At 43.7% G+C, this 72089-nt stretch overlaps 1 protein-coding gene and 2 non-coding genes across 3 annotated transcripts; 1 reads left to right on the top strand and 2 right to left on the bottom strand.

The window, feature by feature from the left end:
• Positions 1-31519: 31519 nt before the first annotated feature.
• Positions 31520-31605, bottom strand: trnay-gua (transfer RNA tyrosine (anticodon GUA)). The gene is given in 2 exon segments: positions 31520-31555; positions 31569-31605. It is a non-coding gene; the product is annotated as a tRNA-Tyr (tRNA).
• A 499-nt stretch (positions 31606-32104) lies between these two features.
• trnaa-agc (transfer RNA alanine (anticodon AGC)) lies at positions 32105-32177 on the bottom strand. The gene has a single exon. It is a non-coding gene; the product is annotated as a tRNA-Ala (tRNA).
• A 12825-nt stretch (positions 32178-45002) lies between these two features.
• On the top strand, positions 45003-54364 carry LOC132389339 (oocyte zinc finger protein XlCOF6-like). Its single transcript, XM_059961855.1, has 2 exons — positions 45003-45062; positions 50917-54364. The coding sequence occupies exon 2, from the start codon at positions 51658-51660 to the stop codon at positions 52711-52713; it is 1056 nt and encodes a 351-aa protein (XP_059817838.1). The 5' UTR covers positions 45003-45062; positions 50917-51657; the 3' UTR covers positions 52714-54364.
• Positions 54365-72089: the final 17725 nt, after the last annotated feature.

Raw genomic sequence — 72089 nt, 5'->3', positions numbered from 1 at the left:
ACTGGCCACTCCCTCCTGTCCCAGCAGGCACCTGGCATCACTCTGCTGTGTCAGCAGGGATCCACACAAACAGGCCAAATGTCCTTGGCGTTAAAGTCAATAATTAGCGAAGAAGTCATAATACTAAATCATCCATTTTAATCCTTCTCTCTCTCACTGCCATCTGCAACATGATATCTCCCCCCTCTTCATCTCTCTCTCTCTCGTAAAGGGGTCGGCCATTTAGAACAGAGATGCGGAAAAACTTTTTCACCCAGGGAGTGGTGGATATCTGGCATGCTCTGCCCCAAAGGGAAGTGGAGGCCAAGTCTCTGGATGCATTCAAGAGAGAGTTAGATAGAGCTCTGATAGATATAGGGGTGAATGGATATAGGGAGAGGGCAGGAATGGGGCACTGATTGTGTATGATCAGCCATGATCACAGTGAATGACGGTGCTGGCTAGAAGGGCCGAATGGCCTACTCCTGCACCTACTGTCTATTGTCTGTTGTCTACTGTTAGCAGCATAGTTCAAAGGGGGGTCGACTCTGGACCGCATCTCCAACTGTTTTTCTCATCACCCGTAACACCTCCACCCTTAAAAGAATTTTTACCGGGGGGAAAATTCAATAGTAGGGCACATTACAGAATCTAATATAATACAGATGCAGTCATTAACTAACAGAGTAACACAGATATAATTTCAAATCTAACATCTAGATAAACAATCAGCAATTGCATTGTCAATTCCCTTTACATGTTACATTTTGATATCAAATTCTTGCAACACCAGACTCCAACCTAACAACCTATTTTTATTCTTCATGTTAGTCAAGAACACCAATGGGTTGTGATCAGTATAAACTATCAATGGCTTCTGTGCCGGACAAATGTAAATTTCAAAATACTGTAACGCCAGAACAAGTGACAGTAATTCTTTTTCTACACTGGGATAATTTCTCTGGTGCACATTGAACTTCCTAGAGAAATAAGCCACTGGGTGTTCAATTTCGTCTTCAGCTCTCTGCAGCAGGACTGCCCCTGCGGCGTCGTCACTTGCGTCGGTTGCCAGGGAGAAGGGTTTCGAAAAATCAGGTGCTTTTAACACAGGGCGGTTACATAATATAGTTTTCAGCCTGTCAAAGGCTTCTTGTCAAGGATTGCTCCACACAAACTTTTCACTCTCTTGAAAGAGCTTTGTAAGAGGGAGGGCAATATCCGCGAAGTTCTTACAAAACTTCCGACAGTATCCCACCATCCCGAGAAACCTTCTCAGTGCCCTCTTATCAGACGGCACGGGAACTTCAGAAAAAGCCTGTACTTTCGCCTGCACAGGAGCCAGCTGCCCCTGTCCCACCACATACCCCAGGTATGTGACCGTGGCATAGCCAAGCTCACTTTTGGCTCGGTTCACTGTGAGATTGGCTGCAGACATCCGTTTAAATAGTTCCTCCCACAGCCTCAATGTAATCGTCCCCCGTATCACTCCAAACCACTAAATCGTCAATGTAAGTCCCTGTGTCCTTTAATCACTGAGTCAATCATTCCTTGAAATGTCCCTGGAGCGTTTTTCTTTCCAAAAGGCAAGACATTGTACTCATATATCCCTGATGGAGAGACAAATGCTGAAATTTCTCGAGCCCTGTCATTTAAAGGAACACACCTGTATCCTTTTAGCAAGTCAATCTTGGTGATGTATCTCGCCTTACCCAATTTATCAATGCAATCATACACCCTGGGGATAGGGTAAGCATCAGTATTTGTGACGGCATTCACCTTCCTGTAATCTGTACAGAACCTTACACTACCATCAGGTTTCGGGACAACCAGACATGGAGATGCCCACGCTGAGGAAGATTCCCGGATATTACCAGCAGCTAACATATGTTCAATTTATTTTTCCACTAGCTTGATCTTTTCCAAATTCATCCGATGAGGGGACTGCTGAATAGGCTGGGCTGAAGTTACAATAACATCATATGTTGTTCCTTCGCATCTTCTCGGAACGTCTGGACATAAATCTGCATTGCAGTTAATTAGCTTTGTCAGCTGCTCCCATTGTCCAGGCTTCAAATGACTGACCTTATCAGCAAAGTTGGCCAAAATAACAGAGTTCACTAGTCTGGTGGGCACTAAGTTTATCTTTTCAAAACGTTCGGGCCCCTCCTTATCAATCCTTACTGCCTCATCAGTTTTCGTGACAGCACCGACCGGCGCGGGGCTCTGCATTATGATAACCTTTCAACATATTAACGTGTACTAACTGGCTCGGCTTTCTTCTATCAGGAGTCTCGATCACATAATTCAGTGAGTCTATTTTCTTGATCACTTTGGACGGCCCTTGGAATCTCGCCTGTAGGGGGTTGGTAACTACAGGGAACAGAGCCAAAACCTTATCGCCCACTTGAAATTATTGTTCTCGGGCTCGTTAATCATACCATTGCTTCATTTTAGTTTGGGAGTCTTTGAGTTTTTTCTTTGCAAGGTCGCAAACCTTGTGGAGCCTCTCTCGAAACTGCAAAACATAGTCAATCATATTGACATGCACTGTCGGGCTAGACCATTTCTCTTTAAATAAGGTTAGAGGTCCTCTGGGCCTGTGACCAAAAACGAGCTCGAATGGACTGAACCCCAGAGATTCCTGAACCGTGTCCCTCATCCCAGTCTCGAGTGTTTTCCTGACAGTATGTTTTAATCATGGTCGTTAAAGTCGCGATGAATCTTTCCAGCGCCGCCTAAGATTCTGCGTGGTATGCAGAGGCCAGAATTTGTTTAACTCCAATTTGAGTCTACATCTGCTGAAAAGTCAGGGACGTGAAGGTACTCCCCTGATCTGACTGTATCTCCGTAGGCAATCCTACCGTGGTGAAGAATTTAATGAGTGCCTTTATCACCGAGAGAGTTTTAAAGTTCCCCAGGGGCACAGCCTCCGGGCATCTAGTGGCAGCACACATCATGGTCATCACGTACTGACCCCCCACTCGCAGTTCTCGGCAGGGGACCCACAAAATCCACCATGACCCGGGAAAAAGATTCCTCAAAGGCGGGTATCGGTCTAACGGGTGCCTTAGGGATAACATGATTTGGCTTTCCTGCCACCTGACAGGTGTGACACCTTCTACAATAGTCGATAATATCCTTCCTCACATTCGGCTAGTAAAAATCTTTCATAACTCTATCTACTGTCTTCCTCACTCCCAAGTGTCCACCTAGGGGTATCTTATGAGCCAGGTTCAAAATTTCGTCCCGATAAATCTTCGGAACCACCACCTAGTTAGTGTACCACCGCCCAGTCCTCATCTAATGGCACCCTGGTTTCGACTGGTCCAGATACCAGGTCACATTTCAGATATATCTTGAGCAAAGGTATGGACTCAGTCCCCTTTCCGATACCTTTTATCACATTTACCTCCCCAGTCTCGGTCTCAGCACCGAATTCTAACATCTTCCTTAGGATCGATGACTGACCAGCCCCAGTATCTCTCCAGATCAGCACTGAAACTGGAGTTTCTCCCTCCTTCACAGATACCAACACTTCTGAAATAAACCTCTCACGCCCCTCTTGGGCTCTATCTAACCTCGCCTTCTTCATCGGGCTGTTGACCGGCTCAATGCAACCAGTCGGGGTTGTCGTCTTTCCGTTTCCTGTCTCTCTCTTCGGAGCAAGGCATTTAGATGCGATGTGACCAGCTTTCCCACAATTATAACACGTAAAGCTGGCAAACTTCCTTCCAGCCTGCTTTTCCTCCTCCTTGCCCTTTCCAGCAGTTCCCTGCTTATTCTCTGACTTAGCCGGTGGGCTTTCTCTACCGTCCCTACCACCCCTCTGGTAGCTCTTATTTGGGGAAAAAATTATCTTGTGGGTTAAGGCGTATTCATCTGCTAGCTTGGCAGATTCTCATATGGACTTATTCTTCTTCTCGTTCAGGTATGTCCGGACATTATCCGGAACACAATCTTTAAATCCTTCGATCAGGATCAACTCTCTTAAGCTATAAAAGTCCTCCTCCACCCCTTCTGCAGCGCACCAAGGGTCGAAGTAGACACACTTCTCGAGGGTAAACTCTGTGAACGTCTGATTCCACTGCTTCCTTAAGTCCCTGAACTTTTATCTATACGCTTCGGGTGCCAGCTCATAGGCCCAAAGGATAGCCAGTTTTGCTTCCTCATAATCCTCTGCAACCTCCTCAGACAACGCCGCACATGTTCCTTGAGCCTTCTCCTTAATTACACTTTGTAACAACACCACCCACTTATCTCTAGGCCAATTCTGGTTGGCGGCCACTTTTTAAATATGCAGGAAGTACCGATCAATGTCCGTTTCCTCGAACGGAGGTACCAACCTAATCTCCTGACTAACATTAAACTTTCCCCACGGTCTGCCCCGCTATCCACACGTTTCCATTTCTCCCTCTCGAACTGTCGCTGTTTTTCTGCTTCGTCCCCCTCCAACTTAATTCTCTCCAGTCGCATCTATACTAGACGTAACTGGACCTCCCCTTTCCCTGCAGGAAAGTGTTCTAACACCTCCGCCTTGAATATCTGCATCGTGACATAATGTTCAGCTATCTTACGTTGTATCTCAGCCTTCGTCATCCCTTTCTTCACCTCCGTGAGTTCCAAGGACTCCAGCATTTCCCACAACTCAGACTTTTTAGCCGTCTTTAAACCCACAGGGTTCGGACTTGACAGACACTCGTCAACATCCATTTCTGTTGCCTGCTTTTCTGGTTTTTCACACAACCAGATCAGATAAGGGCAATCTATCCAGATTCACCGGCACCCCAATTTGCGAATTCAAATCCCGAGACGATGCACCAATTTGTTACGTACCCCGTGACTGGGTTAACAGACCAGCAGAAAATGAATGATACGTTGGAGTCTGGTGGTACCGTCACTAGAGGTGTTTGTTAGTAAAATAAGCAAAACAGTGTCAATAATGCAAATATAAAGCAGGTTGGCAATAATAAACAGAGAAGTGTAGGAATAATAATCAATAATAAGAAACAAGCTCTATCAATGTCTCGGGGTAAATGAATTGTCATAGAAGAATATAAAGTTCAGTTCAGTTCAGTTCGTGCTGAGGTAGTTGTTGTTGTGTTGCAGTTGGAGAGAGAGAGAGAGAGAGAGAGAGAGAGAGAGAGAGAGAGAGAGAGAGAGAGAGAGAGAGAGAGAGAGAGCGAGAGTTGAGCAGCTGCAGCAGGCAAACCTTCCGTAGTCTTCTTGTTCCGTTGTACGGTTGGGGGTCATCGGTTATGACCCTTCCGTTCCGGGCTAGACCGTTTTTCAGTGACGGACTCGTCACCCAGGCAAGGGCGGACGCACACAAGTCCCCACCGGTCTGCCTTCATCCACCGTGCTCCGGACCGATTCTCCTGAACCGATCCTTCAGTCCCCCACCTTCCTGTGGGTGCCCAACACTCTTTCAGTGTCCACTGGTCTGTCTATCTGTGTCTCCGCAGACCCGTCGTTTAACTCACCTTTATGGTGTATCAGCCGTCCATCAACTCAAATGACCATGTCCATCAAACTCGGCCACTCCCTGCTGTCTCAGCAAGAATGTTAACGAGCAAAGAAGTGTCCTTGTAGCAAATGATTGTTTACATTTCCATCAGTGAAGAAGCCATAATACTTAAATCATTCGTCTCTCTCTTATCTGTAGCAGTTGCCTCTACCCCTGTTCTTCCTCTCTCTCTCTCTCTCTCTCATTAGCAGCATAGTTCCCGGGGGGGGGGGGGGGGGTCAGCTCTGGACCACATTTCCATTTGGTTTGTTCAGCACAAATAGCAATTGTCCTTCGATACAGACGAATGCCATCGCCATCTTATGGTCTTATTGGTCAGTTATAAAGAAGCCAGTGCAGCCTTTCTGTTTTATTAGACGTTTGCAAAGATTCGGCACGTCATCTAATAAAATTATGTTTGATACGCGGTGGAGTGTAAATGATACTCAGGTTCATCAGCAATTTGTACCGCTCAAACCTCAGGACCCAACAACTATCCCTACTGCCCGCTACTAGTCACAGACTTATAAATCAGTCCCCGACTTCTCAATCGGTTTTCATTAGTCTCCGTTCCACGGGCAGACAGCAAAATCGCTCTTCCCCGAATCATTTTGTGCTTGCAGCGTTGGAGGAGATCTTCGGCCGCAGGGAACCAAACCTGGGATTCTTATTCCAAACGGAGAGGCAGTCGGTAAACAAATTAGCACTTAAACGGTGAAATCCCCTGCCCCGAATGTTGTAAGGTGTTGAGGGCGACTACCCCTGGGACACTGGTCAGATACAGTGTGGAGCTTTATTTATCACCCCCAAAGTGTGTCCCCAAACGGGAAATGTTAGGGAGTTGTGGTTCCTGTGTCCGATATGCTCAGCAACGGAGAGACTTGTCACCTGATCCGGTTCATTGTGTGATACCAAACCCCACATGGTCACTCCGGGGTGGGAGGGCGGGGAAGGAGTGTGGTATCCATGGAATACTTCCAATAGTGTGATTGTTCCTGACCTGCTACAGAGGCTTGTGGGTCTGCTAATTAAAACCGAACAGGTGTCATTCACCAGTCTTCGTTTAACATGACAATAATACTTATGGATAGACCGCTCAAATGAGAATTTTTTTCCCCCAAAAAAATCATGGCATTTCACCATCGATTGCAAAGGATAACAGATTGGTTATTTCCCTCCTTCAGGTGTCTCCATTACGGGAATGAACAGAACTGTTGCCGCTCCAGTGGTACATCACTGGCCACACTGGTATCATCACTGCTTACTCGGGCCTGTCAGCAACCACACAGATAATGTCCCTGCTTGTCCGGTTCCCTCAGTAACGCAACGTTATTGGGTCACACTGCTGGACACAGAGAGAATGTCACTGCATATTCAGTATCCCCTCGGCAAAATTTGTACTTTCGTAGCTCGTCCAGTCTGTTGATGGACATAGCGAAAATATCCCTCTTTATAAACATGTTCCTCAACGCAATCACACTGTCAGCGATGATGCCCAATCATCTGATCACACTGACACTCGATATTGGCACACATTGGTCATGAATTTATTGGTCATTCCCGCTCCGTTGACAGCGAATAAAAATGCTGGCAATGCCAAAACTCACAAAGTGCAGAATCAATACTTCAAAACTACAGCCATACATGGAACTCGTGATCGGCTGCAAAGAAGGAGATGACAGGCAGAATTTCCATCCCGTGGAACGTGTCGATTTCGATTGGAGTTTACCGGTAATACAGTTTAGAGGCAGAGGTGTGAGGACAATGTACCAACGATCGACCAAAATGACAGCAGAAAATAAAGACATTGAACTTGCATTTTGTTACTATTTTAAAGAATGACCAGGTGGTTAGCGAAAATACTCTTTTTCTTTGTGTCATCATTTTGGGCCGTGCTTACATTTCGAGGCCACCAGAGAAAGAGAGTGATTTTCCGGCATATTTTTATTTTTGTATATCTAAATGAAATTCGGTGTTATTCATTTATTTTCAAGACGTCTTACGCTCATATATTTGCGGGCTCCGGGCTCAATGCAAACCCCGGCATTATTCAGTGGATAAAGAACATAATTTAAGAAAATAGGTGCGCCTTGTTGCTGATAATGGAACCATCGGAGAACATTAGAATATCGAGACGACATCATTTACAACTTTCACCCATGTTTACTAGACGATTAATACAGTTAACATTTGAACAAATGTATATTGTATGCTGCGATAAATATACAAGTTTTTGTGATTCCAAACAGGGTGTGTAGCAATAACATCAAGGGAGAATTGTTGCACAATCCTAATCAGATTAATTACAGTCAAGAAGCGACGTAGTTAATTCCTTATAGTATGGATACGTAGAACAAGCGAACAGATTTATTTTAGGAACATAGAAACGAAAAAACTACAGCATCACAAAGTTGTGCCGAACATATCCCGTTAGCAATTACTAGTCTTACCCATAGCCCTCCGTTTCTCTAAGTTCCACGTACCTATCTAAATAACCATATAACCATATAACAATCACAGCACGGAAACAGGCCATCTCGGCCCTCCTAGTCCGTGCCGAACTCTTAATCTCACCTAGTCCCACCTACCCGCACTCAGCCCATAACCCTCCACTCCTTTCCTGTCCATAGACCTATCCAATTTTACCTTAAATGACACAACTGATCTGGCCTCTACTACTTCTACAGGAAGCTCATTCCACACAGCTATTACTCTCTGAGTAAAGAAATAGTCCCTCGTGTTTCCCTTAAACTTCTGCCCACTATCTCTCAAATCATGTCCTCTCGTTTGAATCTCCCCTAGTCTCAATGGAAACAGCCTATTGACGTCAACTCTATCTACCCCTCTCAAAATTTTAAATACCTCGATCAAATCCCCCCTCAATCTTCTACCCTCCAATGAATAGAGACCTAACTTGTTCAAACTTTCTCTGTAACTTAAGTGCTGAAACCCAGGTAATATCCTAATAAATCGTCTCTGCACTCTCTCTAATTTATTGATATCTTTCCTATAATTCGGTGACCAGAACTGCACACAATATTCTAAATTGGGCCTTACCAATGCCTTGTACAATTTTAACATTACATCCCAACTTCTGTACTCAATGCTCTGATTTATAAAGGCCAGCGTTCCAAAAGTCTTCTTCACCACCCTATCGACATGAGACTCCACTTTCAGGGAACTATGCACTGTTATTCCTAGATCTCTCTGTTCCTCTGCATTCCTCAATGCCCTACCATTTACCCTGTATGTTCTATTTGGATTATTCCTGCCAAAATGTAGAACCTCACACTTCTCAGCATTAAACTCAATCTGCCAACGTTCAGCCCATTCCTCTAACCGGCATAAATCTCCCTGCAAGCTTTGAAAACCCACCTCATTAACCACAACACCTCCTACCTTAGTATCATCGGCATACTTACTAATCCAATTTACCACCCCATCATCCAGATCATTTATGTATATTACAAACAAATAATGTCTTTTCAAAGACCCTATCTCCACCACCGTTGCCGGCAGCCTATTCCACGCACTCACCACTCTCTGCGAAACAAATTTTATCCCTGACATCTCCTCTGTACCTACAGCCCAGCACCTTAAAACTGTGCCCTCTTGTGCAGCCATTTCGGCCCCGGGAAAAAGCCTCTGACTATCTACATGATCAATGCATTTCATCATCGTTCACACCTCTATCAGGTCACCTCTCATCCTCCGTCGTTTCAAGGTAAACAGGCTGAGTTCACTCAACCTATTCTCATAAGGGATGCTCCCGATCCAGGCAACATCCTTGCAAATTTCCTCTTCAGCCTTTCCACATTTTTCCTGTAGTGAGGCAACCAGAACTGAGCACAAAACTCAAAGTGGGTTTTTACCGGTGTCCAATTGAGCTTCAACATTACCTCTCGGGTTCTAAATTCAGTTCGACGGTTGATGAAGGTCAATACACCGTATGCATACTTAGCCACAGAGTCTACCCGCACAGCTGGACTCGGACCCCAAGATCCCTCTGATCCTTCACACTACAAAGAGTCTTACTATTAATACTATATTCTGCCAAAATATTTGACCTACCAAAATGAACCACTTCACACTTATCTGGGTTGGACTCCATCTGCCACTTCTCAGCCCAGTTTTGCATCCGATCAACGTCCTGCTGTAACCTCTGACAGGCCTCCACAGTATCCACAACACCCCCAACCTATGCGTCATAAGCTAATTTACTAACCTATCCCTCCACTTCATCATCCAGGTCATTTATAAAAATCACAAAGAGTAAGAGTCCCAGAACAGATCCCTGAGGCACCTCACTGATCACCGACCTCCATGCATTTTGTGAAAGATCTTGAAATAATTTGAAAATATTGCTGTAATTAGAGAAAATGAATAGAATAAAGTGGTCTCTGCAGATGGGGATTGAAGTGAAACACAATTTGATGAAGGTGCTTAAACTGTCCAGCAAGCGCACTCACCCACATCTGTCTGATTCTCTGGAGTATCACTACCTGGACAGGGATAGCACGACAGCTGACATAAAGCCGACACCCTGACTGTACTATTGAACTGTTTGAATGATTACGTGTCTGGTTTATTGCTCATATAGTTACTTCCGTTATATAAGTTGAATGGTCTGCACCGCGCTTTGATTAACACGTCACTTGCCAATCTGATGTTATCACTGCTGCTGCTGCTGCTGAAGATGATGATGATGATGATGAGCTGAGATGATGATATCATTTCTGGCAAAGATGACGGCGTCATTACTAATCCACGCCCATTGTTGACCATTATGATAATGTTTTCTCCTGCACAGTCGCTGACCAAAGTGATGATGTCACAGCGTACGCTGGTCATTCACCGAAATGCAGTCCTAAGAATCCATATTTTAAATTTATCCTCTTTGTAGAATATTCAGCTAGTGATTTATACAAATCAGTGAACGATCGTTGCAGTCAGCTGATCGTCCATGAGCTAGATCAAAGAGATCAACTAAGTTCATACCTGTATTTTAGGCATTTCTGTTTCTCGTTGTTGTCTTCGAAGGCTTTACTTCTCGGCATTCGCATTGGCATTACTGCCGCAAGCGATAGCGCAAATAACAGCTCAAGTAAGAGTTAGGCTTGGAGATGTCATCGGGAGCAGAATTGGTAGGATCCCCGCAACGAACGACGGCTGATCATTAACGTTCCAGGATATTCCGGATCCATTCGATGGAAATCATCGTTGAGCGAAGGATCCAAGATGCAACAACGGCACCCAATAAACACCATCCCTTGTATTTGATCATCCAACAACCTGTGAGTCGTGTACACTGGAGCACATTTAACCGTCCGGGGTTCCGGAGGTGCAGAATCGGGTAGGTTGGGCCGTCTTGGGGTAGACAGCTGGCTTGGGGTAGACCTTGAGGTTGTTAGGTGTGATCTTGAGGGACGGTGCCGGCTGGAGACGGTAAGTGACTGGGATGATGCGTTGGATTATCTTCAAACCGGAGAGAGAAAGTAGTTGTGCAGGGGCGGATATCAAGTGGACAGCCAGACAATTCCCCAAGCCTGTTAGGTCTAGATGGGCGGCAGAGCAATTGTCATGGCGGCAGTAGGCATAGATGGCGGCTGGAATGGCCCTCCATGTCCTCATCGAAGTACTGAGCAGCAGCGTACCAGGACTCTGGCTAACGGAACCTCCAACGCAGGCTCCTCCGCAGGGAACAGCGGAGGCTGGTAGCCAGGAAGACATCAAAGGGTGATATACAAGTTTCAGAGTAGGCGTATAGCCTGTGGGACTGCTCGGTGAAGGGAACATACTTCTTCCATGTGAAAGGTCAGAGACGGTATATCATTGAAAAACGCATGCAATTGCTGATCTGTTCATTCTGACTGACCGTTGGTCTGCGGATAATCACCAGAGGAGAACTCCACTGATGTCGGAGGAGGAAATAGAAGGTTCTCTGGATCGGAGACGAATTCGGAGCGTCGGCACTGCATACTGTCCTGACGGAAGCAATGGAGGTGTGCTAAATGTAGAGCTAAGATCACCGTCTCATCGGCTGACGGAAGCCTGGGTAGGACAATTAAATGGCCGTTTTGAACGACTGATCTACCACTCTCATGACCACGTGGCCCCATCAGAAGGTGCTAATCCCATTATGAAATCCATGGCGATGAGTGAGTTTGAGCGTCGAGGTACTGCTCGGCACCGCAGGAGGTAACAGAGCCGCTGGTTGGACACACTGAAGGCAGAGATCGATGAACTGACGTACATCTGCGATGATGGAAGGTTACGAGAGCCCGCGACGCATGCTCTAGAGTAAATCGAGAATACGTGGCGAAGTTAAGGAGGCTCTAAACGGCGAATCATTTGCTTGCATCTTCGGAAACAGTTCTATTTCCATCTTTAATGTCTTTATTCTTTTCCTTTCAGAATATTTTGAAGACCCTGTCGTGGAGTTACACGCTGACTTCGGTTCTTCGAGGAATGGGACCCGTTCTCGGCGTTTCAGGGCTGACCGTTTCTCAAACGACGCCGACAGGAATTAGTCCTGTTTATTTATTCTCCTTGCTTCCTGCTATTCAGCCAATCTTCTATGCACCATAGCATCTTTCAGTAATACCTATGGCGTTCTACCTTCTTTAGCACTCTCGTGTGTGGCATCTTGTAAAAGGCTTTCTGAAAATCCAATGAAACAACATCCATTGATCTCCGTTTATCTCATCTGCCTTTTATTGTTGACAAAGAATTCCAACAGCTTTCAGGCCGGACTTTCCGTAATTCGGCCGATTTTATTATGTGTCTCCATGTCACCGAGACCTCATCCTTCATAAAGGTTCGTCTTTTCAACTTCTGAGGTCAGGCTACCTGCCGTATAATGTTCTGTCTATTGACTATCTCTCTTCGTAACAAGTTATGTGGATTGACATTTCCTATATTCTAGTGATGTGGACTATTCCAAATTCCAATTGGTATTGAAAGTTCGCCGCTAATGCTTCCACAGTCTGGCAGATCCCTGTTTCGGAATACTAATGTCCAGATGACAAATTTAATTCCACATCTGTCAGCCTCCCAGGCTCCTTCTCCTCAGTAATAGCAACTTCTATGGCTTGATAGTCTCGTTCGACTGGCATACTGCTGGCGTCTCTCACGGTGGGAAAAGACAGGAGTTATTGAATTCGTCCGCTATTTCTTAGTTTCCTCATTCAGAGGAACGAGAGTTTATGTTGGTTATTGCATTAACAGAAACATACAAACGCCATATTTCTATTGTTGTCGCCTGTAACAGAAGCAATGTCTGGAGTGAAACAGAGCAAACCATGATGTTACACCTTTGATGACGAAATCGATGGACGGCAAAGCCTTGGAATGGACCAGATGAGCAACAATCATGAAACCGAGGGATGAGCCGGAGAGCGTTTCCCAACAACGTTCACTGACTTCTCGAATCGTCTTTGAGATTTTGCAATTTTGTGTCAAGCTACCCACACCTCATCACAATTGGGATTTCACTTGAATGAAATCATGTTTATTTTTACCCTATCTGTTGGGCAATAAAACGTCAGCCTTGTGCAGCATTGAATATTCAATGTGCTGGATCGAGTATAAATGAATGACCGTGGAGATTCATCAGCTCAGAGTTTCTTCAGCGAGATCGCGGGCGGCTGGAAGACAGGCTGAATCTCACACGGCATGATTGAAACATTTTACCGTGTGAGAAAGATATATTACCTGATCGTTTCCGTTATCGGTGTTCCTGGTAAGGACAGAGGCGAACTAACATTTGCAGATTTGTGGGCACAGTACTTGGACTCGGTCAGTTACCGACAGCGTTGTGATGCCGGTGTATCAGTGAGTGCGGTGCAGACACTGCGGCCAAACTGCGTGTTCGTTCAGCAGTCCCCTTGCAGTGCTCTCGGCTGAAAATAAACCGGTAGCTTAAAGAGATGTAGAGCGGTAGATTTGGGAAGTGGATTCATGCAAGACAGTTTTGAGTTATCAATGGAAATTCGCTGGCAAAGTAAACTCCAATAGTCCATCGTGACCGGTACCTTTACGGCCTCGTTGGTGTTATTTCGTATTGATCAAGCAATGTGCTTCAAATTCAATTTTAAATGTATTGCGCTGTTTTTAAGGAATTGCTGCAAGTTTGAATGGAACGGGTAAAGCAAATCACCGGCGGGATTCAGGGGAGACCGGTAAACATCGTTTGTGATTCAAACTCTGAAACACCGGGAGCATAGAAAATTCAAATCAGGGTCTGTGGGTGTTTTACTGTAACAGGGTTAGTTTGCATATTCTATTTTTCGTGTAGTGGGGTGGGAGATAAGAGCCAAACCAGCGGTGTTTGTTAAAGGTCAGACGGTCTGTGTTACATGTGATACTCGGCTCAGAAAAGAAAGTAATTTAGAATAATCTGCAGTGTTTTGAGGCAAACTCCAAAGGAGAAACTGCTGCGAAGCATCTACATTGGCGTTGCTTCAGAAATTAGATGCTTTACCCACCAAATGAAAGATGTCTAAAAAGTCCAGAATATTTAAAAAACGAAACTGGGAATTTTCTGATACAATGAGAAGGAACCGCGGGTAAGAGCAGTTGTAGAATTTAAAAGAAGGGAGCCTGTGGGTGGGGGAGAAAGGAGAGTCGAGGAGGAGACGAAGACATGCGAACAGGTGAAATCAACGCTTTGAATTTTGTAAATCGTCCGAGGCGGAGGGAGAGGGACTTCGCCGTATGGAGAATGTGTCAGGAAAGGGGGATCTGAACACAACCCCTGAGAAAGTTGCCGAGGTATCCAGCCTTTACAGATCAGTCGAAAAACTGATGGCAGGAGATTTATATTTATTTCTCCAACGCACACTCAGCGATCAGTTGACAATGCATCCTTCCCAAACGCAGCTCTTTATCCAGTACAGAAAACTGTTACCTTTCACCCAGCAGGCACGCGTGTGTGGCATCTGCGTCTCCCGCTTTGCAACCTTTAAACCTCCAGAAATGAATAGAGTCCAAAGTTCCAGCTTGTCTCTGCCCTGAGACCCACGGAACGGACACACAGTAATTCACTCTTTCTTTTTGTTGTTCCCTCAGTGAATTTAGTGGCGATTGCGATCCTGTCCCGGGGAAAGTGCGGCATCTCTGCCTGCACCACTCGCTACCTGGTGGCCATGGCAACGGCAGATCTACTAACCATCATCTTTCAGGTCATATTTTGGCGAGTCAGTTATTATTACTTCCCCGGGACTTTCCTGGACATCACCCCCGTGTGCAGTGTGATCTCCGCCTTGGGAGAGGCAGCCACAGACTGTTCTGTCTGGTTCACCGTCAGCTTTACGTTTGATCGGTTTGTCGCCATCTGTTGTCAGAATCAGAAAGCAAAATATTGCACCGGGAAAACTGCCGCTGTGGTTCTGACAACAACCGGCGTCCTGCTCTTTTTTAAGGATGTGCCCTACTTCTTTCGATATCGTCCTTTGAAAGTGATCGACAATATACCCTGGGACTGTATTACAAAGCCGAGCTACTATACGGACCCCGGGTGGGTGGGATTTAGATGCTTTTCTATCGTTCTGACGCCGTTACTCCCATTCGTGTTAATACTATTGTTCAACGCGCTGACAGTCAGACACATTTTAGTAACGAGTCGCGTCCGTAAGGGGCTGAGGGGTCAGAGCAAGGCGGCGAACCGCAGTGACCCGGAGATGGAGAGCAGGAGGAGGTCTGTGATCTTACTTCTCTCCGTCTCCGGAAGCTTCATCATCCTGTGGTCGGTGAATGTTGCCGAATTCCTTTATTACACCATCGCCGGATTGGATCAGATTAATTACAACGATTCGGAATACATATTTGAACACTCTGGACACATACTGCTGGTGTTCAGTTGCTGCACAAACACTTTTATTTATGGAATAACTCAGAACAAGTTTAGAGAGCAGTTCATCAGCGCTGCGAAACATCCGCTCATGTCAATTATTCAACTAATTAATAAACAAGCTATTTAAGTTCCTCTCAGAGGCAATCACAGTGTTTTCCATCTGCACACTGTAGAACGGGCCGTCACAGGAAAGTGGGGTTGCAGGGAGCATAAAACCGGTTTCGTGCCCGAGAGACACAGCACGGGAAAAGACCCACAGCCAGCGACGCCAACCCCCTACCAGTTATTAAACTCATTAAATTTATTTTCCTCATTTTTCCCCATGTTCCCGCTTTCCTTACAGCCATCCTTCTTTTAATAATGTATCCCTCATCACAGCGTAAATACGCAACGCTCATCTGACCTACAAAGCCGTTGCATCTCGGCGACGGAAAGGAAACGAGTCTCCGAGCGGAAATACTGCCGTCATCCGGAGAAGGGGCGGGATTCACTGAGCGACCGGAGATCAGATCGGGACCGGCTCGGATTGCGCAGATTGAGCAGGCAACACCGCAGAGAGAGTTAGCTGATGGTATCCAACATCAGCACGTCTCTCAGTTCTCAGTCAGCTGGCAATATCCACGTCTACCGATATCCTAACTTCAACTGTCGAGTTTACCTGTGTTCAGTGCGATGGTATGAAATTTTAGATGTGTTCTACTCACAATATTCTGCTCAAAGTCGAATTATCATCTGAAGCGAGTCATTTTCTACAGGTTATTGCCTGAATTTATGAGGAAGGAACCTTCCTTCTTTGTTATCCTGGGTGTACTTTAATCAATAACAAAGAGGTGTAATGACCGCAATGTAGCAGAAGCCACCGATAAGCAATTTAGTAAGGCTGTGTGTGGCCCGATGGTTGATTCAGACAATCTATTGACTTGGGATAAAACAATTAAACCACAGGATATCGGAATAGAAGTAGGCCATTCGTTCCATCGAATTATTTCACCAATCCTTTAGTGGGTGATCTGTTCCTCAAACCCAATCTCCTTCCTGCCATAAACCGTTAGCACGCTCTCCAATCAAAATATTTAAACCCCTTTCTTCACTGGACTCAGTGACTTGGTCTCCACACATTCCGAGGCAGCAAATTCGAGTCCCCTGGAAATGAGTTCCCGCATTGCATTTGCCTTCATAACTCCGAAATAACCTGCAAGTTAGCCTTCAGGGAATCTAGAACAAAGACCCAAAAATCCTTATGTATTTATCACTCCTGAATTTTCTTCAGTTAGAAACGTTTCGACACATTAACCTTTCATTCCGAAGTGTATCCCTCATACCTCCATACACTAAATTCCACCTGCACTTGGCTCACTGTGTCAAACTCACTGCATGTCAGCGATACTACTTCTCTCTGCAGGTAAATCCTGCCCATCCGAATCCCATCCATTAGCCGACTCTCTACTGCTGTAAAGCTGTCCAACCAGTAGTTCCCTGGCTTGTATCTTGCTTCCCTTATATAAGGACACAACATTAGCTGTCTCCCGCACTTTCAATACATTAGGTTCTAATAAGGATTGGACAAGGATGGACCTCCACGGGAGGATTGTGGGATAGATGGCAGGAATGTTATACCAGGGCACACAAATCCCTGAAATACCCGGCAAGGAGAATTGATTCCAAACAATTTCTTTATTGTTTATTACAGAATATCAGTCTGGTGCTTCCGCTCCTTCCCCACGCCCATCCGTTTATTCCCTGTAATCTCCTCTCACCCTGTCCCCCTCCCCACTCTCAGACTACAATTGAAATCAATGTATGAAACAGGTTTATCATCACACACATATGCCATGATTTATTTTCGGCAGCAGTACAGTGCGAATATAAAATTACTACAGTACAGTGCAAAAGTCGGTGGCACCCTATGTACATATGCTCAAGAATTTTGTACAGTATTTTAAAGGCAGTATTTCACGTTTCTCTTCTATAATTTTAAAAAAAGAATATTCATGGATCTACTAAAGTGCTGCCATGACCCTTTGACGTCACAAGCACCTGTTTTGATCCAAGCTGTCTGTATCTGGAAATATCTGTTTATTTCTTCCATGACCATTGCCAAATGAACTGCCCTAATTTTGTCATCACTGCCCTTGACTCGAACACGAACATTCTTCCACTGTTTTCCTAAAGGCTGCACACTTTCCCGGTGTCATTTGCGATTTCCTTCCCCATGCCACCTAAACTACGGTCCGCGCATTTAAGGTCTCGGACTTCAATGTCTGCGTATCAGTTCTATCTGTTCTCTCTAAACACCTGTAAACCAGCAGAGTGATGGCCATCGGTCCCAAGCAACTTCCACGCTAACACATCAGCCAATCGAACAAACTCATTCCTTCAACGGTGATCGAATTCAACCATTTGACTTTTAGTATCATTTTTTATTTAACCTCTCAAAGCATTCCTGGGAACAATTAACGCACTTCAGCGAATCGAAGTTGTTGACGCTTGGGCAGTCCCTCGCAGTATTTCGGAGGACAAATTCATCAAGTATTACACCCTATTATTTTTAATGTATCCCTCCCTTACCCTATATACATCTATCTCTACTTCCTGCTAATGATTGGGCGTCCTGTTGCTTTTTTTTTTGTACCTTAGGCCATTACATGTAAAGAAACAGTATGTTCGTAATGTTGAGATTCACAGCAATATTCATGAGGAGACGGTTCTCGGGATCCAGGTTCACACTGCACTGAAAACGACTACACATGTTGGTAGGGTGGTAGAGAAGGCGCTGTGGGATGATTGCATTTATCAGTCGATGAATTGACTATTAGGTAATCGACAAATTTCTGACGATTCTTTATAAAATTATCATTAGGCTGCATGTGGAATTTTGCATTGAGGTCTGGCCTCTGTATTTCAGACAGGATATGGAGAGTCTGATAACGGCGCAGGTGATGTTTTCCAGATGATGCCTGAATTAGAAAACATGCGCTTTCGATGATTTTGGACAAAATTAGGTTTCATTTTTTTGCATAACCGAGTGGATTTATTGATTTATCAGATTCAGAGTCATAGTTAGACCAGAAAGTCAGTATCAGTCTGACAGGTTTGAAATGACTATCACCAGTGTGCATGCATTGAGGGTTGTAGGAGGAAATTTCACAGATAATTTATGTCTCTCAATCCTCGGTGCCCTCGTCTGTTTTTCATGGATGTCTACAAACAGTAAGAATTTCAGATTGTATACTGTATACATTCTCTGATATTTAACCAGAACCCCTTGAAGCATTTTGTTAAACATTCTGGATTGTGTTCTGCATTTACTTATTTATACTTTCCCGACTGGGATTCTCGTTTCCCTTGACGCAATTCCGAGATCAGCGCGCATGAAACTATTGATACAAAACATTGCAGACATTTTAGCCATACCGAGTTCCTGTGCAGGAAGGATAAATGTTAAAATCCATCAGTGGGTCATCAGTGGTTGGGTTAATTGTTAACTGCACTGCAGGAACAACTTTACCAATTGCCAGTTCATTCACTAACAGCAAAGTAACATCTTGCTCTGGTAAACTGGAGCATAATCCGATCTCAACAGGTCCTGAAACCAACCCTGACAGTAAAGTTACCTTGTGCAATGGCACGGAAACCATGTCGCCCCCAATAACTTTAATAAGATTTACCTCACCAGTGTCAGTCTCATCACCAAACATTAGAGCACTGTCTGATATAAGTGGCTGAGAAGCCCCAGTAACTCGAAGAATTTTCACTGCTACCGGGGTGACCCTTCCTTTACTAATGCAAACCCATCAGACATAAAATGATCGAATCCCTTCATAACACGGTCAGATCTCTCAAACATTAACTGAGCCTGAAACAGAATGTTCAGAACTCTGTGGGTTGATAGCTGCTTCAACATACTGAACACAGACATTTGGGACTGCCTCCTTTTCCTTTTTCTTCTTCAGGATGGAACAATTAGCCACCGTATGACCAGCTTTCTTACAATAGTAACAAGTAAGACCAGAATATTTCTCCTTCATCCTTACACTTGTCACTAGTCCCAGCTTTAATTTCTGGTTTACCCTGGTGATCCCTGCTACTCTTTTGGAAGCTCTTATTCCAGATAATCTTAACCGTATGAGTAAAAACAAACTCATCTACTACTCTATCAGACTCCGGAAAAGTGGCAGCATCCTTTTCATCTAAATAGGTCTTTATGTCATCAGGAAAGCACCTTTTGAATTCTTCAATTAATAGCAAAACTTTCAATCTGTCACAATCATCATTTATATTTTTACATGTGCACTACCGGTCAAAACACACAAATTTCTCATAAGCAAGTTACATATGTCTGTTTCACAGATTTCCTCAAATTTCCAAACTTTTGCCTGTATGATTCTGGGACCAACTCGTAAGCGTTCAGCACAGACTGTTTCACGATGTCATAGTCAGCTGCTTCAACAACTGTCAAAGCAGAATAGTCTTGCTGAGCTTTCCTCTTAATTATACTTCATAAGAGAAAAGGCCAACCCTCTTTCAGCCACTTTAAACTTTCAGGAACATTCTCAAAATGCTGAAAGTATATATCAACCTCGGTCTCGTCAAATGGAGGTACCAATTTAACTTCTTGACTGGCCTTAAACTTTTCACTAGAGTCTAACGCTAGACCTCTCTATCTTTTACAGCTCAAACAGCCTCTGTCTTTCTGCTTCGTCCCTCTGTTTTTCTGCCTCCCTAGCCTCAAACTGCCTCTGCCTTCCGCAGCCTTTATCTTTCATTTTTCTCAGTTGTACTGGAGTACAAGCTCACGAGGTTTACTTTCAGGAAACACCTCCAACTCCTCCACTTTAAACACTCCTTCAGATACATAATGTTCAGCTATTATCCTCTGCATCTGTGCCCTGCTTATTGTCGATTTCCCCTTAGCAAGATTTAACCTTCTAGCAAGACTCAACAACTCAGTCCTTCTGGTGTCCCCTAATATCTCAGAGGTTGGCGCTTCCTGACATCTATCAACATTCTTTGCTGCTGATTTTCCACACACAAATAAATCAAATGGACTTCCTCAATTAAGTCAATAATTAATGTCAATGCTCCGAAAAATGTTAATATCTTGGATACGGGCCCAATTTTGTTATGAATCATAACGCTTTAGAAATGAACCAGCAGCAATAGACTACACCTGGAGTCTTTTTGAAGTTAAAACTACCTTTATTAGAATCTACTTATAATATAGTAACAAGCAAGATAAACAAAAGTTAACATTTTTATGTGTATACATATATGTGTAAATATAACTCCAAAACTATTTAACTTGGGAGAAACAAGGTTTGGAGTCATGAGATGGCAAGGTATGAAAGTTCAGTTCAACCATGGAATAGGTGATGAGAGAGATATTTGTAATCCAGCGTAAAAGTTCAGAGAAGGCAATTATGTCGAATTCCACAGGTTTCACGGTGGTAAAACCAGACAACAGTTGCTGTAGATTTTATCCCTCTTCGTTCCAAATCCACATATGAATTATCACCGAAAGGGACTTGTCACAAAGAGTACTGTCTTCAAGTGAATTACCACACCACACCCAGGGAAGAGTTAACACATCAGTAGTCTTCACAGGTTACCCCAAATCAGTTCCACTCCTACGGATCAAACGAGGTGACATCCAAACATTCGATGTATGCTGAATCGTTAATTAACCCACCCTTATGGGCATAGGAAAGTTGCAATCAGTTACCCTTGGCCACTAGTTCCCTGGTTTCGATCCTTCCATTTTTCCTCCTTCTTCTCCGTCTAACTCTGAGTGTCGGTGTCCTCGGTTAAAACTAAACAAGCTGGGAGCGATGTAAACAAGCTGCAAGTCAGACTGATTAGCCTTCTTAATTTCTCTCTCTTAAAATGACAGTCCACGGCAAACAAAACCTAGGGATTCATAACAACGGCCACTCCCCAATGTGAACTGACTGGTGTGCCAGTACTTGGGGTGACTGAGTGAATCCTTTCCCACATTCTGAGCAGGTGAATGGCCTCTCTCCAGTGTGAACTTGATGATGCCTCTGTAGATGGGATGACTGAGTGAATGTCTTCCCACAGTCTGAGCAAGTGAACGGCCTGTCTCCTGCATGAACTTGCTGATGTACCTTCAGATGCAATGATTTAGTGAATCCCTTCCCACAGACTGAGCAGATAACTGGCCTCTCCCCAGTGTGAACTGATTGGTGTCTCTGTAGGTGGGATGCCAGTGAGAATTCCTTCCCACATTCTGAGCAGGTGAATGGCTTTTCCCCACTGTGAACTTGCTGGTGACTCTGCAGGGTGGATGATTCAGTAAATCCTTTCCCACATTCTGAGCAGGTGAACTGCTTTTCCCCAGTGTGAACTGACTGGTGTGCCAGTAATTGGGATGACCGAGTGAATCCCTTCCCACAAACTGAGCCTCTCTCCAGTTTGAATTCGCTGATGACTCAGCAGTTTGGATGACTGAGTGAATTCCTTCCCACAGACTGAGCAGGTGAAAGGCTTCTCCCCATTGTAAACTCGCTAGTGTGCCATTAGGTCAGATGACTGAGTGAATCCTTTCCCAGTAATTCAGCAGATGACAGCCTCCGCCCGGTGTGAACTGACTGGTGTGTCCACAGGTGGAAAGACTGACTGAATCCTTTCTCACACACAGAACAGGTGAATGGCCTTGTCCAGTGTGAACTTACCTTCAGTTGAGATGACCGAGTGATTCCATTCCCACTGTCTGAGCAGGTGAATGGCCTTTCTGCTGTGTAAAATGACGTGCGTGCCAGTTGGTCAAATGCCCGAGTGAATCCCTCTCCACAGTCTGAGTAGGAAGGATGGTCGATTGAACCCCTTGCTCCACTTCTTAAACATCTAGACAGAGACAGCAAAACTGGTATGCTGTGTTTGAGATTCCTGGAGACAAATTCCTTCTCATTTGTGACCTGTAAATAGATTTACAAAATACATCAATGGGTGTCGGACAACATTTCAGGTGAGATCACTTGAATTGCCAAGGTTTGATCATCCAATTTGCTATCTCATCGTGAATGCTGAATGACTGAACATTCTTGACGAAACTCCTTGCTAAAGTCCATGTAGAGAACATCCACTGCCTTGACCTCCCCATCTATTTTTTTTCCTCATATGGATTACCATTCTGATCTTGCAGAGGATTAATTTTTTCCCATGTAATCTTTTTTACTCTGAACATATCTGCAGATTCCCCGAGAATTCTACTTCAACTTGTCTCCTGGGGCAACCTCATGCCTTCATTTATTTCATTCATAAGTGTTCTCTTGAATTTCCTTGTAATTCTTAAGTACCCCATTTGTTCCTATCTGCCTGTACCTGGTATGCGTCTCCTTTTTTTTTGATCTGGGAGGAGAAAGCCAAAGGGGTGATAGAGCGGCATGCTGAGAAGTTGGGGTAACGGGGGGGGGGGGGGTAAAATGAAAGTTGCAGGGGGAATGGGAGCCTGAATAACTGAACAGAGAGTGGAGTGTTTGTACAGATAGTTGTTGTTCAGTCCTCAATTGTCAGGAATGAAAAAGTTGAGCATGATGCAGTGAATATGCTGAGCTCTGTATATTTCAATACAAGGAGCATTTTAGGAAAGGCAGATGTGTTCAGGGCATGGGTCAACACCTGGAATTGAGATACTAGGATCTGGCAACTGTGGATTGGGACAGGCTGTTTTATGTCAAAGGTATAGGCAGGCAGAATCTTATGGAGTTTAAGAAATGCAAGAGAACACATAAGAAATGAACCAGGATGGCTAAAAGAAGGCATAAGGTTGCCCTCACAGAAACGACGAAGGATAATTCTCTGAGATTCTAGAGATAGATTAAGAGCAAAAGGATTGCAAGGCACAAAGTTGGTCCTCTGGAAGACCGGAATGGCAATCCACGTGTGGGACCAAAGCAGATGGTGGATATCTTAAATCTTAAATAGTTTTCCAACTCCGGTTACTCAGGAGATGGACAAAGAGTCTATGGGAGTGTGGAAAAGTGGCATTCAAATTGTGGACCCTATACAGATTAAAGAAGAGTAGTTACTTCACTGTTCAAAATAGAAGGTAGCAATCTCCAGCATATTCCAGGCCATTCAGCCTAAAATGTTGTGCCAACCATGTAACCTACTCCAGAAACTGCCTAGAATTTCCCTCGCACACAGCCCTCTGTTTTTCTATGCTCCATGTACCTATCTAAGAGGCTGTTAAAAGACCCTATTGTATGGGCCTGGACCACCACTGCTGACAGTGCATTCCACACACGCACCAATCTCTGTGTAAAAATCTTACCCCTGACATCCCTCAGTATCTATTTCCAAGCACCTTAAAACAATGCCCCCTCGTGTTAACCATTTCAACCCTGGAAAAAAACCTCTGGCTGTCAACACGCTCTATGCCCCTCTTCATTTTATACACCTAACAGAGGCTCTAAACATAAAGAAGGAAATTATACATTAGATTGGGGATTTGTTAGAAGTATAGAAAATTATGAGAGTATAGATAGGTTAAATGCAAGCAGCTTTTTCCACGGAGGTTCGGTGGGACTAAAGCCAGAGTTCATGGGTAAGTGGGGAAGGTGAATATTTAATGGAAACATGTGGAAAAGCTCTTTACTGAAATGGTTGTGAGAGCGTGGAATGAGATGCCAGCACAAGTGGTGAATATGAGCTCGGTTTTACCATATAAAAGAAGTTTGGATGGGACCCTGGATGGTAGGGGTATGAAGGGTGATGGTCCCAGTGCAGGTAGTTGCATTAGACAGTTTAAATGTTTTCAGCATTGACTAGATGGGCCAAATAGCCCAATTGCATACTGAACTTCTCCATGTTTCTATGACAGAGAAGCTGGCCAAACTTGTTTGGGAGGGAAAGATAGGAATGACAACGGAGCAACAATGGCTGGAGTTTCTGGGAGTAATTCGGGAGCTGAGTGATTCCACAGAAGTGGAAATATTAGAAAGACAGGAGGACACAACCATGGGTAAGGTGAGAAGCCAAAGCCAACATAAAGCCAGAGAGAGGGCACATAATAGAGCAAAAACGTTTAGAAACCAAAAGCAGACAACTAAAAAAAACTCAGATGAGCTCAGTGCGTGGAATCCTGATATTGTTGTCATTAATGGGTCTTGGTAGCTCCCAACAGTCTGAGAGATTTAGAGGAACAAAATATCTGGGGCCTCATTATCTCTTGAAAAACAAGTTTCCCTGCACCAATTATCTCTCAACTTTTATCTTGGCAGTCACATACAGACTCTGCACCCTCAAAATTTCACTTCTGAACAAGTCCCACTTACAAATGCACTGTTGCCAGGAAACAGTCTGTCCCAAACCACACTTGTCAGATGTTTCTGATACCATCAAAATTGACCTTTCTCCAATTTAGACTCTCAACCCGTGGTCCAGACCTCTCTTTTTCCATCATGGCATTATGATCACTAAATTTTGTCTCCAGGCTTGGATCATTTCATAACAGCTTATTGCACACTTCTACGTCGGGAAATTTACGTACTGATTAAGGGCACATTTGACAAACTTTACTCCATCTAGTCCGTTTACAGTGTGGGAGTCCCAGTCAATATGTGTAAAGTTAAAATCACTTACTGAATCAAACTATGTTTATTGACATGGTTTACAATCTCTCAACAGATTTGTTCCTCTCAATCCCTCTGACTGTTTGGTGTAAGGAAGTCCCAATAATGGCTACAATATCATAATTCTCTGTCGTGAGCTCAGCTGGCTTTCCAACGATGCTTCTTGCATTGTGATATACACAGCTCAGCACAGTCATCACACCATGCTCCATGTGATTGCTGACTCTGTCTGAGGTTTGAACAAAATCTGACTGGTGTCAAGATAACAACCTCTTCCTCAATGTCACAAAAACAAAGGAGCCGGTTGTGGATGACAGGAGGAATGGAGACAGGCTAACCTCTATTGACATTAAACAATCTGTGTTTAAGAAGGTGAAGAGCTTTAAGTTCCTTGGCATAAACACCTCCGAGGATATCACATGGTGCCCTGATGAAGGGTCTCGGCCAGAAACGTCGACAGTGCTTCTTCCTATAGATGCTACCTGGCCTGCTGTGTTCACCAGCATTTTATGTGTGTTTCTTTAATTTCCAGCATCTGCAGATTTCCTCGTGTGTACGTACCAGCTGTGTTGTGAAAAAAAAAACACAACAGCACCTCTGTCACCTCAGACGACTGAAGAAGTTTGGGTTGGGGCCCCAAATACCAAGAACGTTCTACAGGAACACAATTGAGAGCTGCATCACTGCCTGGTATGGAAACTGTACTTCCCTTAATTGCAGGAACCTGCAGAGAGTGGTGCGGACAGCCCAGCACATCTGCAGATGTGAACTTCCCACTATTCAATCCATTTACAGAGACAGGTGTGTAAACATGCCCTAAGGATATTGGGGACCCAGTTCACCACAACCACAAACTGTTCCTGGTGCTACCATCCAGGAAACGGTACCACAGCGAAAGGACCAACAGACTCTGGCACGTTTGTTATGTGAAAGCTACTTGTTGCCCAGGACCAAGGTTTTTGATGTCATTATCTTCCCAGAGAGAATGGGTCAAAACATGTCGTCATGGGTAAAAAAGTCGAGAACAAAATGAGGTAGCTCAAGCAACACACACAAAATGCTGGAGGAACTCAGCAGGCCAGGCAGCATCTATGGAAAAGAGAACTAATGCTGAATTCCTCCAGCATTTTGTGTGTGTTGCTTGGATTTCCAGCATCTGCAGAGTTTGTGATTGGAAGTGAAACAAAGGTGATTTTCTCAACTGGTGATGTAAAAGATTTTGTTCCCTTTCTCCGAGCTCCTAATCCTTGCATTTAGATAGCTGGAGCTCAGCTCCGTCTGAGAGATCCATCGGTTCCCATTCCCTCATCAGCTGGAAGCACCTCAGGGCCCGTGCACGGATCGTGGGGCTGAGAGAGAGGGAGGTGAGCAGGGCTGTCCCGGGATTGCGGGGTACGGTGTGGGATGCTCACAGCAGTTGCCCCTCAGTCGGAGTTTAGGATAGTCGCCCGCAGATAACCGCTTACCTGCGTCCGATCCAGCAGCAGTGCTCCCGTGGCCTTTTGAGAACTGCGCGCATGCGTGAAATTTGCCATCGGCACAACCTTCACGCCTGCGCATATGATCAATGCTTCAGCGCAGGCGAAATTTTTAATGCTGAGCATTATGGGTAACCACGGTGCCATTAAAAGTTTCTGCAAGCGCCAATTCCATGTCCAAACCTCAGTTTTTTTTTGGTATATGGAAAACTCAGCAGCTGCTTTAACGGAGAAAGCGGCCCCCATACTCAATATCAAAGGGTATCTAATGCAAATCGTCTTACAAAGGCAGATATAAAACACAAAAGATTCTGCAGTTGATGGAAATACAGAGACGCACACACATAAAATGCTGGAGGAACTCTGCAGTTCAGGCAGCAAATGAGCAGAGGATTAGAAAAACAGCAAAGGGAAAAACAGAGAGCTGAGAATGCTCTACCGCCGACCCAAGGGTGCGACAAATCCCGTCCCTCCTTGGACGGCATCTGACGCCCAGTAGAGTCCGGAGTGTCCTCTGGAATTCTGAATAAAGGACCGGATTCAAAATATCCCTGGTTCCTACGGACCATATCCCTCCTATACTAGTGAAATGATCCCCAGTGGTGAGGGGCGGAAGGAGAGCCATGTGTGGCTTCTGATTCGGGGCCAAGTAGGGACAACGTACAAGTTTAAATCCCGATACATGTAAGGCGGGATGAATTTTTAGAGAACGGGGAAGATGTGATGTGTATGTTGCCGGGGCAGTTTCCCTCACGACTTTAGAGAGACGGATAAAGCGAGGGGTTTGTTTCCGCCATTCCAGTTTGAGTGGACGATCTTTACTTGAACAGAGACCCGCTTGCCAATATTGAAAGAGGGGCCAAGCCGCCTGTGTCTGTTGGCCTTGGCCTGCAGCCCGACTGAATTTCCTTTCCGAGTTTCTGTACTTGAGACACCTTTGAACAAATTACTGGGCGGAGGGAACTCCGACATCTAATTCCTGATCAGGAGACAGAGCGGGCAGAAACTTAATTTGACATGCGAATGGGGTCATACCCAGCGGTGAATGCTGAAGGGTATTGTGGGCGAACTCGGCCCGGAGTAAATGGTCACTCCAAGAGGACAGATTCCCGGACAGAAGGCAGAGAAGGGCTCGTTCCAGGTCCGTGTCCGTCCTCTCAGCCTGCCCATTAGTCTGAGCGTAGAACACCCACTGGCACAAGCTGATGGGGAGGATCAGAGACATTGCTGGGTGTCGGTGGCGAGGAGGAAGATTCAGAAGGAGGGTTCAGTGAGGTGGCGTGTGGTCTTTGGATGTGTGTAAAACGTGTGGGGTGGGTGTCGGTGATTTCAATGTGAAGGGTCTGTGCTGATGGACTGGACTCAGGGGGTTTCCGTGTTGGAGGACTGGGCTGATTCGGACAGGTCATTGGGGAGTCGTGTGTTTATTGGGAGGTGTGTTTAATGAGCGGGCGAGCTGTGGGGGAACGGTCTCTGCTGGAGAGATGTGGGTACAGCCCGCCCGGAAGGCGCTGGATGATTGGAAGAGGTTAGAGGAGGAGTTGTGGTGTCTGTGGGGGCTGAGAGACTCCGAAGGTCCGTATCTGTAGTTACTTGGAGACACGCGTAGTCAGTGTGAGAGGGTCGTGCGAGAGGCGTGTTTTATTATCGAGAGTCACGATCTTCAGTATTTTATTTCACCTGCTATATTTCCCATTAACCTTCCTCTATATCACGGTTATGTTCTCCCAAAGTTTTCCCGCTCTCCATTAGTGATTATAAAAATTTGCAAATGCTACTGACATCTGAGGAAGTCCAGTGTGAATCCTTCACTGTCCGGAGAAGCAGCAACATTTCAGGGCTTGATTCTGCGGAGTCGCGCTCCCCGTTATTGCACGATATCAAATCTCCATGGCAACCCGATTACCCAGCAGCTTTTGGGAGTCAGTAACTGCCCCATTGCATGAGCTTACGCATCCTCTGCTTCACTGAAGGGTTCCCCCGTGTAACTAAGAAGCGATTTTTTAAACAACCTTGTTCTAATATATCGCAATTGTCCCAGTTAATGCAAATTGAGCCCCTTCCCCGCATCCCCATCCTCTGTGTGGAATGTCTTTTGATTCCCGGTTAGATTCTTCGAGACACATTCAGTGTATTCTTCCGGTACCGACCGTCCACAGTCCTTACACCTACTGTGACTCTGCCTTCGCAATTCTTATATCATCCTGGCAGACTCCCCACATCTTCTCTCTTCTAGGCATAATTTAACTACCTTCTCCACATTTTCCATATAACTGAAAGCCAACGTTCTTAGCATTTGACTGTCCTACAAACCGCGATATCATCCTGGCAGATTCCATCACAGTCTCCCATCTTCCAAGGATGATCTAACCCCTCTCTCCAAATCACCCGTATCACTGATAGTGAACGCTTTTAGCAATTATGCTGCAATTTTACCGTTTGAATGTCACGATAAGAAGACAACATAAATAATAAAAATCAATACTGTGATTGATATTTCTGAAGCAAACTTGCCGGGCACACATTAGTCCTACCGAAAATATTAATTCTGAAGTTATACAACTTAACATTATTGAAAGTATAAAACGTAAATTCTTTTAACTTGTTTCTCGCTTTCCTCATGTTCGACATCATTGTTGTAAAGGGCCTGTGCTGCAAACGTGTTATAGCAAGGGTAACTTGTATTTACTGTATGAAAATACTCTCAGTCCAATAGGAAATGTGTCCCGATATGTTATCAAATTAGAGCGAAGTTGGGCCGGTGAAGAATTACATCTCATCCGGACTGTAGGATTCGACTCTTGCTGAAACTAGAAAGCTTCATCTGGACAGAGAAGATGCAATTATTCTCCCAGCTACATACAGGTATAGCAGACAGACCGGAAGTTTAAATAAAAGGGAGAATTCGGAACAAGAGGGAAGGAGAAGGGACGTCGGGATTGGCAGACACGGCCAGGTCACTAGCAAGATTTTGAAAATGGACACTTCGACAATGGATCTGCGTGTTTTCAATCCCGGATATCAGGGTGATATAATGTGCAAGGTAAAATACATTTTTCCGAACAGAAACGACAAGCAATCTAATCTGTAACAGAAAAATAAATGATTTTACTTCTGAAATAATGGAAAGGCAGAAATGCTGCGAACAGTAACTTTTTCAGGCAGTTCAATTCATTAATGTACTTGCAGAGCGGTATCTTATTTCGAAATTTGTAAATTATTTGACCCTTTCATCTGAGCGGTACAGACCTAAAATATTTCAAAACTAAAGTAGCCGGCGAGAGCAGAATGATTTTCACCTGCTCTCTGAATCTGGTCTGGGTCACTCCGTAGATAAATGTATTCGTGCAGCTGCTGAAATTCTGAATCACTGAACCCCAAACTGTGCCTGAAAAAGCCGAATAGACGTTTCCCGGTCTGTGTAGAGGCATCGCATGAGAATGAAGACCAGAGTGGTTGTCGCCCAACATAGAAGGAAACTCGCCGACAGACTGAAGAGCAGAATGATGGATTGTCTCGGACTCTCCATCTCCGGATCTCGCTGTTTCCCACAATTTCCCCGTCCCTTCAGTCCCCTGCGGACTCAGTTCGCCGCCAGTATCTGTCTGACGGTCAGAGCATTGAGGGTCAAAATGAGGAAGAAAGGAAGTAGCGGATTCAACAGACGGTCCGTTTGCTTGACCCATCTGGTAGAACGGGACTTCTATAATCACCATCATTAGATCCGCCGCAGCCATCGCCACCAGGTGCCGCGTGACGGATGTGGAGAGACCGCAGTTTCCTCGGCTGAGAATGATGATCGCCACAAGGTTAACTGCAGTGAAAAAATAGACCAAAAATAAGAATAAAGAAATGCAAACGCATTTTTGGCAGAAATGCAGCCGTCAATTGTTCTCTTGAAATTAAACCTCTGCTGGACATTATCAGTGGAAGTAAAAAGATATTTTGTTTGTTTGAACACGTGACCGCAGCATAAAGCGTTTTACAGTAGCGCATGCTCACATTAATCGCTTCACGTTCACGGATGCAACAGCGATGAGCAGAGTCCAGGAATGATGGAGCACAGAAACGGGTCCTTCGGCCCAATATCTCCATGCCGACCGACATGGCCACCTGATACAGTTGTTCGTGATTGGGTCACATTCGTCAAACTGTCCATGTGTACTTCAAATATTGTTAACGACTCTGTACGCCCATTTCCTTTTTCAGGCTGTTCAATACACAGAGCAACTTCTATGTGAGGAAACGTCGCTCGTGATCCAGCTACATTTCTGCCCTCAATAAAATGCCACTCGGCCGAACCTCTCCCTGTAACTCAATCCAGCGAGTCCCTGCAAATCTTTGTAAATACTGACTGCACTCTTTTCAGCGGACTTCTGCCTTTCCTATAACAGGGCGTCCAAGACTGTTCACAGAACTCCAAGCGCGGTATCTCCAAGGAGAGGAGTAGTGTAATTGACTTCTTTCCGAAAGTCTGAGTTACTATTCGATTGCAAGGTCAGATTCTGAAAACAAGATATTGCACCGCAGTAACCTTCCCTCTGTTTTATTTTACTGCTTCGGAGACAAACCATTGCTCAGAGCAGAAGATTGTTACCCGGACTTAAAAGTGCTCGGCACTTGTAATGTTGTTTAAATCTGTAATATGCAATTCAAACGATGACAAAACATAACACACAAGACACGTAGACACTGTCAGGCAGTCACAATTGACAGGGAGGATGCAACAGTGAAATTTTCTGACGGGACGACGTTGGTGGTTTCTTAACAGTAAGACTTCTATTCTGTCTTTATTGTGACCATTTGTGACAGTGTTGTAACTTGAAAACAATGACAATGCACATACGTTGAAGCTGAAATTTTTCATTGTAAATGTGATACGTTTAGTGTTTAACACATTTATGGATTATATTCATTAATGCACTTAAATTCAGAGTATTTCATTATAATATTACGAAAGATGTCGAAAGATTTTAGCATAATTTTAAAATGATGTTAACATGGCATAAAGGAAATTTCAGCTGCTTGTCCACAAATGCCACGTTCGCGGGGGAATTTCAATCATGGCGAGGCTGTGGTATGGAATTGATGATGGGCGCTGTAAAAGTCCTGATCCTTCGAGCCGGAATCGAACCAGCGACCTAAGGATGACTCCATTTCCTCTACAGTCCTCCGCTCTACCAACTGAGCTATCGAAGGAAAAGCGACACCAAGTTTCTCCACGTTGGCTCCTACCGACAATCATTATGCAGATTTCAGCCCGGCATCTGTCGACCGATGGCAAAAGCCTGCCTGTGGCAACTATGTCGTCCTTCCAGCACTGGGAGCCACAGGCCACGGGATGACGCCGATCACCGCGCTTCTGACAATTCTAGGGACACTACGATTCCAACACAGCTCTTTGATCGCCCTCGCCCGTTCAAATCAAAGGTTACTCAGCTTTCACTTTTCACCCAGTAACCAGGGCAATGTCCTTCTAACCACTCACCTGATTTATGCCTGAATCGTCGCCTGCAGCTCATGCATTACTGAAACACCAGCTGCCAGCCGGCTTTTCCTCCTATCTGCTTTCAACGCAGCAAACCTACGACGTTTTCTCCCGACCCTTTGACAGAGACACGTTCCGCACAACCACATCTTTTGTGCATTCCAAGTTCAGGGATTTGATGCGACGAATCCTCTGAATACAAAATGTCGATGGAGAATGCGAGCATCGATCTCGCTACCTCTCGCATGCTAAGCGAGCGCTCTACCATTTGAGCTAATTCCCCAGCACGTCACGCTAACCTCCTATAATTTGCTCCTTTGGACAAACATCATTGCATGCCTGCCACTGTTCACAGATGCACAATCAGCAGCTCACAGACAGGCACACACACTCACTCACTCATCAGTAGCTGAGCGCGGCGTGAGGTCTCTGCTTCCGTATAAGTAATCGAAAGGTACTTACCCGGGATACCGACAATTACAATGAAGGTGTAACAAATCTCCCTGTCTGGAAACATTGTTAATCCAAGGCTGTTCTGTTTGGAATGTTGTCAATTTCTAAACATCATAAAAGTTGAAAATAGCCAGTAAATGAACTCAAACAGTTATAACAAAGCCCAGAGAGCAAATTTCATTCGCGCCTGCAGGGTAAAACTCTTCACCGATTACACGTTGTTGAGAGTCTACCGCGTCTGGATGTTTCCGTCCTCAATGTAACTGAAGCTCAAAATGTCGTATTTTATGGGAAAATCGGTCACCAATAATGAAAACAACTTGTACAGTGACTGGTGCTAATTACCGCTAATTAGCAAAAGTATCTGTGCTCTAACGAACCGTAATGCCAGTGGGGAAATAATACGCCTTATTTCATTGAACTGAACGCAACACTGGTCATGAAGCCTCAAGAGACGGCCGATGCTGGGATCGCAACACTTGATGCGAGGTTTTCAAACTACTCCGTGTAATTATCTGCGCATCGCTGGTGACGACAGTAGTCTGTAATCCTGTGGGTGAGTCCACCTCATCAGCGCTGATTCCACTCTCACATTGCGAGTGGAGTCTCTGTCTCGTTAATTCCCCGTGATGACGCACCTTTCATGTGATTCACTGTCACTTTGCTTGCGGTGATTTATTCTTTACTGGACATTAACATGAATGATTTCTGGCGCAAACCCTCACAGTTTGCACTGTTAGCGGAGTCAGTCGCAAACACAGAGGTTGGCAAGTATGCAGCGCGAAATGCAAACCAATGACCCCAGCATTACAGACATTGTCAACTGCTGTAGCAGACAGAGAAAACAGAATATATTGTATCAAAACCGGTTTTAATGCAAATAAATAGCAGTAATGATATTAAATATGTTACAGAGTCACGAGATGATTTTCGAAGTTGAACTTGAGAAAGAAATTGATTCGGGGAAAAAGTGCGGATTAAAAGCTAAACAGAGATGAACTGCGTAATGGGGCATAAATACACGGACACAGTAAAGCATCGGCATAATTAAACCGAGCTATTCCTGAAGCACGCTGTTCTCGCGTTTAGATAGAGAAACATGGAGAATCAGGAGGCCGGGGTTCCTTGGCATTTCATGAAATATGATTTACAACGGGCCAATTGCGTCACTTCCGCTACAGCACATCAGGAACGGAGTGACGGTCCAAGGAGAGACGCATTGGAAAGAACGCAGCATTATGAACCAGCATCAAGAACTGAGCTTCCGGGCGTGCACTGGCTTCAGATTAGAGCCGCGCAACTATCTGAGTGCCGGGGAAAGCGGATTGATGGTAAATCAGGAAGGATTTTGGCACTAATTGTCGAACCCTTTTCTATGTGCATGAGAATAAAATGGCTAATTGTGCGCAGCGATCCCCTCCTCGAAGATCTGTATGCCATGGATTTTGTGAAGAGTCGAGATAAAGTGTCCGGACCCGAAAAGGCAACTGTCCTTATTCCTCTCCTGATGCTGCCTACATGATAAGTTCTTTCACCATCGCGCCGGTCGCTCAGTGATTCAGTCACCAGAGTTTCTGAGCTTACTCAAGGCCAAATCAAGAGTCGCCAAATTCAGAGGATAAATCCAAGATGCTTTGTGGAATATTATATGTTGTTTTGCCAAATCACTGCTTAACTCAGTGAGTAGAATTGCTCAAAAATGCGGTAATTATTTCTGGCTACAACAGACTCTGAGAGAAATGGTCAGCGGTCCCATATTGATGCCCCGCCACACCCAGCCTGACGGGAGTACCCTTACCCCGCTGGGGAACATCCCGCAGTGGCATTTGGTCACAGAGTCATCGAGCAGTACGGCACTGAAACAGGCTCTTCTGTTCATCCTGCAGCGCCGAACTGATCCTCTCCCTAGTCCCGTGGACACTGCACCTGGACCATGTCGTCCACAACCCTCCCATTCATGTCGGATAAAATCTCCTCTTCAATGTTGAAATCGTTCACGCATCCGCCATTTCCTTTGGAAGCCCGTTCCACACTTTCGCTGCCTCAACAAGATGTCCCACCGAATATTAACCATATAACTATATAAACATTATAACACGGAAACAGACCATCTCGGCCCTTCTAGTTTGTGCCAGACGCATACTCTAACCTAGTCCCACTGACCTGCAGTCAGACTATAACCTTCCATCCCTTTTCTGTCCATGTACCTATCCAATTTTATCTTAATTGACATTACCGAACCTGCCTCTACCACTTCTACTGGAAGCTCGTTCTACACAGCTACCATTCCCTGATTAATGATATTCCCCCTCGTGTTACCATTAAACGTTTGCCCCCTAACTCTCAACTCATGTCCTCTTGTTTGAATCTCCCCTACCCTAAATGGAAAAAAGCCTATCCACGTCAACTCTGTCTATCCCCCTCATAATTTTAAATATCTCTATCAAGTCCCCCCTCAGCCTTCTGCACTCCAAAGCATAAAGACCTAACTTGTTCAACCTTTCCCTGTAACTTAGTTGCTGAGACCCAGGTAACATTCTAGTATCTTCTCTGGATTCTCTCTATTTCGTTGATATCTTTCCTATAATTCGGTGACCAGAACTGCACACAATACTCCAAATTCGGCCTTACCAGTGCCATGTACAGTTTTAACATTATAACCCAACTCCTATACTCAATACTCTGATTTATAAAGGCCAGCATACCAAAAGATTTCTTCACCACCCTATCCACATGAGATTCCGCCTTTAGTGAACTATGCACCATTATCCCTAGATCACTGTTCTACTGCATTCTTCAATGCCCTACCATTTACCATGCATTTCCTATTTGGATTATTCCTACCAAAATGTAGCACCTCACACTTATCAGCATTAATCTCCATCTGCCATCGTTCAACCCACTCTTCTAACTGGCCTAAATAACTCTGCAAGCGTTGCAAAAAAATACTTACGTAAGAAATCAGGAGGGCTGAAAGAAGACATGAGGTAACGTTGGCATTCAAGGTGATGGATAGTAAAAGCATCCACAGGTATATTAATAGCAAAAGGATAGTTAAGGGATAAAATTGGTCCTCTTGAAGATCAGAGTGGTCGACTATGCATGGAACCAAAAGAAATTGGGGAGATGTTAAATGTTTTTTTTGTGTCTGAATTTACTAAGAAAAATGGCTTGGAATCAATGGAAATAAGGCAAACAAGTATTGAGGTCATGGAACCTATACAGATAGAAGAGGAGGAGGTGCTTGCTACCTTGAGGCGAGTAGATAAATCTCCAGGACCTGACAGGGTATTCCCTCGGACCCTGAAGGAGACTAATGTTGAAATTGCAGGGACCCTAACAGATATATTTAAATGTCATGTTGTTCTGTTGTTTAAAGCATGCTCTAAAAGTAAACTGGGAAATTATAGGCTGGTAAGTTTGATGTCAGTCATGGGTAAATTATTGGAAGGAGTGCTAAGAGATAGGATCGACAATTATTTACATAGACAGGGACGTATTAGAGAGAGTCAACACGGCTTTGTGCATGGTAGGTCTACTTTAACAAATATATTAGAGGTTTTCGAGGCGGTTACAAGGAAAGTGGATGAAGGGAAGGCAGTGGATGTTGTCTTCATGGACCTCAGTAAGGCCTTTGACAAGGTCCCGCATGGGAGGTTAGTTAGGAAGATTCAGCCACGAGATATACATGGTGAGGTAGTAAATTTGAATGGGAATTGAGAATGGGAGAAGTCAGAGAGTGGTAGTAGAGGATTGCTACTCTGAGTGGAGGCCTGTGACTGATGATGTGCCACAGGGATCAGTGCTGGGTCCATTGTTATTTGTCATCTGTATCAATGATCTGGATAATAATTTGGTAAATTGGATCAGCAAATTTGTTGATGATACAAAGTTTGGAGGTGTAGTGCACAGTGAGGAATGTTTTCAAAGCATGCAGAGGGATCTGAACCAGCTGGAAAAATGGTAGATGGAGTTTAATACAGACAAGTGTGAGGTATTGCACTTCGGAAGGTCAAACCAAGGCAGAACATACAAGATAAATGGTAGGGCACTGAGGAGTGCACTAGAACAGAGGGATCTAGGAATACTGATACAAAATTCCCTAAAAGTGGCATCACATGTAGATAGGGTCGTAAAGAGAACTTTTGGTATATTAGCCTTTATAAATCAAAGTACTGAGTATATGAGTTGGGCTGTAATAGTGATGTTGTATATTGCATTAGTGAGGGGGAATTTGGAGTATTGTGTGTAGTTTTGGTCACCGAATTACAGGAATAATATTAATAAGGTCGAAAGAGTGCAGAGAAGGTTTACAAGGATGTTGCCGGGACTTGGGAAACTGAGATACAGAGAAAGGTTGAATAGTTTAGGACTTTATACCCTGCAGCGTAGGGGAATGAGGGGTGATTTGATAAAGGTGTATAAAATTATGATGGATATAGATAGAGTGAATGTAAGCAGGCTTTTTCCACTGAGGCTAGGGGAGAAAAAAACCCAGACGACATGGGTTAAGGATGAAGGGAGAAAAGTTTAAAGGGAATATTGGGGGGGGGGGCCTTCTTCACAACTGGGTCTGACTGGTACTGGCATAACTGGTTCTTCTGGGCACATTCTGTCTCACTCCCAACTATTTAAATTTCAGTGAGTTTTGTTCCTAGTAACATTAAGCAGATATGTTTGGTCCTCCTTTTCATTGTTAACGTGCTTCATTATCTTTCATGTTAAAGTTAGACCTGCAGTGAGAGATTTATTGGAAACAAACCACGACTGAAGACGAGGGAACAGCAACAAGTGAACCAGCCCGGGGACTGAGAGCACCGACTGGAGAGAACCCATCTGACTCGGAGATTCCAGTGATTCAGTCAAGAGAAAGTTGGTGAGTCTCATTTACTCAAACACTGGTCCTTGTAATGCCATTGTAATGTCATTAACAATATATAAAATGCATTGTGTCATGATCAATATTAAAATGTGCTTTTCGTGTCAATAACAGACTTGGAAATGTTGAATGTGCTCCCTATCTCCATTCCTCCTGTAATTCACAACCAGCTCCTTTGTTTTTGTCACAATGATGTAGAAGTTGTTTTCTTGACACCACTGTGTCGGGGTGATGACTTCTTCTCTGTTGGCTGCCTCGTTATTATTTGAGATTAGGCCAGTCAGTGTAGTGTCGTCAGCAAATTTAATTAGCAGATTGGAGCTGTGGGTGGCAACACAAGTCATGGGTGCACAGAAAGTAAATGCCAGGGCCAAAGAGACAACCCTGTGGGGTATGTGTGCTGAGGGTCAGCGAGACAGAGGAGATGGAGCCCACTCTTATCACCAGGATCCAGCTACACAAGGCAGGGTGAAGGCCGAGGTCTCTGAGCTTCTTGTCGATACCTCACGCCTTTGTATGGCTACTGCTCTGCCCATGACTGCAAGGAACTGCAGAGAACTTTGGAGAGCAGAGAACATCAGAGAAACAAGCCTCCACTCCATGGACTCTTCCTACACTTCCACTCCCTCGGAAAAGCAGGCCATGTACACAAAAACCTCATAACCTGGTCATTCTTGCTGCAAACCCGCTCTCCCATCGGGGAAGAGATACAAAAGCCTTAAAGCGAACCACCCGGCTCAAGGACGGCTTCCTGTCTGTGTTTTTAAACCAAATGAATGATAAAATGGACTCGGCCTCACAATGTAACTCGACGTGACCCTGCACCATATGTATATCTGCACTGCGCTTTCTCTGCAGCCACAATGCTTTGTTACAGTGATTGTTTTATCATTTTCATTTTTCATTTTTAGAATCGTTCTTATTGGTACATAATCTTCTACAGCTATAAAATGAGACAAAACCTATGGATTAATATGTATACAATTAATAAAGCTGAAAAAACTGATCGTAAAATATAAAAATGGAACAAAAAAGGAAAAGAAGAACCCCATCTAATTAGGAAAAAACCCCACTAACTACAACAAAAGGGGAAAAACCATTAGGAATCAACAACCCGGAAGGAACCAATATAGCATAATACAAATTAAATGAAAATATTTGGTAAAAGAACCCCATTTTCTTTCAAAATTGAATCGAGGATCAAAAAGTTCTACGTCCATTTTGTTTTCCAAACTAAGTCATAACATCACTTGAGATAAACATTCAGTTAATGTAGGGGAAGAAATATCATTCCATTTTAAGAAAACAACCCTTCTTGTCAGTAGTGTAACAAATGCAATTACATGTTGATCTGAAGATGAAATACTCTGACTATGATGTGGAACTATTCCAAATAGAACAGTCAATCTATTAGGTTGTAAATTAATTTTCAGAGCTTTAGGAATTGCAGAAAATAAAGATTTCCAAAACGATTTTAATGAAAAATATGAACAGAACATATGCGACAAAGTAGCTACTTCAGTTTTAAATCTAAGACAGCATTTGTCTATACTAGGAAATATTCTAGATAGTCTCTCCTTTGTTAAATAATAACGGTGAACGACTTTAAATTGAAATAAACAATGGTTGGCACATACAGAAGAAGAATTTACGTTTTTTTCGAAACTCGAAGCCAAACTTCATTAACAAAGGTCATATTACGTTTTCTCTCCCAATCTTGTTTAATCTTTAGTGATAGGTTCTTTTTGTGTAACAAAAATAAATTATAAAATCTGCTAATGGAAACTTACACTACGAGATTCAATTTCAAAATGGTTTACCACAAATCAGATTCTTGTAAATATGGAATCTTAGGTAAACATTGTTGTAAAAAATATTTCACCTGAACATATTGCAAAAAATGTGTATGAGCCAGAGAAAATTTGTTAATTAACTCTTCAAAGGTCATCAATAGACCATTACAAAATAAATCTGTAAAAGAATGGATCCCTTTATTTTTCCATGGGAGAAAATAGAGTCAGTTGTTGAAGGTTTAAATGAAAAGTTTCGATGAAAAAAACTAGACAACTTAAATTGCTTAAAATTTTAAAAATTTACGGATCTGAACCCAAATCCGTAGGAATTGTTTAATAACCGGGTAAAGATTTAAATTTGGAATTTTAGAGAGCTGTTAAGGTAATGGAGCTCCTAAAATTGAATTTAAATAAAATTGTTTAACAGCTTTTAATTCCAAATCAACCCATAATGATTTTTGGTTCTTATCAAGCCAATACAACCAAAAACATAATTGTCTAATTTTCACCACCCAATAATACAGTCTTAAATTAGGAAGTGCAAGTCCACCATCTTTTTTGGATTTTTCTAAGTGATACTTATTAAATCTTATTGTTCCAAATAAAAGAAGAAATAACAGGACGAACATAACCTATTTAATGTACTATTGAAATATATCGATTGGTGTGGATGGTACGGCAGGCAAGATTTACACTGTAGCTCAGTATGTTATGAGAATAAACAAATTTCCCATTTTAATTACGTGGAAATATTAGACAGACTGAGCTTCTGCTCTGGAACCTCAGAAGGAAACTGAACTGTTGTCATTTCTGTGGAAAGCAAATATATGGAAAAGGCTTCAATCTCACATTACGATCTGCGGTAACTGGAATCAGGTGACTGGTGGTGGGTCTCCCATATCAATATCAGAATCAGGTTTAATAGCACCGGCATATGTCATGAAATTCGTTGTCTCTGCGGCAGCAGTAGAACCTAATTCATAAGAATAGGTTTTCACAATTGTGATTTAAAATAAGAATATAAATATTACATTGTTAAATTATATAAATAGGACAAAAATTAAAAAAATTAAGAAATGTAATAAGCTATTTTAATTGTGTGGAACGATTTGACTGACCGGGTTGTTGCTTTGGAAGTAGTGGAGTGAAGCTTAACTGAACTGTACACATTTATGAGAAACTCAGATAAATAGAACAGGCTAAATTCTCACATAAACGGGTCAGACACCCAAAAACATTGGCTGCACTTCAGCAGATAAAAACAGTGGAATGAAACATGCTGAAAATATTGCAGAAAAAAAAATATTCTGTCCACCCACAATGAGAGGACGTGACAGATGCGGATCTCACTGACTTGTCTGAACGGGGAAAGATGACGCTACACGTACACGTAGAGCAGTGTCCAGCAGATGCTACAGATCTGCAGAAAAACGTGAACAGGAGACGGGATCACGTGACGGTGGAGGGTCTCCCACCCCAGACAGTGACCCTAGCTGCCCACCACTCTGTGGAAACAAAAAAAAAACTTGCCGCTCACAGCTGCTTCCAACTTAAATGTGTTGGACATTTCAACTCCCAGGAAAAATATATCGTCTGTCCACTCTATCTATTCCTCTCGTAATCTTATAAACGGCCATCCAATCTCACCCCAGCTTGCTCCGCTGTGGAGAAAACAATACAAGTTTGTCCAGCCTCTCGTTATAGTTCATGCCGTCTAATCCAGGCAGTGTCCTGGTAAACCTCTTCTGCGCCCTGTCCAAAGCCCCGACATCTTTCCGAGAATGGGGGCGACCAGAACTGTATGAAACACTCCAGATGTGGTCTAACTAGTTTTATAAAACTGTGTTACGAACTGTAACGTTTCAGAAACGAACCAGCAGGAATAGACTTCACACTGGAGTCTGGTTTTGATGTTAAAACCACTCTCCTTATTCGTGTCTACTTATAATATAGTAACTTAATGAAATAAAGGAAAGTTAGCAGTGTTATGTGTAAATATAATTCCCAGACTATCAAGCCTGAGGGAACAAAAAAGTAGGTAAGTTCAGTAACCTAGTAAATGATGGGAGAGAGATATTTGTGATCCAGGGTGAAACGTAGAGAAACGGCCGTTACTTCAAAATAATCGTCGTCGAAGTTCTTATCCGTTGAATCCTTCTACATACGAGTTATCAGCGAAAGTGACCTGTCACAGGAATACCGTTTTCCAGGGGTTACCACACAACATACCCAGGCAAGGGTTAACACAAGATATTTCACAATCCACTCCTATGGATTATACGAAGTGACAGCCACACACGTTCGTTGTGGTTCCGTGTACCGATGATCAACCCACTCTTGTGGGCATAGGAGAGTTCCAAGCCTCAGCTGCAACTAACTGAAGCGATCAGCTTTTCCAGTCCCCCTCTCTCTCTCTCTCTCTCTCTCTCTCTCCCTCTCTCTCTCTTTAGACTAGCCGACTGCCTGTCTGCAGATCGCTCTCTCTCTCTCTTTCTTATGGTTCAGTCCACAGTCAGCGCTGTCAGCCTGTGACTGACGTCATAGTCCCGCCTCCTCACGCCGGCGCTCTTAAAGAAACAGTCACAGTAACATCCGCAACACAACTTCCCGACTTTTGAACTCAATGCTTCAACTGATAAAGACAACCATGCCATTTGCCTTCTTAACCACACGGTCAATCTATGCAGTCTCTTTCAGGGAGCGATGAACTTGGAGTCTAAGATCCCTCTGATCATCAACACTGTTCAGGGTTTTGCATTTAACAGTGTACTGTCGCATACATTCGACCTACCGAGCTGCCAAGATGATCATCACTAATCAAATCTCCCTGAGATTTCTCAGGTCCTGTTGAATTTATTGCCAAGTGCACAAGTACGGGAAGGTACAGGGTCAGAGAAACACTGACTTGTGGCAGCATCACAGGCAAGTACATTCAGATAACACTGGGAACACAAGTTATCCGATTCTCTGTCAGTAACAATCTATAAAAAAATTGTTTTATGTCATTATCGATATATAAAATACATTGTGTCATGATCAATATTAAAATGTGCATTTTGTGTCAATAACAGACTTGGAAATGTTGAATTTGGTCCCTGTCTCCATTCCTCCTGTGATCCACAACCAGCTCCTTTGTTTTTGTCACAATGAGGGAGAGGTTGTTTTCTTGACACAACTGTGTCGGGGTGATGACTTCTTCTTTGTAGGCTGCCTCGTTATTATTTGGGATTCGGCCGATCAATGAAGTGTTGTCAACATTGATTAATTAGCAGATTGGACCCCGCCACTGCAGCCCCACAGTGCACTATGTACTGATTGCAAAGCTACGAAATTGCATGTGAATAGCCTTCCCTCCCCCAACTCCACTCTTTCTGCCTCACCAGCAGACTGGGACATCTCACATCTCGCTGCCTCCGCCAGGACATTAAACTGTGAACACCTGTGGCCAGGGACTGATCTCTGGGGTACTCCAAACGCTACCTCCTTCCAGTCTGAAAACGACCCACTCATCCAGCCACACACTACCGGCAGTTTGTCGATCTCCAACGAAAAAGCCTAATCACCTACTCCCGATGTTCAATACCATTGCTGACTCTGAGTTTACCACCGTCAAATGCCGGGAGGGTCATAATAATCAGAAAGTCTCTAGTCACAGCCGTGTAAATAAAATGTGATCTCAGTAGGTGGGTGGCGCATGCTCAGAATGCGAAGGAGACAGACAAACTGAGCCAAGTCACAGACTGATGAAGGGGAGGAATGATCCATTTTGATACAGAGAGGGAAGCGGTGAGTTTGATGTTATGCCTGATGTCGGAACTGTGGCCAGTTAGAAGATGAAGTTTTGTTACTCCAATTTGTATTGAGCTGTGACAGTGCTTTTATCAGTAGGCACCATGGAGACTGAAATAATTGCAGTTGAAGTGTTGTCCTTCACCCACTGACGTGCTTTATAAACCTTTAACAGTGTACAAAAGTCAAAGGATTTGTGTATGGGAATCACAAACACAACAGCACGTTTGATCCGCTGTATCTGTCAGTTCACCAGAGCTTGAACGCAAAGTACACTGCAGATGCTGTGGGCAAAGCAACAGGTACAAAATGCTGAAGGAACTCAGCAGGCTGGACAGCGTCCGTGGGAACGAACAGTGAACATTTCGGGCCGAGACCGAAGACCGTGACCTACAACTTCGCACTGGGAAACGGCCGTTCACCTGCTCCGTGTGTGCGAAGAGACTCATTCAGTTAACCCACCTTGTGATGCTCCGGTGAGTTCACAATAAATAGAGGCCACATTTCTGTCCGGAGTGAGCAAAGAGTTTTACTCAATCATCCCAGCTGCTGCAACACCAGCAACTTCACATCAGGGAGGAAGTTCAAATCAGCTCCGTGTTAAATGTTTAGCCATCACGGTGACTGAAGGCAGCTGCAGGGTCATGAGGGACTGTTACTGTCAGATCCTGCAGTTCTTGCGGCTGCTCATCGCACCCAGGACTGAACCCTGGTCACTGAGCATTGGAGGAGTCTGTTCTGCTGATGTTAGCCTTAAACTGGGCTGCTGTTTAATATTGTGGATCTGTGAAACATAAATCAATTCTGTATCAAATCCCATGTCGCAGGTACTTACTGTCACTGCCAAACTCACAATGTACACTAGAGAGTCCACTCGGTCTATCTGCTCCATGCCCAGGTTTCTGTTCCATATCAGTATTTTAAAATTTACATCTCACACTCCCTGTTGCAACTTGTCACCGCTCCGTGGGAGAAGAGATTTCCCTTGAATTTCTTAGAATCAGAGAAATCTACAGCAAATTACAGGCCCTTCGGCCCACAATGTTGTTCCGACCACGTAACCTACTCTAGAAAATTCCTGGAATTACCCTACCACAGAACCCTCTATTTTCCTAAGCTCCATGTACCTGTCTAAGATTATCTTAAAAGACTCTATTGTACCCGTCTATACCACCGTCGCTGGCAGTGCAGTCCACACACCCACCATTATCTGTATAAAATATATATCTCTGACATCTGCCTTGAACTACTTCCAAGCACCTTAACTATGCCCCCCACGTGTTCGCCATCTCAGCCCCGGGGAAAAAAAGCCTCTGACTTTTCACACGATCAATGCCTCTCATCATCTTATAGACCTGCATGAATTTCCTGCATGATTTTCCCCAGGCTAATTAACAGCATGATCTCGCTGAGTATTTGACCTTCCCCAGGGCTCTGGACTAAGGTGGTTAAACTTTTTCCCTGCTCTTTTCAAATTTTGTGTCATTTTCACTAATTTCAAAGGACTGTGCCTCAGACAGCCGGGTTGTTGCAATGCGCCTCTAAAGCCTGACAGCAGACTAGCGAGTGAATCTTCGATGGAGCAGAGTAAGAGGCCAAAGAGTTGCCAGCCTAAGTCAGGGCTTTGGGGCCCTGGAAAGAGATGGGTTCTGGAGGTTACGAACAGGAGGAGGAAGAGGAACCAGACCAGCGGGATGTGGCTATGAAGGAAACATGAGAAACTTTTGGAAACTGGTTAATCGAAAAACAAAATGGTTAATCTCTACAAAACATTGCAGGTAATCAGCAGATCAGGCAGCAAATGTGGAGAGGAATAAATGGGCAGCATTTAAGCCGATCCCCTTGAGCATGTCTAGACTGTGTACTCCTCTGCTTAGTTGCTGCCTGAACTGCAGAGCCTCTTCAGCATTTTGTGTGTGTGCATGTTTGTATTTCCAGCAAATGCAGAATCTCTTTTGTTTCAGATCTGTTTCAGAACACGAAATGCCTGTTGATATTGAGTGTATCGTTTATGGGAGCCGCTTTCTGCGTTAAGAAAGCTGCTGAGTTTTCTACACAGAAAAAAAACTGAGATATGGACGTGGAACCGGTCCCTGCAGAATCTTTTAATGGCACCATACTTACCCATAAATCACCGCGTTTAAAATTTCCCTGTCGTTTGCAGCACCGATCAAATGCGCAGGCGTCAGGATCGCAGCCGTCTCCGATAAATACGCATGCGCGCAGTATACAAAATGTCGGGAGGATCGGAAAGGTAAGGGTTTTTCTGACTCTAATTGGGTGACAATTGCTGTGAGAACCGGAGGCTGTCGCCCGCAAACTCAGCACAGGCCAGATTTTTTCTTCTCTCTCAGCCCCACGATCCGTACACGGGCCCCGGGGAGCTTCCGGCTAATCAGGGAACGGGACCAGATAGATCTCACAGACGGAGCTGAGCTCCAGGTATCTGAATGCAAGGATTAGGAACTCGGAAAAAGAGAACAAAATCTTTCTATCAGCTGTTGAGAAAATCAATTTTGTTCTATCTCCAACCGCAGCAAGTGAAAATCTGCAGAAGCTGGACTCTTTTAATGCTGGAACAGCATTAGTACTCTTTTCCATAGATTCAGCCCGGCCTGCTGAGTTCCTCCAGCATTTTGTGTGTGTTGCTTGTTCTACCTCCTCTTGTTCTGGACTTTTCTGCACCTGAGGACATGTTTTGACCCGTTCTGTCTTGGTACATAATGATATCAAACACCTTTGTCCTGGGCAACAAGTAGCCTTCAAATCACAAATGTGCCAGACTCTAGTGAGTCAAACTGCTGCCCTTCCCTTCATATTCATTGGCATTGCCATAACCGAGTTCATCACCGTCCATCAGTTGAGGGAGGGTTCAGTGGAAATATTTATGTAAAATACAGGAACTGGTTGTACCTGTTTGCATTTTGGTGATGCAAAATTTGCTGGAGAATTTGCAAGTGGGAAGAAGGGGAGTGATATTTGGAAGTCTGACCTTTTAAAGCATCATTTAGTAAGAAAATTGCACACAGTGACATACAAAAGTCTGGGCACCCCTGCTCAAAATTCCTGTTCCTGAGAACAGCTAAGCGAGTAAAACAATGACCTGATTTCCAAAAGGCATAAAGTTAAAGATGACACATTGTTTAATATTTTAAGCAAGATTACTCTTTTGCATCCATCATTTACAGTTTCAAAATAATAAAAAAGGAAAAGGGCCTGAGTTTGGACACCCTCCATAGTCAGTGTTTAATAACAACCCCGTTGGCAAGTATCACAGCTTCTAAATACTTTCTGTCGCCAGCCAAGAGTCTTTCAATTCTTGTTTGGGGATTTTTGTCCATTCTTCCTTGCAAAAGGCTTCTAGTTCTGTGAGATTCTTGGGCCGTCTTGCATGCACTGCTCTTTTGAGGTCTATCCACAGATTTTCGATGATGCTTAGGTCAGGGGCCTGTGAGGGCCATGGCAAAACCTTCAGCTTGTGCCTCCTGAGGTAGTCCATTGTGGATCTTGAGGTGTGTTTAGGATCATTATCCTGTTGTCGAAGCCATTCTCTTTTCATCTTCAGCTTTTTTACAGACGGTGTGATGTTTGCTTCCAGAATTTGCTGGTATTTAATTGGATTCAATTTCCATATACCAGTGAAATATTCCCATGCAGCTGGCTGTAACACAAGCCCAAAGCATGATCAATCCACCCCCTTGCTTAACAGTTGAAGAGGTGTTCTGTTCATGAAATGCTGCACCCTTTTTTTCTCCAAACATACCATTGCTCATCGTGGCCAATAAGTTCTTTTGTAACTTCATCAGTCCACAGGATTTGTTTCCAAAATGCATAAGGCTTGTTCCTTTGCAAACTTCTGATGCTGAGTTTTGTGGTGAGGATGCAGGAAATTTTTCTTTGGATGACTCTTCCATGAAGGTCATATTTGTGCAGGTATCGCTGCACAGTAGAACAGTGCACCACCACTTCAGAGTCTGCTAAATATTCCTGAAGGTCTTTTGCAGTCAAATGGGTGTTTTGATTTTCCTTTCTAGCAATCCTACGAGCAGTTTTCTCGGAAGGACTTCTTGGTCTTCTAGACCTCAAAATGACCTCCACCATTCCTGTTACCTGACATTTCTTAAGTACATTACGAACTAAGGAAATGGCTAACTGAAAACTCTTTGCTGTCTTCTCTTGCTTTGTGGGCATTATGTATTTTAATTTTCAGAGTGCTAGGCAGGGACTTAGCGGAGCCCATGGCTGCTGATTGTTGGGCCAAGGTTTGTGGAGTCGGTATTTATAAGGCTTTGAAATTTGTAACACCTGGCTTTTCCACAATAACGGGTGGGACACTTTAGAAACTGTTGTAGGAGGAATTATCTGGCAGAGCTAAGTCAAAGATGTGATAGGGATTCGATAGTTAGGGGAACATAACTAGAAGAGGATTAACGTCCTAGTAGTAAGGCTTGCAAGTGCTAGTGGGAGAGTCAAACTAAAGTTGCAGGCAGGGAGGGAGCCAGAATGACAGAACAAATAATGGAGGGGGTTAATTGAATTGAATTGGCTTTATTACTTATATCCTTCATATACATGAGGAGAAGAAACATTTACATTACATCTCTGACTAAATGTGCAATGTGCAATTTATAGTCATAATAAATAGTGTGTACAACAGGCAGTCAACATAACATAGAGATACAGGATGAATCAGGATGAATTAGTCAGTCTGATGGCTTAGTGGAAGAAGCTGTCCCAGAGCTTGCTGGTCCTGGCTTTGGGATGTCTGCACCACTCTCTGCAGAGTCCTGCGATTGAGGGAAGTACAGTCCCCATACCAGGCAGTTACAATACTCTCAATTGTAACCCTGTAGAAAGTTCTTAGGATTTAGGTCCCTATTTCAAACTTTTCAGTGCTCTGAAGTGAAAGAGCACTGTTGTGTATTTGTCACCAGACAACCAGTGTGTATGGAACATATATTATTATATTGTAGCCATTACAGGAACTTGGCTCCAGCCAACAGTCTGAGGAATTTAGAGCGACAAATTTTTCTCTAGTGATCGCAGACTATGCCAAGAAACAAAGCTTGATATATTAAGTGATTTTAATTTTCCATATATTGACTGAGACTCCTATACCGTAAAAGGGTTAGTTGGGGGTAGAGTTTGTCAAATGTGCCCATAATCGGAATGTAGAATTCCCAATGTAGAAATGTGCAATAGGCTGTTAGGAAATGATCTAGGGCTGGTGACACAGAATATTGCTCATAATGCCATGAGATTCCAAGTAATTATGGAAAAAGAGAGATCTGGACCACAGGTTGAGATTCTAAATTGGAGAGAGGTCAATTTTGTTGGCGACAGAAAGGATCTGACAAGTGTGGATTGGGACAGGCTGTTTTCCGGCAAATGTGTACTTGGTGAGTGGGAGTTCTTCAGAAGTGAAATTTTGCAGGTGTAGAGTTTGTATGTGCCTGCAAAACTAAAAGTTGAAAGGTAACTGGTGCAGGGAACCTTGGTTTTCAAGAGATATTGAGGCCCCAGATATTTTGTTCCTCTAAATACCTCAGACTGTTGGGTGCTACCAAGACTCATTAATGACTGCAATATCATAATTCCACACCGTGAGCTCATCCGACAGTTTTTTCAGTTGTCTTCTCTTGGTTTTTAAAAGCTTCCCAATAGTTTCTGCTCTTTTGTTTGCCATCTCTTTGGCTTTTATGTTGGCTTTGGCTTCTCATTTCAGCCAAGGTTCTGTCCTCCTGCCTTTCCAATGCTTCCACTTCTTTGGGATGTGTCTATCACTCAGCTCCCGAGTTGCTCCCAGAAACTCCAGCCATTGCTGCTCCATCATCACTCCTACCAGATTCCCCTTCCAGTCAGGTTTGGCCAGCTTCTCTGTCATAGAAACATGGAGAAGGTCAGAACAGAAACATGCCCACTCTGGACGATCAGAATGGTAATCTATACGGGAGACAAAATAGATGGGGGAGGTTTTAAATAGCAGTTTTGCATCCGTATTGACTCAGGAGATGGACACAGAGTCGATAGAGGTGAGGCAAAGCAGCATCAACTTCAGAGACCATGGACAGATTACAGAGGTGGAGGTTTTTGCTGTCTCAGGCAAATTAGTGTGGATAAATTCCCAGGGCTTGAAATGTAGATCCCTCGCACCCTGTGGAAGACAAGTGCAGAAATTGTCGGGGTCCAAGCACAGATATTTAAATCATCGTTAGTGACAGGTGAGGTACTGGAGGAGTGGAGGACAGACAATGTTGTTCCACTGTTCAAGAAAAGCTCTAAAATTAAGCTAGGAAGTGATATGTTGGTGAATTTCACAGCAGTAGTGAGAAAGTCATTGGGACATATGTGCAGGAACCGGATATATAAGTATTTGGATAGATGTGGACTGATTAAGGATAGACAGCATGGCTTTATGCATGGTAGGTCATGTCTAACCAGTCTCATGGAGCTACTTGAGGAAGTTATCAGGAAAGTGGACGAAGACAAGGCAGTGGATGTTGTTTACATCGACGAGGAAGGCACTTGACAAAGTCTCATTGGGAGGCTGGTCAAGAAGGTTCAGTCATTCAACATTCAAGATGAGACAGTAAAGTGGATGAGACACGGTCTTTGTGAGAAGCCACAGTGTGGTAGCAGATGATTGCCTCTCTGACCGGAGGCCTGTGTCTAGTGGTTGCCACAGGGATCAGTGCTGGATCTGTTGTTGTTTGTCATCTATATCAGTAATCTGGATGATAGTGTGGTTAACTGGATCAGCAAATTTGTGGATGACAACAAGACCGGTGGTGTAGTGGACAGTGAGGAAGACTATCATGGCTTGCGGTGTGATCTGGACCAGCTGGGAAAATGGTTTGAGAAATGGAAAATGGAATTTAATGCAGACAAGTATGAGGTGTTGCACTTTGGTATGACCTACCAAGGGAGGTCTTTCAGAGTGACTGGTCGGGCATGGATGAGTGTTGGAAAAGAAAGCGACCTGGGAATACAAGTCCTTAATTCACTGAAAGTGATGTCACAGTTAGATTGTGATGGAAAGCAAGATTTCAGCCCAATGGGCTTCAGGAACGAAAGTACTGACAACAATAACTGGATGTTATGTTGACTTGCAGCAGACATTGGTGAGCCCAAATTTGGAGTATTTTGTGCAGTTTCGGTCAACAAGCTGCAGGAAAAATGTAAAAGAGGTTGAAAGAGTTCAGAGAAAATTCACAAAGATGTTGCCAGGTCTAGAGGACTTGGGTTATAAGTAGAGATTGAACAGGTCAGGACTTTATTCCTTGGAAAATTAGAGATTTAGCAGAGACTTGATTGTGATGGAGGTAACTGCAAGCTGGATTTCTCCACTGAGATGGTGTGTGACTGCAAGCAGAAGCCATGGGTTAAGGGTGAAAGGTGAAACATTAAGGGGAACATGAGGGGAAACTTCATCACACAGACAGTCATCTGGGAGTGGAATGAGCAGCCATTACGAGTGGTGCATGCAAGCTCAATTTCAATATTTAAGAGGTTTGTGTAGGTGCCTGGATGGTAGGGGTATGGGAGTGGACAGATTAAATAGTTCAGCACAAACCAGATGGCTGAAAGAGCTTGTTTCAGTGTTGTACTGTGACCAAAACCTGAAATAATACAAAAATTCACTCCAAATCCTTTTTAACAGCTGTACGGACCAACCATTCATCTCAGCAGGAATTTTTTATATGTCGTTAAAACTGTGGCACTTTAAGTTAATAATACATAAAAGAAAATCCCAGCTGCATGTCAAGAAACACTATTTGTGTGAGACTGTTTCAGTTACTGTGGGGCCAGGCACCCATGCAGCTCAGCAGGAGCAGGGAATAATACCAATGGAGAGAGTCAAAGTGAGCTAATGCTCAAATTGGAGATGGCAGAAATGCCCCATTCTGATAGAGACAGGAAGAGTATCAGGGAATTGATGGTCATTCCAGATACCAGCACTCTGCCCAGTCAGGAGATGATTTCTCTGTCCAACTTGGGTTCAATCTCACTGTAACAGTGTGATACCAGATCAAACCTTGGCAACTCATGTAATCTCATCTGAAATGTTGTCCTAAACCCATTGATGGATTTTGTAAATCTTTCCACAGGTTAAAAACGAGAAGGAATTTGTCTACAGAAAGCTCAGTCATGGCATATCAGTTTTGCTGTCTCTGTCCGGATATTTAAGAAGCAGAGCAAGGGATTCAATCGAATATCCTTCCTGCTCAGACAGTGGGAATGGATTCACTTGGTCATCTCAACTGAAGGTACATCAGCGAGTTCACACTGGGCAAGGACATTCATCTATTCTGTGTGTGAGAAAGGATTCAGTCGGTCTGCCCACCTGTGGACACACCAATCAATTAACACCGGGCAGAGGCTAGTCATCTGCTGAAGTTCTGGGAAAGGATTCACTCCATCATCTGACCTCATAGCACACCAGCGAGTTCACACCAGAGAGAGGCAGTTCACCTGCTCGGACTGGGAAGGGGTTCACTTGGTCGTCTGAACTACTGAGACACCAACGAGTTCACACTGGGGAGAAGCCGTTCACCTGCTCCGTCTGTGGGATGAGATTCACTGATTCATACACACTACAAAGTCACCAGCGAGTTCACACTGGGGAGAGGCCATTCACCTGCTCCGTCTGTGGGATGAGATTCACTGATTCATACATACTACAAAGTCACCAGTGAGTTCACACTGGGGAGAGGCCGTTCACCTGCTCAGACTGTGGGAAGGGATTCACACAGTCATCCAACCTGCAGAGTCACCAGCGAGTTCACACTGGGGAAAAGCCTTTCACCTGCTCAGTCTGTGGGAAGAGATTCACTCGGTCATCTGACCTAATGGCTCACCAGCGAGTACACACCGGAGAGCGGCCGTTCACCTGCTCGGACTGTGGGAAGGGATTCTCTTTATCTTCTCGCTTACTGACACATCAGCGAGTTCACACTGGGGTGAAGCCGTTCATCTGCTCAGTCTGTGAGAAGAGATTCACTCACTCTTCCACGCTACAGAGACACAAGCTTGTTCACACTGGGGAGAAGCCGTTCACCTGCTCAGTCTGTGGGAAGGGATTCACTCAGTCATCCAGTCTGCAGAATCATCAGCGAGTTCACACTGGGGAGAAGCCGTTCACCTGCTCAGAATGTGGGAAGGGATTCACTGAGTCATCACACCTACAGAGACACCAGCGAGTTCACACTGGGGAGAAGCCATTCACCTGCTCAGTCTGTGAGAAGAAGTTCACTAACTCTTCCACCCTACAGAGTCATCAGCGAGTTCACACTGGGGAGAAGCCATTCACATGCTCAGTCTGTGAGAAGGGATTCACTCATTCTTCCACCCTACGGAGACACCATCGAGTTCACACTAGGGAGAAGCCATTTACCTGCTCAGTCTGTGGGATGAGATTCACTGATTCATCCTACCTGCAGAGTCACCAGCGAGTTCACACTGGGGAGAAGCCATTCACCTGCTCAGTCTGTGGGAAAGGATTCACTCTGTTATCCAACCTGCAGTGTCATCAGCGAGTTCACACTGGGGAGAAGCCATTCACCTGCTCAGACTGTGGGAAGGGATTCACTGTTTCAGCTAGCCTAATGGCACACCAGCGAGTTCACACCGGGCAGCGGCCGTTCACCTGCTCAGACTGTGGGAAGGGATTCACTTTGTCATCTAAACTACTGAAACACCAGCGAGTTCACACTGGGGAGAAGCCGTTCACCTGCTCAGTCTGTGAGAAGAGATTCAGTGACTCTTCCGCCCTACAGAGACACCAGCGAGTTCACACTGGGGAGAAGCCATTCACCTGCACAATCTGTGGGAAGGCATTCACTCAGTCATCCCACCTACAGAGTCATCAGCGAGTTCACACTGGGGAGAAGCCATTCACCTGCTGAGAATGTGGGAAAGGATTCGCTCAGTCATCCCAACTACTGGCACACCAGTAAGCTCACAATGGGGAGTGGCCGTTGTTATGATTCCCCAGGTTTCGTTTACTGTGGACTGTCATTTTGAGAGAAAGAGAGAGAGATAAAGAAGGTGAATCAGTCTGACTTGCAGCTTGTTTACATCGCTCGCAGCTTGTTTAATTTTAACCAAGGACACGGACACTCAGAGTGAGACGGAGATGAAGGATGAAAAATGGAAGGTTCAAAACAAGGGAAATAGTGGCCAAAGCTCATGGTTTAGAATGTCCCTACGCCCACAAGTGTGGGTTAATTATCATTTCAGCATACATCGAATGTGTGGTTGTCACCTCTTTTGATCCATGGGAGTGGATCGGATTTGGGGTATCCTGTGAAGACCACTTATGTGTTAACCCTTGCCTAGTTGTGGTGTGGTAATTCACTCGAAGACAATACCACTTTTGACATGTCACTTTCGGTGGTAATTCGTATGTGGATTTGGAACACGACCGATAAAATCTACAGTGACTGTTCTCTCATTTTACCACCATGGAACCTGTGGAATTTGACATAATTGCCTTCTCTTAACATTTACCCAGGATTACAAATATCTCCCTCTCATCACCTATTCTGTGGTTGAATTGAACTTTCGTACTTTACCATCTCAAGACTCCAAGCCTTGTTTCCCCTGAGCTCAATAGTTTTGGAGTTACATTTACACACATATATATACATAACAATGTTCACTTTTGTTTATCTTGCTTAAGTTACTATATTAAAAGTAGATTCTAATAACGGTAGTTTTAACATCAAAAACAGACTCCACGTATATCTATTGCTGCTAGTTCGTTTCTAAAGCGTAACGATTCATAACAAAATTGGGGCCTGCGTCCAGGATATGAACAGGTTTGGGGCGTATTGATTAATTATCGATTTCATTGGGGAAATCCCTTTTGATTTATTTGTGTGTGGAAAATCAGCAGCAGATGCTGATAGGTTTGTGGAAGCGCCAACCTCTGAGGCATTAGAGGACGCCAGAAAGGTTGAGTTGTTGAGTATTGCTCGGAGGTTAAAACTTGCTATGTTGAAATTAACAATGAGGAGGGCACAGGTGCAGAGGATAATAGCTGAACATTATGTATCTGAGGGATTGTTTAAAGTGGAGGAGTTGTAGGTGTATCCTAAAAGTAAACCTAGTGAGCTTGAACTCCTGTACGTGAGAAAAATTAAAGATGGAGGCTGCGGAAAGGCAAAGGCAGTTTGAGGTGAGAGACGCAGAAAAACAGAGAGAAGAAGCAGAAAAACACAAGGAGGAAGCAGAAAGACAGAGGCTGTTCGAGCTGGAAAAGATAGAGAGATTTCAGCAAAGGGGTCCAGCGTTAGACTCTGGTGATAAGTTTGAGGCCAGTTGTGAAGTTAAACTGGTACCTCCATTTGACATGGCGGTGGTTGATAAATACTTCCAGCATTTTGAGAAGGTTGCCCAATAGAAGGTTGGTCCTCTTACAAAGTGTAATTAAGGGGGAGGCTCAGCCTATTATGCTTTGACAATCGATGAAGCAGCTGAGTATGACATAGTGAAACAGGCTGTGTTCAAAGCTTATGAGTTGGTCCCAGAATCCTACAGGCAGAAGTTTATAAATTTGTGGAAATCTGTGAACCACACTTATATGGAATTTGCTTATGAGAAGTTTGTGTGTTTTAATGCCTGGTTCACATATAAAAATAGAAGTGATAATTTTAACAGCTTGAAAGTGTTGCTTTTAATTGAAGAATTCAAAAGGTGCGTCCCTGATAACATAAAGACGTATTTAGATGAAAAGGATGCTGCCACTTTGCTAGATTAGCAGATGTTTGCTTTAACTCATAAGGTTAAGTTTACCGAGACTAAGAACTTCCAAAACAGTCCCAGGGATAACGAGGGTAAACCAGTAATTAAAGCTGGGACTAGTGACAAGAGTAAGGATGAAGTGAAGCAGTTGAAGGAGAAATATTCTGGTCTTACTTGTTACTATTGTAAGAAAGCTGGTCATATGATGGCTAATTGTTCCATCCCGAAGAAGAAAAAGGAAATGGAGGCAGTCCCAATTGCCTGCGTTCAATACGTTGAAGCACCTGTAAAGCCACAGGGTTCTGAACATTCTGTTGAGGCTCAGTTAAGGTCTGAGAGGTCTGAACGAGTTAAGAAGGCTTTCGATCATTTTCGGTCAAATGGGTTTGTATTGGTAAAGGAAGGGTCAACCCCGGTAACAGTGAAAATTCTTCGAGTTACTGGGGCTTCTCAGTCACTTATATTAGTGTTCTGAAGTTTGGTGATGAGACTAACACTGGTGAGGTAAATCTTATTAAAGACATTGGGAATGGTGTGGTTTCTGTTCCTTGTACAACGTAACTTTACAGTCAGTGTCAGTTTCGGGACCTGTTGAGATCGGAGTATGCTCCAGCTGACCGGTGGAAGATGTTAGTTTGCTGTTAGGGAATGACCTGGCAGATGGTAAAGTTGTTCCTTTAGTGCTGTTGACAACTAAACCAACCACTGACGACCCACAGATGGATTTTAACATTTATCCCTCCTGCGCAGTAACAGGAAGCATGGCTAAAAAGTCTGCCGACACAGACGGTTCTGTGCAGCATGATTCTGATTCCCATGATAGCCAAAATCGGGATTCCGGTTATGATGACTTGTCAGGGGCTTTTCTGCCTTCATTGTTTCAACAGGATTCAGGTAGTAAGTCTGATGAGAAAGATTGATCCCTGTCCAGGAATGAGTTTATAGCAGAACAGAACCGAGACCCTGAGATTGAAGCTTTATAAAAACAGCTCTCTCAGATGATGAGATTAAGAAAGTGCCGGTAGGGTATTATCTCAAGGATGGAGTGATAATGAGGAAGTGGAGGCCACCTGCTATACCAGTGAGTGAGGAATGGGCAATTGTTCACCAGGTTGTAGTTCCTGAAGTTTATCGGGCTTTAATTTTAACTTTGGCCCACAGTATGCCCTTAGACATTTTGTAGTGAATATAACTGTAAACAGGTTTATGAAATAATTTTACTGGCTTAATTTGAAGAAAGAGGTGACACGTCCATTTGTGGGTAAACCCCACCGGCTCACCCCAGTGGCCCCACTGTAGTCTATACCTGCATTCAGTGAACCCTTTTTTAAAGTATAGAGCATTGTGTTGCCCCATTGCCAAAGCCTAAAGCTGGCCATCAGTAACTACAAAGTATTATGTGTACTGCATCCAGATTCCCAGAGGCAATACCTCTCAGAAATATTAAAGCTAAAACTGAAGGGAAAGTTCTTACCAAGTTGTTTTTTTTTTACACTTTTTCTGGATTGCCTAAAGAAATCCAGCCTGATCAAGAAAATAATTTTACACCTGGACTATTCCAGCAGGTAGTTTATGAACTAGGAGCTGAACAAATAACATCATCTGCGTACCATCTGGAATCACAAGGGCTGTAGAATTTTTTCATTCTGCACTGAAAACAATGATTAAGACGTACTGTGTTGAAATTGGGAAGACTGAGATGAAGGAATATATTTGCTTTTGTTCTCAGTAATAGAGTCAGTACAGGATCATTGGGCTTTAGTCCATTTGAACTTGTATTTGGTTGAAGACTGAGGAGATCTTTGAGCTTGTTAAAGGAACAGTGGATTGATGGGGATGTACATGTTAACTGGTGAGACTATGTTTTGAAGTTCAGAAATAAACTACACCAATCGTGTAGTCTGGTGAAACAAAACTTAAAGATTTCTCAAAACAAACTGAAGCGTTGCTTTGATAAGCGGGCTTGCGAAAGAAAATACCAGGTGGGGGAATAAGATGCTTGCCTTATCTCCAATGTTGATGAATCCACTCCAGGTGAAATTCAATGGACCGTATGAAATAGGCTTTCAAATTACTAATGTGAATGACGTTATCAAAACACCCGACCGATGTAAACTAGAACAGGTTGTACACATAAATATGATAAAGCCTTATTTCGACAAACAGCCACCATCTGTGAGTGTTGTTGTCAAAACATATGAATCTGGCAACCCTGAGAATGAATCAATTGACTCGTCTGAGACTTTTCACAAGCCAAACATTGTCCCAGTTAGGCTAGTGAACTCGGTTGTTCGAGAAAACATTGATAACAAGTTTGCTCATCTGCAGCCAAAGCAACAACAAAAGCTGAAGGAATTAATTCTGAAGTTTAAAGATTTATTTCCTGATGTTCCCAAGGAAACCACGTCGTAGATATTGGTCAAGCCAAACCTATTAAACAACACCCATATCATATGAAGTAGAAAAGTGTAAATTGGCTGAGCAAGAAATTGAAAATATGCTGGAAAATGGTATTATTAGTCCTTCAGTATCAGATTGGAGTCACCCTGCATTATTGTGCCCAAACCTGATGGCAGTGTTAGATTTTGCACTGGTTATAGGAAGCTAAATGCAGTAACAAAAACAGATGCCTAACTTATCCCTAGGGTGGATGATCGCATCGATAAAGTTGGAAAAGCTAATTTCTTACAATGATTGATCTGTTGAAAGGGTATTGGTCTGTTCCATTGACGGACAGAGGTAGAGAAATTTCTACGTTTGTGACACCTTCTGACTTGTATGAATACAATGTTTTGCCGTTTGGAATGAAAAATATAGTCCAGGATCATTCCAGAGAACGTTTGATTCTGTAATTCGAGGGTTAGATCACACAGATGCCTATACTGATGGCTTAGTCACAGGGAGTGACACTTGGGAAGAGCATATCTCTGCAGTAGAGAAGCTGTTTGACAGGCTTTCCCAGGCCAGCCTTACATTTAGCTAAGAGTGAATTTTGCCATTCCACTGTGAGTTACCTTGGCGATGTTGTAGGTCAAAGCAAGTTGGCTCCTGTTCAGGCAAAAGTCCAGGCAATTTCTCAAGTTCCTATTCTGACTGGTAAGAAGGCTTTTAGAACGTTCCTGCGAATGGTTGGATAAAGTTCAGCAAGAACTTTACTGATATCGCTCTTCCTCTGACTAATCTCCTGAAGAAAGGTGAAAAGTTTGTTTGGACCGAGCCTTGTCAGGAGACATTTGATGGATTGAAAGCCATTTTTATGTCATTAGCCTGTGCTCAGGGCACCTGACTTTACAAAGCCATTTTCTGTAGCTGTGGATGCCAGTGATGAAGCTGCCGGGGCAGTGTTATTACAGAAAGATGATGATGATGTTGAACATCCTGTATCTTACTTTTCGAGAAAATTCAATGTGCATCAAAGAAATTATTCCACCTTAGCGGGCTCACTTTTGACATTTAAGAAAATCTTGGACAGATATCTGGATGTGAGGGGCTTGGAGGGATATGGCCCAGGTGCAGGTGAGTGGGACTATGCAGAAAAATGGTTTGACACAGCCAGGAAGGGCCAAACGGCCTGTTTCTGTGCGGTGATGTTGTATGGTTCTTAGAGAAAGAGTTGTTGTCACTGATCTTGGCTTTGCGGCATTTCGATGTCGATGTTTGTCCTGAGAAGAAACCTCTTGTAGTTTGTACTGATCATAATCTGCTGGTGTTTTGATTCAGGTAAAGGGCAAAACCAGATGATTGTTAAACTAGAGTCTGATTTTGCAGGAATATGTTATTCTGATAGTGCATATGAAAAGCACCGACAATATCATTGCTGATTGTCTTTCCAGATGCTGAACCTACAGTTTTAATAGTGAAGCAGAATCTGGTATTTGTATACGATTCTGCAATGTGTTACATGATAACCATACGTGCATTATTTTACATACTGTAGCTTGCAGTTAAAAATTTTCTCTTTTAGAGCAAGAAGAATTTTTTTGGGGGGGAGCGCAAGTGATATGAATCCCTAGGTTTCATTTGCTGTGGACTGTACCTGAGTGAGGTGGGTCTAACAATGACGTCAGCCGCTGACATTCTCAGCTCATTTTTTATTTTTACAGTGTGAGAGAGCTCAAGGAGGAGGGACTGTCTGACTTGCAACTTGTTTACATTACTCCCAGTTTGTTTAGTTTTAAACGAGGACACAGACACTCACAGTCAGAAGGACACAAAGAAAGAGAACAAAAAGATTTAGTCAAGGAAACTAGTGGCCAAGGGTCATTGTTTGGAACTCTCCTGTGCCCACAAGGGTGTTTTGATTATCGATCCAGTGCACATCGTATGTGTACCTGTCACCCCGAATAATCCACAGGAGTGGATTTTGTTAGGGGATCATGTGGAGACCACTTATGTGTTCAACCTTGCCTGGGTATGTGTTGTGGTGATTCACTTGAGGACGATATCCCTGTGACAAACACGAGGAAATCTGAAATTCAAACACACACAAAGTGCTGGTGGAACACAGCAGGCCTGGCAGCATGTATAGGGAGAAGCGCTGTCAGCGTTTCGGGCCGAGACCCTTCGTCAGGACTAACTGAAAGGTAAGATAGTAAGAGATTTGAACGTAGAGGGGGGAGCAAAATGCTAGGAGAAGACCGGAGGGGGTGGGATGAAGCTAAGAGCTGGAGAGGTGAATGGCGAAAGTGATACCGAGCTGGAGAAGGGAAAGGATCATGGGACGGGAGGATTCGGGAGAAAGAAAGTGGGGGTGGGGGGAGATGCAGAACAGGTAAACAACTAAACATGTCAGAGATGGGGTAAGAAGGGGAGGAGGGACATTAACAGAAATTAGACATTTTAATTACACGTCCCATTCCCATTCTGATATGTCTATCTATGGCCTCCTCTATTGTCAAAATGAATCCACACTCAGGTTGGAGGAAGAACACCTTATAATCGGCTAGATAGCCTCCAACCTGATGGCATGAACATTGACTTCTCTAGCTTCCGTTAATGTCCCTCTTTCCCTTCCTACCCCATCCCAGACATATTTTGTTTTTTTGCCTGTTCTCCATCTCCCTTTGGTGTTCCCCCCGCCCCCTTTCTTACTCCCGAGGCCTCCCGTCTCATGATCCTTTCCCTTTTCCAGCTCCATATCACTTTCGCCAATCACCTTTCCAGCTCTTAGATTCATCCCACCTCCTCCAGTCTTCTCCTATCATTTATCATTTCCCCCTCCCCCCACGACTATCAAATCTCTTACTATTTTCTCTTTAGGTTAGTCCTAACGAAGGGTCTCGGCCCGAAACTTCGACAGAGCTTCCCCCTATAGATGCTGCCTGTCCTGTTCGGTTCCACCAGCATTTGGTGTGTGTTGTTGATCCCTGTGACAAGTCACCTCCGATGAAAATTCGTCAGTTTATTTGGAATGGTGACGGATAAAATCTACGGCGTCTGTTATCTCATTTTACCACCGTGGAAGCTATGAAATTCAACGTAATTGCCTTCTTTCTGTATTTGCCCTGGATTACAAATATCTCTTTCCCATCCCTTATTCCGTGAATGAACTACATTTTCATACTTTACCATCTCAAGACTTTAAGCCTTGTCCCCACCCACCACCAAGCTCAATAGTTTGGGAATAATATTTACATATACATATACACATAAATCTTGCTTAAGTTACTATATTGTAAGTAGATACTGATGAAGATAGTGGTTTTAAAATCAAAAACGTGCTAATCAGAGCAGAAATAGGAGGATATTTCAGATGAATACGTGGCAGGAAAAATGGTGCAAGGGGGAGGGATTCAAATTTCTGGGGCATTGAAACCAATTCTGGGGGAGGTGGGACCGGTATAAACAGGATGGGCCGGACTTGGGCTGGTCTGGGACCAATTTCCTAAGGGGAGCGTTTGCTACTGCTGTTCAGGAGGATTTAAACTAATGTGGCAGGGGGATGGGAACAAGTGCAGAGAGACAGAGGGGTGTAAAATGAGGGTAGAAGCAAAAAGTAGTAATGTGAAAAGTAAAAATGGCAGACAGGAAAATCTAGGGCAAAAAGCAAGAAGATCCACTTTTCAACATAATTGTATAAGGGCTAGGAGTGTTGTGAAAACGAGCCTGAAGGCTTTGTATGTCAGTGTGAGGAGCATTCGTAACAAGGTGGATGAATTGAATGCGCAGATAGTTGTTAATGAATACGATATAGTTGGGATCACAGAGACATGGCTCCAGGGTGACCAAGGATGGGAGGTCAACATCCAGGGATATTCAATATTCAGGAGGGAGAGACAGGAAAGAAAAGGAGGTGGGATAGCATTGCTGGTTAGAGAGGAGATTAACGCAATAGAAAAGTAGGACATTAGTCTGGAGGATATGGAATCGATATGGATAGAGCTGCATAACACCAAAAAGCGCTGGTGGGAGTTGTGTACAGGCCACCTAACAGTAGTAGTGAGGTTGGGGATGGCATTAAACATGAAATTAGAAATGCGTGCAATAATGGAACAGTAGTTATAATGGGTGACTTCAATCTACATATAGATTGGGTGAACCAAATTGGTAAGGGTGCTGAGGAAGAGGATTTCTTGGAATGAATGAGGGATGGTTTTCTGAACTAACATGTCGAGGAACCAACAAGAGAGCAGGCCATTCTAGATTGGGTATTGAGCAATGAGGAAGGCTTAGTTAGCAATTTTGTCATGCGAGGCCCCTTGGGTAAGAGTGACCATAATATGGTGGAATTCTTCATTAAGCTGGAGATTGACATAGTTAATTCAGAAACAAAAAAATCTGAACTTAAAGAAGGGTAACTTTGTAGGTATGAGACGTGAATTAGCTAAGATAGACTGGCAAATGATACTTAAAGGGTTGACGGTGGATATGCAATGGCAAGCATTTAAAGATCGCAAGGATGTACAACAACAATTGTTCTTCCCAATTTGGCAAAAGAATAAACCAGGGAAGGTAGTGCACCCGTGGCTGACAAGGGAAATTGGGGATAGTATCAAGTCCAAAGCAGAAACATATAAATTAGCAAAAAAAAAAAGCGGCGCACCTGAGGACTGGGTGAAATTCAGAGACCAGCAGAGGAGGGATTAATTAGGAAAGGGAAAAAAGATTATGAGAGAAAGCTGGCAGGGAACATAAAAACTGACTGTAAAAGCTTTTATAGATATCTGAAAAGAAAAAGATTGGTCAAGACAAATGTAGGTCCTTTACAGTCAGAAACAGGTGAATTGATCATAGGGAACAAAGACATGGCAGAAAAATTGAATAACTACTTTTGTTCTGTCTTCACTAAGGTGGACATAAATAATCTTCCGGAAATAGTAGGGGACCGAGGTTCTAGTGAGACGGAGGAACTGAGAGAAATACATGTTAGTAGGGAACTGGTGTTAGGTAAATTGAAGGGATTAAATGCAGATAAATCCCCAGGGCCAGATGGTCTGCATCCCAGAGTGCTTAAGGAAATAGCCCAAGAAACAGTGAATGCAGTAGTGATAATTTTACAAAACTTCTTAGTTTCTGGATTAGTTCCTGAAGATTGGAGGGTAGCTAATGTAACGCCACTTTTTAAAAAAGGAGGGAGAGAAAAACCGGGGAATTATAGACAGGTTAGTCTGACGTCAGTAGTGGGGAAAATGCTAGAGTCGGGTTTCATAGATGTGGTAACAGCACATTTGGAGAGACGTGAAATCATCAGACAAAGTCAGCATGGATTTGTGAAAGGAAAAACATGTCTGACGAACCTTATAAAATTTTTTGAAGATTTAACTAGTCGAGTGGATTGGAGAGAGCCAGATGATGTGGGATATGTAGATTTTCAAAAGGCTTTTGACAAGGTCTCACAAGGAGATTAGTGTACAAACTTAAAGCACACGGTATTGGGGGTATGGTATTGATGTGGATGGAGAACTGGTTGGCAGACAGGAAGCAAAGAGAGGGAGTAAATGAGACCTTTTCAGAATGGCAGGCAGGGACAAGTGGGGTACCGCAATGCTCAATACTGGGACCCCAGTTGTTTACCATATATATTAATGATTTAGACGAGGAAATTAAATGCAGCAACTCCAGGTTTGCAGATGACACGAAGCTGGGCGGCGGATGCAGGGTGACTTGGATAGGTTAGGTGAGTGGGCAAATTCATGGCAGATGCAATTGAATGTGGATAAATGTGAGATTATCCACTTTGGTTGCAAGAATAGGAAAACAGATTATTATCTGAACGGTGGCCGATTAGGAAAAGGGGATGTGCTACGAGACCTGGGTGTCATTCTACACCAGCCATTGAAGGTGGGCATGCAGGTACAGCAGACAGTAACAAAGGCAAATGGTATGTTGGCGTTCAAAGCAAAAGGATTTGAGTACAGGAGCAGGGAGGTTCTACTGCTGTTGTACAAGGCCTTGGTGAGACCGCACCTAGAATATTGTGTGCAGCTTTGGTCCCCTAATCTGAGGAAAGACATTCTTGCCATAGAGGGAGTACAGAGAAGGTTCACCAGCTTGATTACTGGGATGGCAGGACTTTCATATAAAGAAAGACTGGATCGACTAGGCTTATACTCACTGGAATTTAGTAGAATGAGGGGGAATCTTATTGAAACATATAAAATTCTAAAGGAATTATACCAAAGATATCAATAAATTAGAGAGAGTGCGGAGACGATTTACTAGGATGTTACCTGGGTTTCAGCACTTAAGTTACAGAGAAAGGTTAAACAAGTTAGGTCTCTATTCATTGGAGCGTAGAAGGTTGAGTGGGGATTTGATCGAGGTATTTAAAATTTTGAGAGGGATAGATAGAGTTGACGTGAATAGGCTGTTTCCATTGAGCGTAGGGGAGATTCAAACGAGAGGACATGATTTGAGAGTTAGGGGACAGAAGTTTAAGGGAAACACGAGGGGCTATTTCTTTACTCAGAGAGTAATAGCTGTGTGGAATGAGCTTCCTGTAGAAGTAGTAGAGGCCAGATCAGTTGTGTCATTTAAGGTAAAATTGGATAGGTCTATGGACAGGAAAGGAGTGGAGGGTTATGGGCTGAGTGCGGGTAGGTGGGACTAGGTGAGATTAAGAGTTCGGCACGGACTAGGAGGGCCGAGATGGCCTGTTTCCGTGCTGTGATTGTTATATGCTTATATGGTAATATGGAATGGACAGGCTAAATGCAGGAAGATTGTTTCCAATGATGGGGAAGTCCAGAATGAGGGGTCACATTTTAAGGGTAAAGGGGAAGCCTTTTAGGACCGAGATGAGGAAAAACCTCTTCACACAGAGAGTGGTGAATCTGTGGAATTCTCTTCGACAGGAAACAGTTGAGGCCGATTCATTGGCTATATTTGAAGATGTTAGATATGGCCCTTGTGGGTAAAGGGATCGGGGTATGGAGAGAAAGCAGGTACGGGGTTCTGAGTTGGATGATCAACCATGATCATACTGAATGGTGGAGCAGGCTCGAAGGGACGAATGGTCTACTCCTACACCTATTTTCTATGTTTCTAAAACCAGACTCCAGGTGCAGTCTGTTCCTGCTGGTTCGTTTCTAAAGTGTTACTGTTCGTAACAAAATGCTAGAATCTATCCTGCCATACCCTATGATCGTAGCTTATAACTCTTACCCCACCAGGTGCTGCATTCAATTAAACCTCTTGTCGTTCTAGCGAACAGAAACTGATTCTTGGAAAACTCAGTGAGATAGAAGGTGCAAGATAATACTCTACAATGAAGTCAAATGTTACAGGAAACTTTACTGAGATACTGTACATCTTTGCCTCAGTCAAAGTCAGAGTGATAAAGCTCAATTGTTTAATCACATATTGCGTACCGTTTGTTATTTCGGGGTACAGTACTGATTTGTAACAGGGAACACATCACGCAGCATCCACCCAAATGAGATTTCTTAATTTTGACCGGGTGGGGAGGAGGGATGGAGAGCTTTCGCCTCTTATTTTAAGCTGCTAGCCGAAGCGAGAGTTACATAAGGTTAGATGAATAAGCGAATCGCTTCCCACATTCACAGTAGGTGAACATCCTCTCCCCAGTGTAAAGTCAGTGATGCACATCTGGTTGATTTGGCTGAGAGAACCTCTTCCCAAAGTCCGAGCAGGTGATCAGACTCTACCCAGTGTGAATTCGCTGGTGTCTCCGTATTTGAGATGACCAAGTGAATCCCTTCCCACAATCTGAGCAGGTGAACGGCTTCTCCCCAGTGTGAAATCTCTGATGTACATTCAGTTGAGATGACTGAGTGAATCCCTTCCTGCACACGGAGCAGGAGAACGGCCTCTCCCTGGTGTGAATTGACTTGTGTATCAGTAGGTGGGATGACCGAGTGAACCCCTTTCCACAGTCTGAGCAGGTGAACGGCTTTTCCCCAGTGTGAACTCTCTGATGTTCCTTCAGTTGAGATGACCAAGTGAATTCCTTCCCGCACACGGAGCAGGAGAACGGCCTCTCCCTGGTGTGAACTGACTTGTGTACCAGAGGGAGTTGGAGTACATGCAAACAACTAAATATGTCATGGAAGGGGTAAGAAGGGGAGGAGGGGCATTAACGGAAGTTAGAGAAGTCAAAGTTCATGACATCAGGTTGGAGGCTACCCAGCCGGTATATAATGTGTTCTTCCTTCAACCTGAGTTTGGATTCATTTTGACAATAGAGGAGGTCATAGATAGACATATCAGAATGGGAATGGGACGTGTAATTAAAATGTCTAACTACCGTTAATGCTCCTACTCCCCTTCTTACCCCAATCGCTGACATATTTAGTTGATTACCTGTTCTCCATCTGCCCCGCCATCTTGCTTTCTTACGAAACCGCCCGTCCCATGATCCCTTCCCTTCTCCAGCTCTGTATCACTTTCACCAATCACCTTTCCAGCTTTTAGCTTCATCCCACCACCTCCGGTCTTCTCCTATCATTTCGCATTTCTCCCTCCCCTCAGTACTTTCAAATCTCTTAGTATCTTTCCTTTCGGTTAGTCCTGACAAAGGGTCTCGGCCCGAAACGTCGACAGCGCTTCTCCCTATAGATGCTGCCTGGCCTGCTGTGTTCCACCAGCATTTTGTGTGTGTGGCTGTTTGAATTTCAGAGGTCCTCGTGTTTGTCACAGGGATATCGTCTTCAAGTGAATCGCCACACCACATATCCAGGCAAGGGTTAACACATAAGTGATCTCCACAGGATTCCCCAAACAAAATCAACTCCTGTGGATTATTCGGGGTGACAGGCACACATTCGGTGTGCACTGGATCGATAATCAAACCACCCTTGTGGGCACAGGAGAGTTCGAAAGCAGTGACCCTTGGCCGCTAGCTTCCTTGTCTAAATCCTTTTGTTCTCTTTCTTTGTCTCCTTCTGAATGTGTCAGTGTCCTCGCTTAAAACTAAACAAACTGGGACTCATGTAAACAAGCTGCAAGTCAGACTGTCCCGCCTCCTTGAATTCTCTCTCTGTAAAAATCAAAAGTCAGCTGAGAAAGTCAGCGGCTGACGTCATTGTTAGTCCCCAACTCACTCAGGCACTCTCTTAAAGTGACAGTCCACAGCAAACGAAACTTCGGGATTCATAACACTTCCCCTCCCCTCAAATAATTTCTTTTTGCTCTAAAAGAGAAAAAAAATTAATTGCAATCTATAGTATGTAAAATAATGCACGTATGGTTATCATGTAACACATTGCAAAATCGTATACAAATAGCAGATTCTGCTTCACTATTAAAATTGTAAGCTCAGCATCTGGAAAGACAATCGGCAATGATATTGACCGTGCTTTTCATATGCATTATCACAATACCATATTCTTGCAAAATCAGACTCTAGTTTAACAATCATCTGGTTTTGCCCTTCACCTGAATCAAAAACACCAACAGATTATGATCAGTACAAACTACCAGAGGTTTCTTCTCAGGACAAACATCGACATCAAAATGCCGCAAAGCCAAGATGAGTGACAACAACTCTTTCACTAAGAACCATAGAACATTACAGCACAGAAACAGGCCTTTTGGCCCTTCCTGGCTGTGCAGACCCATTTCTCTGCCTAGTCCCACTCAACTGCACATGGGCCATATCCCTCCAAGACCGTCTCATCCATATATCTGTCCAAGTTTTTCTGAAATGTCAAAAGTGAGCCCGCTAAGGTGGAATAATTTATTTGCTGCTCATTGGATTTTCTCTAAAAGTAAACTACAGGATGTTCAACATCATCATCATCTTTCTGTAATAACACTGCCCCGGCAGCTTCATCACTGGCATCCACAGCTATAGAAAATGGCTTTGTAAAGTCAGGTCCCCTGAGCACAGGCTAATGACATAAAAATGGCTTTCAATCGATCAAATGCCTCCTGACAAGACTCGGTACAAACAAACTTTTGACCCTTCTTCAGGAGATTAGTCAGAGGAAGAGCGATATCAGTAAAGTTCTTGCTGAACTTTATCCAACCATTCCCAGAAACCTTCTAAGAGCCTTTTTACCAGTCAGAATAGGAACTTGAGAAATTGCCTGGACTTTTGCCTGAACAGGAGCCAACTTGGTTTGACCTACAACATAGCCAAGATAAGTCTCAGTGGCATTGCAAAATTCACTCTTAGCTAAATGAAAGGCTGGCCTGGGAAAGCCTGTCAAACAGCTCCTCTAATGCAGAGATATGCTCTTCCCAAGTGTCACTCCCTGTGACTAAGTCATCAATATAGGCAGCTGCGTGATCTAACCATCGAATTACAGAATCAAACGTTCTCTGGAATGTTCCTGGACCATTTTTTACATTCCAAACGGCAAAACGTTGTATTCATACAACCCAGAAGGTGTCACAAACGCAGAAATTCCTCCACCTCTCTCCAGCACTGGAACACACCAATACCCTTTCAACAGATCAATCTTCGTCGGAAATTTAGCTTTTCCAACTTTATCGATGCAATCATCCACCCTAGGGATAGGATAGGCATCTGCTTTTGTTACTGCATTAACCTTCAAATAACCAGAGCAAAATCTAACACTACCATCAGGTTTGGGCACTATAAAGCAGGGTGAGCTCCAATCTGATGCTGAAGGACTAATAATACCATTTGCCAGCTTATTTTCAATTTCTTGCTCAGCCAATTCACACTTTTCTACGTTCATGCGATATGGGTGTTTAATCGGTTTGGCTTGACCAATATCTACGTCATGTACTACGACCATGGTTTGCTTGGGAACATTAGGAAATAAATCTTTAAACTTCAGAATTAATCCCTTCACCTGTTGTTGTTGCTTTGGCTGCAGATGAGCCAACCTGTGATAAATATTTTCTGGAACAACCGAGTTCATTAGCCTAACTGGGACCATGTTTGGCTTGTGAAAAGTCTCAGACGAGTCAATTGTTTCATTATCAGGGTTACCAGATTCATATGTTTTGACAACAACAATCACAGATGGTGCCTGTTTGTCAAAATATGGCTTTACCATATTTATGTGTACAATCTGTGTTAGTTTACGTCAGTCGGGTGTTTTACTAACCTAATTCACATCATTAATTTGAGAGCCTATTTCATACGGTCTATTGAATTTCACCTGGAGTGGATTCGTCAACAATGGAGATAAAATAAGATAAGATAAGATACCCCGCACCTGGTATTTCCTTTCGGAAGCCCGCTTATCAAACCAACTCTTCATTTTGTTTTGAGAAATATTTAAGTTTTGTCTCACTAGACTACACGCTTGGTGTAGTTTATTTTTGAACTTCAAAACATAGTCTAACAAGTTAACATGTACATCCCCATCAATCCACTGTTCCTTTAACAAGATCAAACGTCCCCTCAGTCTACAACCAAATACAAATTAAAATGGAGTAAAGTCCAATGATCCTGTACTGTACACTCAGTAAGTGTTCTCTTACAGAGAACAAAAGCAAATATATTCCTTCATCCCAGTCTTTCCATTTTCTACAGTATGTCTTGTGTGTAGAATGAAAACGTTCTACAGCCCTTGTGATTCCAGATGGTACGCAGATGATGTTATTTGTTCAGCTCCTAGTTCATAAACTACCTGCTCGAATAGTCCAGGTGTAAAATTACTTTCTTGATCAGACTAGATTTCTTTAGGCAATCCAGAAAAAGTAAAAAAAAAACTTGGCAAGAGCCTTCGCCACAGTTTTAGCTTTAATATTTCTGAGAGGTATTGCCTCTGGGAATCTGGATGCAGTACACATAATAGTTAGCAGATACTGATGGCCAGCTTTAGGCTTTAGCAATGGGTCAACACAATCCACTATAACTTTAGAAAAAGGATCACTGAATGCAGATAAAGACCACAGTGGTGATACTCGGGTGACCTGGTGGGGTTTACCCACATCTGGACAAGTGTGACAGGTTTGCAAAATATTACATATTTCCTCAAATTAGGCCAGTACAATTATTTCATAAACCTGGTCACAGTTATATTCACTCCAAAATGGTCACCTAAGGGCATACTGTGGGCCAAAGTTAAAATTTCAGCCCTTTAAACTTTAGGAAATTCAACTTGGTGAGCAATTACCTATTGCTCACTCGCTGGTATAGCAGGTGGACTCCACTTCCTCATTAACACTCCCTCCTTGGGATAATACCCAACTGGCACTTTCTTAATCTCATCATCTGAGACAGCTGTTTCTTTTAAAGCTTCAATCTCAGGGTCTCCGTTCTGTTCTGCTATAAACACCTTCCTAGACAGGGATGAATCTTTCTCATCAGACTTACTACCTGAATCCTGTTGAAACAAGGAAGGCAGAAAAGTCCCTGACAAGTCATCATAACCTGAATCCCGATTTTGGCTATCATGGGTATCAGAATCATGCTGCACAGAACCGTCTGCGTCGGCAGACATTTTAGCCATACTTCGAGTTACTACGCAGGAAGGATAAACGTTAAAATCCATCTGTGGGTCGTCAGTGTTTGGCGTAGTTGTTAACAGCACTGCAGGAACAACTTTACCAATTGCCAGGTCATTTCCTAACAGCAAAGTGATATCTCCCACCAGTAAACTGCACTATAATCCGATCTCAACAGGTCCCAAACCAACCCTGACTGTAAAGTTACCTTTCACAACGGGACAGAAACCACACCGCCCCTAATGCCTTTAATAAGATTTACCTCACCTGTATCAGTCTCATCACCAAACTTTGGAATGCTGTCTCATATAAGTGACTGAGAAGCCCCTGTACCTGAAACAATTTTCAGTGGTACTGGGGTTGGCCCTTCCTTTAATAATACAATCCCAGCTGACATAAAATGATCGAATCTCTTCTTAACTGGGTCAGACCTCTCAAATCCTTACCTGAGCCTCAAGAGAATGTTCAGGACCCTATGGGTTTACTGGTGCTTCAACCGACTGATCACAGGCATTCGGGACTGCCTCCTTTTGATTTTTCCTTATGTGAGCCTCAAACAGAATGTTCAGAACCCTGTGGGTTTATAGGTGCTTCAACATACTGAACACAGGCATTTGGGACTGCCTCCTTTTCATTTTTCCTTATGTGAGCCTCAAACAGAATGTTCAGAACCCTGTGGGTTTATAGGTGCTTCACCATACTGAACACAGGCATTTGGGACTGCCTCCTTTTCCTTTTTCTTCCCCAGGAGGCAACAATAAGCCATCATATGACCAATAGTAACAAGTAACATGAGAATATTTTTCATTCAACTGCTTCCCTTCATCCTTACTCTTGTCACTCGTCCCAGCTTTAATTTCTGGATTACACCGTTGAGCTCCGCTACTCTTTTGGAAGCTCTTATTCGGGATAAACGTAACCTTATGAGTTAAAACAAACTCATCTGCTCATCCAGCAGACTCCTGTAAAGTGGCAGCATCCTTTTCATCTAAATATCTCTGTATGTCATCAGGCACGCACCCTCTGAATTCTTCAATTAAAACCAACTCTTGCAAGCTGCTAAAATCATCATTTATATTTTTATATGTGCACCAGCGGTCAAAACACACAAACTTCTCTTAAGCAAGTTCCATATAAGTTTGTTTCACAGACTTCCTGAAATCTCTGAACTTTTGCCTGTATGATTCTGAGTAAAACTGGTAGGCTTTGAGCACAGTCTGTTTCACAATGTCATAATCAGCTGCTTCATCAACCGTAAAAGCAGAATAGGCTTGCTGAGCCTCCCCTTAATTACACTTTGTAAGAGAATAGGCCAACCCTCTTTTAGCCACTTTAAACTCTGAGCAACCTTCTCAAAATGATGAAAGTATTTATCAACCTCTGCTTCGTCAAATGGAGGTACCAATTTAACTTCCCGACTGGCCTTAAACTTATCACCAGAGTCTAACACTCGACCCCTTTGCTGCAATCAATCTATCTTTTCCATCTCGAACAGCCTCTGCATTTATGCTTCCTCCCTCTGCTTTTCTGCCTCCTCTCTGTTTTTTCTGCCTCTTGCCTTTCCGCAGCCTCCACAATTAATTTTTTCACTTGCTCTGGAGCTCAAGCTCACTAGGTTTACTTTCAGGAAACACCTCCAACTCCTCCACTTTAAACACACCCTCAGATACATAATGTTCAGCTATTACACTCTGCATCTGTGCCCTCCTCATTGTCGATTTCCCCTAAGCAAGTTTTAACCTTTTAGCAATACATAACAACTCAATCCTTCTGGCGTCCTCCAATGCCTGGCACTTCGACACATCTATCAACATCCATTGCTATTGATTTTTCACACACAAATAAATCAAAAGGAATTTCCCCAATGAAATCGAAAATTAATGACTACGCCCCCAAATCTGTTCATATCCCAGACGCAGGCCCAAATTTTGTTAGGAATTGTAACGCTTTAGAAACGAACACCAGCAATAGACGACACCTGGAGTCTGTTTATAATGTTAAAACCATCTTTATTAGAATCTACTTATAATATAACTTAAACAAGATAAACAAATGTGTTATGTGTATATATGTGTGCAAATATAACTCCCAGACTATTGATTTCGGGAGAAACAAGGCTTGGCGTCTTGAGATGGCAAAGTATGGAAGTTCAGTTCAACCATGGAATAGGTGATGAGAGAGATATTTGTAATTCCGCGTAAATGTTGAGAGAAGGCAATTATGTCGAATTGCACAGGTATCATGGTGGTAAAACGAGACAACAGTTGCTGTAGATTTTACCCGTCATCTTTCCAAATCCACGAGCGAATTACCACGGAAAGTGACTTGTCACAAGGGGTATCGTCTTCAAGTGAATTACCCCACCACATCCAGGCAATGGTTAACACATCAGTGGTCATCACAGGTTACCCCAAATCAGATCCACTCCTACGGATCAAACGAGGTGACAACCACACATTTGAGTACGCTGAATCGATAATTAACCCACCCTCGTGGGCAAAGGAAAGTTGCAATCAGTGACCCTTGGCCACTGGTTCCCTTGTTTTGATCATTCCATTTTTCCTCCTTGGTTTCCGTCTGACTCTGAGTGTCTGTGTCCTCGGTTAAAACTGAACAAGCTGCACGCGATGAAAACAAACTGCAAGTCATACTGATTTAACTTTTTATTTTCTCGCTCTTAAAATGGCAGTCTACAGCAAACGAAATC

Source organism: Hypanus sabinus, unplaced genomic scaffold, assembly GCF_030144855.1.
Source record: "Hypanus sabinus isolate sHypSab1 unplaced genomic scaffold, sHypSab1.hap1 scaffold_541, whole genome shotgun sequence".
Classification (NCBI taxonomy): domain Eukaryota; kingdom Metazoa; phylum Chordata; class Chondrichthyes; order Myliobatiformes; family Dasyatidae; genus Hypanus; species Hypanus sabinus.
This window is presented reverse-complemented; position numbering and strand designations above follow the sequence as displayed.

Excerpts from the sequence above, each read along its gene's own strand:
- LOC132389339 (XM_059961855.1), top strand. The coding sequence starts at position 51,658 with ATGGCTCACCAGCGAGTACACACCGGAGAGCGGCCGTTCACCTGCTCG.